This window comes from Sander lucioperca, chromosome 13 (assembly GCF_008315115.2).
Source record: "Sander lucioperca isolate FBNREF2018 chromosome 13, SLUC_FBN_1.2, whole genome shotgun sequence".
In the NCBI taxonomy this organism is placed as follows: Eukaryota; Metazoa; Chordata; class Actinopteri; order Perciformes; family Percidae; genus Sander; species Sander lucioperca.
Window position 1 is genome coordinate 407,160 of NC_050185.1, and position 72,089 is coordinate 479,248.

The 72,089-nt window shown below is 40.2% G+C and overlaps 2 protein-coding genes across 26 annotated transcripts in view; both read left to right on the forward strand.

The window, feature by feature from the left end:
- The first annotated feature begins 8,978 nt into the window (after nucleotides 1–8,978).
- picalma (phosphatidylinositol binding clathrin assembly protein a) lies at nucleotides 8,979–49,865 on the forward strand. 20 transcript variants are annotated; one of them, XM_031310766.2, is made up of 23 exons: nucleotides 8,979–9,123; nucleotides 9,313–9,557; nucleotides 24,708–24,850; nucleotides 25,126–25,201; nucleotides 25,339–25,441; nucleotides 26,266–26,359; nucleotides 28,979–29,090; nucleotides 30,066–30,172; nucleotides 30,280–30,321; nucleotides 32,079–32,090; nucleotides 32,267–32,352; nucleotides 32,643–32,766; nucleotides 33,413–33,546; nucleotides 36,232–36,317; nucleotides 37,382–37,534; nucleotides 39,148–39,228; nucleotides 39,770–39,880; nucleotides 41,404–41,532; nucleotides 41,745–41,775; nucleotides 41,865–41,964; nucleotides 46,054–46,113; nucleotides 46,594–46,695; nucleotides 48,493–49,865. In XM_031310766.2, the coding sequence occupies exons 2-23, from the start codon at nucleotides 9,428–9,430 to the stop codon at nucleotides 48,505–48,507; spliced, it is 2,031 nt and encodes a 676-aa protein (XP_031166626.1). In that variant the 5' UTR covers nucleotides 8,979–9,123; nucleotides 9,313–9,427; the 3' UTR covers nucleotides 48,508–49,865. The 20 variants fall into 20 exon arrangements, with proteins under 20 accessions (XP_031166626.1, XP_031166627.1, XP_031166631.1 ...); XM_031310767.2 differs by having other exon boundaries at nucleotides 41,413–41,532; XM_031310771.2 differs by having other exon boundaries at nucleotides 41,434–41,532.
- Nucleotides 49,866–56,526: 6,661 nt separating this feature from the next.
- sytl2a (synaptotagmin-like 2a) overlaps nucleotides 56,527–72,089 on the forward strand; it is an 18,352-nt gene continuing 2,789 nt past the window's right edge. Inside the window, exons 1-13 of one of the 6 annotated variants that reach the window (XM_031310762.2) lie at nucleotides 56,527–56,700; nucleotides 58,852–59,234; nucleotides 59,583–59,734; nucleotides 59,992–60,094; nucleotides 62,487–62,556; nucleotides 62,649–62,757; nucleotides 64,835–65,407; nucleotides 66,217–68,235; nucleotides 69,614–69,715; nucleotides 70,118–70,206; nucleotides 70,417–70,521; nucleotides 71,522–71,691; nucleotides 71,913–72,015. In XM_031310762.2, the coding sequence (XP_031166622.1) occupies nucleotides 59,134–59,234; nucleotides 59,583–59,734; nucleotides 59,992–60,094; nucleotides 62,487–62,556; nucleotides 62,649–62,757; nucleotides 64,835–65,407; nucleotides 66,217–68,235; nucleotides 69,614–69,715; nucleotides 70,118–70,206; nucleotides 70,417–70,521; nucleotides 71,522–71,691; nucleotides 71,913–72,015 (3,696 nt within the window). In that variant the 5' untranslated portion in view covers nucleotides 56,527–56,700; nucleotides 58,852–59,133. Of the gene's footprint in view, nucleotides 56,701–58,851; nucleotides 59,235–59,582; nucleotides 59,735–59,991; nucleotides 60,095–62,486; nucleotides 62,557–62,648; nucleotides 62,758–62,974; nucleotides 63,942–64,834; nucleotides 65,408–66,216; nucleotides 68,236–69,613; nucleotides 69,716–69,876; nucleotides 69,959–70,117; nucleotides 70,207–70,416; nucleotides 70,522–71,521; nucleotides 71,692–71,912; nucleotides 72,016–72,089 lie in introns of those variants that run through there. The other 5 variants (XM_031310764.2, XM_036008750.1, XM_036008751.1 and 2 more) reach the window with 5 other exon arrangements.

Here is a 72,089-nt window from a genome sequence, read left to right on the forward strand (position 1 = left end):
TTGTAATCTCAATGTGATTCTTTTCCCTGGTAAAATAAAGGTAAAATAAAAAATAAAAAAATAATAGAGCGCCAAAAACACCAAAATGAAACGCTTAACAGTTAGCTTAACGGTGGTTAATTTGAACTATATATCAGGCTTTGATATGAAGAAAACGCTACCATTACATTAGCATTGATTACCAACACCACCACATATGATTAGAAACAGGTTAACGTAACCAGCCCGGGGGACCGTTTTTTTAAATATCATTATAATAATACATTTTTACAGTCTATGTTTGCATAGCAAAAGTTATTAGTTAGCCCGCTAGCTTTGTTAGCAAGGTGCAACCGTAATTCACTTTTAACTGTAATATTAATTGGGATGCTAATTTTGGCAAACAAAAAACAGGCTCAAAACAAAATATAACGTTACTTACTGGAAAAATTAAACAGCCGACTCCTTGGAGTGTTTTGTAGTAAAACTGAAGGCTGAACAAGACATTTTGAGGCGACCAAAATGTTTGAATTAACTGAAGTGGAAACCCACCATGAGAGAGTCAAAGTTTTAAGACGAGAACATGGACACCCAAAAACAAGTTCACGTGCCATGGAAACGTTTTGCTAAGCGTCTGTCATGATTGACAGGTTGTGAACTGTCAATCACAAAGTAGCGACGCCCAAATTTATTAATTAATTAATTAAAATGAATTAAGTGGGACCATAATTAAAAAAATTAACAACCTTCTGTACTGAACAACACTTGAAACTAGCGATTGAGACCATAAACCCATTACAAGTGTATGGTTCTGAGTAACAGGCAATTTTTAACTAAATCAATGATCATTAAAAAGCAGCTTACAGTAAGACCCCAAAAATAGAATAAAAATGTATAGCTGATCCGCAGCAATGATCAGGGCCAAGCTTTTTGACGAGGAAAAGAAAAAAAGCAGTGGATGGAAAAGAGAAAGGAGAAAAATGGCAAATACATGAGAGTTCTGTCAGCAGAAGCGCTAAACAGAGACATTCCTGCTCATCATCACATTGAGTATGCCCAAGGAACAGGCCTACTATTTAAGTGAGGGTTGGTAAGTGGTACGTAGCGGATTTGAACTCCGAACCTCTCACTCTGAAAACCAGTATCAACCTTATTGAGCTACAGCTCCTCTAAGAAAACTATAGTAATAATAAGCTAGTATTGGAACTGTGTCCATGCACTATCAAAGTATCTGTTTAAATATAAATGCATAAATGACTTTTACTTGCATTTTGATAATATGAATGCTTGTTCCAATACCATATTGTTTGACAGGTGGAGTGAATACACTGCCACCTCTCCACTCATTATCAATGTCCCTTCTGTTAGATTCATGTTTCTTAAATGTAATATCAGGAAGAGCCCAGGACCTGAATGATTACTGGCAAACTCCTGAAAGTCTGCGCAGATCAGTTATGTGATATTTTTAGCGATTTTTTAATTCATCTCTTACCCAGTGTAAGATCCCATACTGTGGAAGGAGTCCCAATACTGTGGAAGGTACCTGTGGTCAAGAGCAAATTGCCCAAAGAGCTAAATGATTTCAGACCAGTAGCTCTTACTTCACTGGTAATGACATGTTTTGAGCGATTCGTCAAGCAATTCTTGATGAATAAAGAGCAGAACCAGCTCGACCCGATGCAGTTTGCTTATTGACCTTGTAGAGGAGTGGAGGATGCTACCACTACTCTAATTAACTTTTCTTACAAGAATCTAGAAGCTACGAAAACCCATGCTAGACTCTTATTTGCTGACTTCACCTCAGCATTTAATACAATCCAGCCTCCCATTTTATCCAGTAAATTATTGTCAAATTGTAATCTTGATGTTGGCAATGTGAAGTGGCTTATGGATTCTTTAACATGCAGGCCCCAGTCAATTAGGGCAAATGGTATTTTATCTCAAAAGAAGCTAGCATCCACAGGATCACCACAAGGGTGTGTCTTGTCCCTGTTTTGTATTGTATATTTTGTATACAAACGACTGTAGGAGTTACCACACAAACAGGCATCTCTTGAAATTTGCAGACGACACAGTTATAGTAAGTCTGCTCCAGAGTCTGATCACAGGCTAGTGGTGACAGGTTTCATGGAGTGGTGTGACAGCCATTTCCTCAAGTTAACTGTTCAAAAAACTAAGGACATGGTTATTGATTTTAGAAAAAACCCCACATCCTCCTCTCCCTACCATAATTAAGGGCACAGTAGTGGAGACGATTGAGTCCTATAGATACTTGGAAACAGTGATTGATAAAAACTTGACCCATGACCTTAATGTATCCAAAATCTGCAAAAAAAAGGCCTGCAGAGATTGTATTTCCTGCACAGACTAAACTATTTTAATGTGGACAAGACTCTGATGGTTTTATTCTACAGATCGTATATTGAGTCCATTTTAACTTTTTGTTTGATTTCATTCTACGGGAACCTTAGAGTACAAAACAAAAGTTGTCCAAAATTGTTACAGAGGCCAGCAAGATAATTGGCATACAGCAGCGCTCTCTAACAAAGATCTTTGACAGACAAGTTTTGCAGAAGGCACGGTCAGTCTTGTCAAGCTCTGACCACTCACTCTTGGAGGAATTCATTCCTCTTCCCTCTGGTCGGAGATTTAGGCTCCCTAGAGAAAAAACAAACCGGTACAAAATTTCTTTTGTTCCTTGTGCAATTAAAGCTGTTAACTTGACCAACTCTTGAATGCACAGTTTTTATTAGTGTCACTTGGGCCTTCTCTGTGACACCTGTAGAAATCACTATTCCTGACAATCTCAAGGGATTTTATTTGACACTGTCCACTTTTCAAGTGATGAAATTGTTCTCAATCAATCTGTTGGTTGTGTGCTGCTAGGATGTTTGATGTTTTGTGCCGTGTTTATTGTGTTGTTGTTTGCTGTACCTCCAACCAGGGGCGTAGCACAAAATTCTGGGCCCTGGGTACTCAGTCCCCTTTTCCCCCCCAGTCCGACGCCCCTGCCTCCAACTGCAAATCAAATTTCCCTTTGAGAGACAAAAACTCTGAACTCTGAACTCTATCTCCTCGCTCCGTGTGTTGCCGTTCTGAAACTCTGTTCGCATCGGGAAACAACAAACTTCGAGCTACACGCTGAAAATGGCAAGTTTTTAAAGCAGCCATATTATGCTAATTTTCAGGTTCATAATTGTATTTTAAGGTTGTACCAGAATAGGTTTACATGGTTTAATTTTCAAAAAACACCATATTTTTGTTGTACTGCACTGCTCTCTCTCACTGCTGCAGATCCTCTTTTCAGCTGGTCTCTGTTTTAGCTACAGAGTGAGACCTCTTTTCTTCTTCTTCTTCTGTACTATCTTTGATTGCACTGCACATGCGCAGTAGCTCAGATGTAGATCATGTCAGCTAGCTAGCTCCATAGACAGTAAAAGAAAGGCTGTTTCTACAACTTTGGTCAGTTACAAGGCAGGATTAGCTGGGAGACTTCTAAATAAGGGCGCACATGGAAGTAGTTCTTTTGTAGATTATGGTGAACTTGTGTGTGTTGTAGCAGTGCTTTGCTATTGAGGATGAGGTAGCATGCTAGCGTTAACATTAGCGTTAACGTTAACGCAAACGCTACGAGCTAATGGTTGCGGTTAGCCTGCTTGTTTCGGCTTGTGACGTCACAAGCCGTGCCGATTTTGAACAGCTCACCCAGAGACTGAAGGCAGGACACGTTCAGAAACTGTATCTCACTCTAAACAGCATGGATGGATTTTTTTCAGAGTTTGTATGTGTGTGGAAGCACCAGAGACACAACATAACACCCCAAATCCCAGAAAAAGTGATTTTTTCATAATATGGGCACTTTAAGAATCTTTGGATTGTGCAACAAGGCAGGCCTGCTTGGTTCTTTCGGGGAATGATTGTAAAGATTTACAAACACTATGTTCACAGCATTTACTATGGGACGTTTTTTGCGAGGTGCAAATGTTCCACCAAAACAAGTTCCTTCCTAGACCTAGCTAGACATGGACCAAACTAAAAAATCTAAGTACACATCAAGTACTACATATTTTTCCCAAAGATGGTTTCTGTCATTTTAGGTAGTTCTTATCACACTGATGAAGTTTGTTTTTTATTAATTATTTGATGCTATAAAAACGGGGTGAAGCGTCATGATTGACAGCGATCGGTCGGGCGGATGTATAAAAAAACATCAGTCACACACTGATGCCATACAACATGCCACCTTCTCATCAGATAAACATTCACACACATTCATATACATACACACACCGATGGCACAGCATCAGGAGCAATTTGGAGTTCAGTGTCTTGCCCAAGGACACTTCAACATGTAGACTGGCCCAGGGATTGAATCACTGACCTTCTGATTGGTAGACTGCTCTACCACCTGAGCCACACCACCAGTACAGCGCAGACTCTGGCTCCAAAATTACCAGAGCAACGCCCATATCTGGGATATTTTGGCTTAACTTTTTTTTTTTACAGTGGTAGGAAGTGGAGATGCGTCGTCCATCTTTATATACAGTCTATGGGATCAGACCATGGGGTTCATGGGAATCAGACCATGGGGATCATGGGAATCAGACCATGGGGATCATAGGGATCAGACCATGGGGATCATAGGGATCAGACCCTGGCGAATGTTAGCTGCTGCTGTTTTCTTCAGGTAGCAGCTAGCTAGCAGCTAGTTAGCTGCTGTGCTAGCGCTTCCGTTGGCCACCAGCCAACTGGGAACCTGGCCCAGGCGCCGGGGTTTCCGCTGGATGAATTTGAGTTGCTACAGCCGTGAACTGAAGGTCCATCTCATAGACTGTATAAAGAAGTCCATCTCTGAAGCTGGCATCCACTCTTTTCCTTGCAAAGTTGTCTTGCAGTGGGGAGAGACGAAGTGAGGCGGGGAGCACAGCTTAGCTAGTTACCTTGGTCTGGATCTGTGAGATAACTACGCCCCCTTCATTTGAATGTATAAAATGTAAATAAAAAGAAATAATATAATAAATAAATAAATAAATGTGGACTTGAATAAAAGTCCCTTGAAATAAATAAAAGTAGTCAATTGAAAAACATCATTTTTACATAAAAAATATGTATTTAACTATATTGACTCATTCTTATATTTATATTTACATTTATTTATGTATTGCCTCCTTTGTTCATTTCAATGTATTTATTTATTTTATGTATTGAATATAATGGCATACATAAATTTGATGGATGGGTCAGGTTAACATTTTCTTCATGACGGTACTGTGTCTGAGTTGGTGTCCTAATTATCACTACCCTCACATATCTGTAAATTTCCCTTAATTATTGACTCTCTGATCAAATGTTGAAATGTAGCAGCACAATGATGAATTTAAAAAAGAAATATACATTTATATGAATTGATCTAATACATAACAATGGTAGTAGAACAAAACGTAGAAATGCCATATTGTAAACCTACATTAAACGTATATAGATACTTTTTGTATTTACATCTTTACTACGAAGAAAACTACGCTTTACTATCTTATTTTTGACTTATGTTCAATTGTGCCATCTGTTTAGGATAATATTAATTGTAATGTAAAATATAGATTAAAGTTTTTTTTTTTAACCTGAAAACGGACTTTGCAAATATGTTTTTCAGCCCTGAGTAGAGTCTGCCCCAACAAACTTCACCAACAAGGTAGGCCAGCCTATCCTGAGAGGCAAGAACCTTTGTTGAGATTGTGTTTGTTTGTGGCATTGATCGTGCCAACTTGGCAAAGCAGACAAAGTGGGCAACGGCCTCAGACTTTCAGAGGCCCTAGGTTCACTGTATGGCATATGGTTTGTGGTAATTTAAATCATTTAGTAATATAAACTGAAATTAAAAGGTCAATTTGTGTATTGTTTGAAATCTCACAGCCATATGTCAAAATCTACTTTTAATAACTTTAATATTTCAGTAGATGTTAAATCAATTTGCATTTAATCAACGTATGACTAAACTAAGCTGGTGAACAGGTAGTGTTAGCAGGTTTTCAGCCATGGATTGTGCCTAAATGTCAGGGAAGTTTGTTTTCAGACAAACACTTTGATTGGATTTGATTTGATTTAAAGAAACAGCTATAAGTGATGGTTGTTGCATTCCTAGGTAAATACACAGATGCTGCAGTTTTCATGTTGAGAGATTCCCAACTCAGCTACAGTGTCCTTTCAGCAGACTAAAACACAACAGTAAATGTTAGTCTCCCTGAAATCAAGGAGCAAGAGCCTCTTTCTACTGTAGATGCACTATTTTGTACCAATATACAGAGAAATTAATTACAGAAGAGGCTGTCCATGCAGTGCCGTAATTACAAATGTTTACCACTAGATGTCCTCAAAGTTATACCAAATGTTGTGACGGTGGGGAAAGCATGTTCAATTGCTGTCGGACATATCATAACTAAATCTTTTAAGCAATGAGTAGCTAACACTGTGTTCACTGCTGGGGAGCTAAATGAGTTGTGATGTGATATTCATATTACAAACAAGTCATTATGTGAAGAGGGCATAGAGGCTAAGTCAATGCTAAAAGTGATTCAACCATTGTAGGCTACTCTACCAGCGTCCCGATTTTAGGCGAAACAGGAAACATCCTGTGTAGGTCCCTAGATAATCAAAGGACTGCTGAAAAGTATCTTCACCCATTGCAACGTTTCTTTAATCACTATGTAGTATAGCCTATGGTAGGCTATAGAAATAAACATGTAGCCACGTCACTTAATATTTTCCATTGGATCCCAAAATAGCTCTGTACCACTTGACATGTAAAACAGGCCAAATACAGCCCCAGAGCAAGGCTGTCTGGCACAGGATCCTTTTGGTTACCTAGCATGGGATAAAAAAGCCCTAACAAAGTAGATAATTTATGGAAGCAATCCACATTAGCGCTTCCTGTAGAAAATGAATGACTGACCCCACCGAATTGAAGTTTTGTTTAATTTAAAGTGCTGATATTATGCTCATTTTCAGTTCATAATTGTATTTAGAGGTTATATCAGAATAGGTTTACATGGTTTATTTTTTTCAAAAAACACCACATTTTTGTTGTACTGCACATTGCTGCAGCTCCTCTTTTCACCCTGTGTGTTGAGCTCTCTGTTTTAGCTACAGAGTGAGACATTTCACTTTTATCTTTTTTAGGTGTCGCACATGCGCAGTTGCTAGGTAAGGACTACTAGCCAGTCAGAAGCAGAGTATGTGGGCGTGCCCTGACAGTACCTAGGTAAGGACTACTAGCCAGTCAGAAGCAGAGTATGAGGGCGTGCCCTGACAGTACCTAGGTAAGGACTACTAGCCAGTCAGAAGCAGAGTATGAGGGTGTGCCACACTAGCAGCTAGGCGAGCATTATAACGTGTGTTCCAAAGTGACCACGTTTGTCTCTGAAGTAAAGGCTGGACTACAATAGAGCTGTTTGGAGCAGTTTGTGAACAGTGTTTTCTGTTGGAGATGGTAAGTCCCTTTGGGGTGGACTTTGGGCTTTCTCACTTTGTAAACCTATAACGTGCACAAAAAAGATACAATAAAGGAAAGGGGAAAAGCCAATAAGAATAATATGAGCACTTTAAGAGTTCAGCAAAGACGACAAAATACCTGACCGTGACCCCTGCCATCCCACAGCAATTACAACGCCAGATTAACTACTCAACCAATAAAGGCAGTATAATTTCAAGAAAAAAAGTTGCGTATAATTTAGAATAGGCATACTGCATTATACTGATATATGTTATTTGTAAGTTTAATAATAGTTGATACATTTCTAAATGGTTATGGGAATCCTGATACACGCAAACTGACCACTAGAGGCTATCAATCGCAAACGCACCTTTGATCTCAAATGATATTGATAATAAAGCACACACGTGACAAAACAGATGGAATATGTAACAGAATTAGCCTAACCTTTTTGTTTGATTTGATTTGTAATTGCGACTAGGCTAATTAAATCATCAAACTTAATCATTAATCAAGTGTCACTAAAGCCAGGCCTATCCAATATTTTGCTAAAGGCATAATCTCAGATAATCGCAGGGCAGAGGTGGAGGCGTATCTGTATCATCTGTAGCCTATGCATTACAATGTGTAAACGTTATAAGAGGGAGATTGACCAGGAAATAGACCCGCCATTTTCCTTCAAAACCCTCAGTCCATTTAAACCTATGATTTAAACGATGATTTAAACCCAGCAGGGGGAGGCGCTGTAAAATACTGGCCAGAGTTCAGCGTGGGAACCAAAGTAAGCAAGAAAGAGAGTGTATCAAGGTAGACAGTTAATGGCGACATGACCGGAAGTGACATTAGTTGCCTCCAAAATAAAGCCTCGAGGGAACACTAATCACACTGGTTTTCACAGGATGGGTGTTGAACCCAATTACACTGACTAGCTTAATTTGTAGGAGCAGCCCACCAACTTCATAAAGTGTGGGCTTGTGAAAATATAGGCTACAAAAACACACCATTTTATTAATTCAGTTAAATTTGATTTATAGTGTCACACAAATCATAACTAAGTTAACTCAAGACACTTTACAGATAGAGTAGGTCTAGACCACACTACAGAGTCCAATCAATTCTCCCAAGAGCATGCATTTGGTTGGACGGGTTCTATTCGAGGCAAAAACATCAAACCGAACAGTTTTTCTGCATTTTTTTTTTAGACAGGCTACCTAATTTTAGCAATTTTACACAGGTGAAAAAGGGCAGTCTTTGAAGTTTGTTTTATGTGGGTGTTAAAGAACATATCCTGATCAAAGATAACTCAGGGCAATGCCATGCAGAGTATATGTCTAGATAACAAGCTTCGGGTGTCATAGTGGTTGTTCATTTTATCACTTTCTTTATTTTTCCATTTTCTAAAGTGAAGATTACCTGCTATTTATATATGAGAATAACAATGAAGGGGGAAAACATGCTAGTATAGTCATCTTTTTCTTTTCCTCTTTTCTTGAATTTTCCTCAATTGAGCTTTTATTGTGGAAAACTGTGTCCGGAAGTAACATCTATTTTTATTCGGTCTCTGCATCTACCGTTACGGTATGTGACTGAGAAAGACTTGTACGTTACGGGAAGAGGAGAAGAGACTGTAGACGAGGGATCGATTATAAGACTGGGTTCGTATCTTTCAGTCATGGAGATTTTATGGATGGTTCTTACGGCAGATTCAGTCAGTGTCTTTAACGAAAGTCGGATGGAATTTTATCTCCCATCAGTTAGCTAGCCAGTTAACGTCAGCCTACAAATGTAACGCCTGTGCTGCCGTCTCATTATTTCGTCTCTGTCTGTCTCTCTCTTGTCTTCAGTGTTTTCAGGTGGCACAAAGCCTTTGAAGATCGACACCGTCCACAAAACCCAAATTATTCCGCTGGATTTGGAAACGTTTCTGTAACGGTGACCGCTTATTTGATCCGATACGGGATGTCTGGACAGAGCATTACAGACAGGATAACCGCCGCTCAGCACAGTGTCACCGGCTCGGCGATTTCCAAAATTGTGTGCAAGGCGACCACACATGAAATAATGGGACCAAAAAAGAAACATTTGGATTGTAAGTATCCGGTTTATTGGTTATTGATAAAGCTGTTTTTAATTGATTTTGTGCTTTAACCTGAATCTGAATGATGTGTCCTGGTTATGAGGCCTGCACATAAGTTACATGTAACTTAACGCTAACGTTGCATCAATTTAACCATTCTGAGGTAGTTAGTCTACTAGTAAAACGAATATACGCGTTTCTACAGACATTCAATATATAGAAGTCGTTCATTTTATCTTAAATAGTAGCATGGTTAACCGTTTTGACAACTGACAAGCAGTTTGCCAATGACATTGTTAGCAGCTGGGGTTAGTGCTGAGTCGTTTGTAACGGTACATTTTTTTCTTAAAATGATTAACCACATTCTCTAGACAGCCACATTATTTACTTGGGCATACACAAATACTTTAATCCGAGTAGGAAACCGTGTTGTCTAGCTAGCTCTGGAGATATATGACTGATGGAAATACAAAATGTAGCAAGTTAACAAAAGAGTTAACTTACTTAGTTGAAAAGGCAAACTTTCATAGCCTATAGGATCATAATTTCAGCCTGAATTGTCATGAATCATACTTCAATTTGCCGTTAAGGTTCCACCAAACGACTCACATTTGAGTAATATTTCAGCTCTTAAAATGGCCAATAAGTCCCACTATCTTCTTCTGCCAAAACATGCAATGCAGCAGGTAGCAAGCCGAGTCTATTCTTAAGCTAGGCATTGACTTTAAAATAGTAGCTGCCTGATGCATAATTAACTTTGGCTTATTGAGTCGACTCCTATATTATAAAAGGCATACAAATTATGTTTTATGTATTATGTGATTGTTTTGTGACTCTGATTACTTTAAAGTCAGTAGAATACTCTGTGTATGCCAGCAATTCTAGTGACTGTTGAGTGTGTACTTAGTGGCTGTGGGGGTTGTGCACTTATACAGCTTTATCAGGAGCACACAAGCAAATAATCAGAAGGGTCATCAAGACCAGATTAATTGTTACCAACTTTAACAGTCATTCTCTCTCAGGTCATTTGGAGAGGTATGACTGGTGGACAGTTGACACAGCCTTTGCACATCCTGACCTTTGGGTCGCGTTTGAGTCTGTATCTTTTCCCAGACCTCCATGGTGCTGTCAGGGGCTACAAAGTCAAACAGATCTCATGTATACATTTCCCTGCTTATTTTTGGTATTATTAGTTCATACTCAGCATGCATAGGATCATGGAGCTTTTAAGTCCCAATAGCAGTGATGACTGGTTCCCCCATACCATTTACTGTGAACCAGTATTGACAGGATTGTCAATGAACTATCTGCTTAATTATAGTCAGAGCAGCTAAGTCAACCCGGTTTCCAATGTAAAAATAAGGACTCTCAGACAGCTGAACATGAATGTTCTGCTCCACTCTGTATAGTAGAAACAGAGTGAAAGTAATCTACATCCGTTATATTTTAACATATTGGCATGTTGGATCTCAATTTCATTAGCTGTGACCATTTGTAGCCCTGCAGGTATTTGCTTAGTGTGTGCATTAGTCATCTTATATCATCGTCTTTTTCCATTAAGTTGTTTTTCTTCAGGGATAGACTATCTTAGATTTTGGCCTACTTCTATCAGCCATGCAAATGAAATAAGGCACACCAGGCACTTTTACCAAGTTGGTAGCACTTTGGTCCACAAACAGTACAAGTGCAGTGCACCAACTATGCAAATTGCTCATCGCAGTTTAATTTGAGTAGCAGCCTGTTGTATAAGGTTCTCAACTAATGCCTGTTCTACAGCCATATTTATATTTGAGTATTCTCATGTCAGTTGGTTGTAATTTGAAATGTGGTATTATCTATAAGCAAATATCGTGTTAGGATGATCATTGTGTAGGAATTGATGATTTCATCATAGTGCTCTTTACTGTTTATATTAACTGGCTCAGCAACAAACAGTATATTGCAGGCAGCTCCTTGGTACGACGTGGGATCCACTTCTATTTACCTTATATGTTTAGGCCTAGCTTGAGCAAGGAGTGCCATGTTTGATGATGGAACATGTGGGTTTTTGAATACCTCCACCGTTCAGCTGATGGAGTATGCAGTAATGAGATCATGTCCCAGTAACCTTGCTGATTCCAGACAAGCAGGTGATGCATGGCTCCTCTGTGGAGCTGCTGAACTGAAGCCTCTCCCTGAGGTAATCTAGAGACCCACTGCCCAGCCGGAATTTCACTTAGGTTTGAGGTATTTAAAGAGGGCTGAGGGGTGCACTTGTGTTAGGAATAGCAGCTAGACACATCAGGGCTATACCTGGCTGCTCAGGAAACTCCAGTGTTCCTCTTGTCTGGGTTGCAGGTGAGATATGGCCCTTAGCACAGTCTTCATTGAGTTTGCTCTGTACCACAGTTCACATTCTTTAACACTGGTATGCTAGATATACTCAGTCACGTAACGTCAAAGAGACTCTGCAGTTACCAGACAGGGGTAAGGAAAGGGTAAACATATCAACCTCTGCTGCACGCTTTAGCTTATTTACTTGCATCTTTGTTTAAAGTAAGTGTGAAATTACTTGGACTAAGTGGGTTTAGTGCAGTTTATTCCCCCAGCAGTGTCTATGAAACTACTTTTTTGGATGACTTTTGGACATGTGTCTTTGTAGATCCACCGTTTTGTAATGTGTAGTATTTCCTACACTGAGAGTTTCTATTGGCTAGTGGGCAGCCCAAGTGCATGGCAGCAATTTTTTTTTGTTCAGGTTAATTGCCATTATGTAAAGTTCATTACACACTGCTGTTAAAGTGCTCAAAGGTCTCTCATGAGGTAATGAATATATGAAATCAGCAGTGGCTGTTGAGCTTTGGTACTGCCATAAACATCCTCATTCAAGAGACAATTCCCATAGGATTTGTAGGCCATATGATGTCCTGTGTTGCATTATTTAGAAGCTGCAGGTACCCATGTGTTAATTGATATTGGTGTCACATGCTTTCCAATCTGAAGTACAGTTGTAGTGGTCAAATGTTTTTTTCTGCTCTATTCACAGAATTTATCATTTCTTTCCCTCTTGCCTCCCTTCTCAGTTTAGTGGATATTACATTAGAGGTAGACATCCAGAATAGTAGGTCATTTGTCAGTGTTTTAAACTTTTGCAGCAGAAAAAAACTCATGTTGGGACATTCTTTTAGGCAGATGTGAAACACCACTTCCTTTTGAAAATTATGATTGGTTCACACACACATAAGCAGTAATGTCTCTAAGAACACTGGAGTGTTCTAAAGCTGTCCTGCTCATATCGGTATGTGATGACTTTGTTTTCACTCGAGAGAAACAGCCTTGCAGTAGTGATACTTGCCATCAGTTGTTGTAGATTTTAGTCAGAGGGTGCATTTGTGAAAGGGCTTGGTGATTGGAGGTTTATTACAGGCTATACACCTCCAACAAGACATTTTCACCACTTCCTGTTAAAGGTTACAGAGGGCTTGGCAAATGATGTACTCTGCTTACGTAAGCAGAGTACATCCACCCACGTGGGTGGTCGAAATTTGTCATGCCCATTGTTTATTCCTATTTTTTACATCAAGGGCCCATTAATGATTGAGACTGTAACCAACTACTCAAACTGATCTGTTTTTGTATAAAACATATACATGCACTGACTAAACTTAACTTAGAAAAGCCCACGTGTTAAAAGCAAGCAATGTTGAGAAAGCCTCACCTTCTCCACCTTTGGGCGATCCATTTGTTCACTGTTTGCCACACTTTGTAATCTATGAGGTTATTGAGTGAGGTGCTAGTCTAGATGTTCTGACAGTCTAGTCCACACCCCTGGCCTACATGCAAATCTGTATGGAATGAAACTGCAGCGCTTTGAAAGCTCTCATTCATGTCTCACCTGTTTTTGAGTTTGATGGCTGGATTGTAGCCTTGGTTTCATCTGCTTCTCTGTTAGCTCCATTTAACTCTTGTCCACTAAACTTTATGGCCAGTGAGGCAAGTTTAAATGGCTGGCTGTGGTCTGACATTGTTGTTCTGTTAAACTACTTATAATAGGAATCTGGGTTTACGGAGTTTCCGAAATTGTGGTGGTAAACTAGGTTTCTAAAAGGGGTTTAGGCCTACAGTATGTGCAGTGCCAGAGAATTTACTAGGAATGAAATGGTAAAATGTTTAGGCGAAGGATTTAAAGGCATTAAAAAAATGTTGACAACATGTTCCAGACTCTAGAACATGTTGTCAAAATGCAAAATCTCTAGTTTCTAGAGCAGGTTTATTTGAGGGGTCAGGAGTGACCGTTCATAATTGTAGTTTGGTGTTATTGCTTTACTTGGCAATTGTATTAGCACCTGCTTGTACAGCATGTAGTATTGTTAAATTAATGGAGGGTGCATGTGTTAAATCCCAATATTAGGTAAATCATTAGCGAACAAGATGAGGGTGATAACAGTGCTTTGCGATAAAAATATTTCACATCCTCAGATCTCCCCAGTCTTGTAATATCTTGGCCTCCCAACAGAGGTGACGTAGTGGCCAGTCTCTTTCTTCCCAAATTTGTACCCCCTGGAACATCAGTCATGGCAGGCACACTAATATACATCTGTACGTGAGCCCCCTCCCAGAGGCCCTACCCTCCAGCTTCACCCTCCCCACGCTAAATGCAGTGCCGCACAAGGAGCACGTGACTGCAGTGGCATCAAGTGACAGCCCTTAAAAAGAGTGCTGACACCCTGTCCACCAGGTGAGCTGAATGGAGCCCACTGTGAAAGGCCTGTGAGATTCAATAGCACAACTGAAGCTAGCTGTCGTGACACGCTTGCTCCTGTAGCCCACCAGAGCCCAGTTATGTAGCGGAGCAGTTAACCATAGTCCTCATAAATCCGCCAAATTTAAAATTCCAACACCAAGAAAGCAGAAGGAAACGGAAAAGACATGAATCCGGTGGAATATCCTGCAGCACCGGAGCAATCCCGGAAATGGAACACGAAGGATATATACTAGTCAACATGTGACACCTGTCTGTCATCTGATTCTTTCATCTAAAATGTTTCAATTTATACAGTATATTTCAACACAAAATGCTTCATCACAAAATAATAGCTAGCAGGACACTGCCCGTCTTTAAAGCAGATTGCAGCACCTCGTTCTTTGGGTAGGTATTCGGTTTTCATTTTGAAATTTTGATATTCCTTTTTTGTTATCAATTCAGTAGAATAACATATTCCTTAAAAATAAATTCCTTTAATCAAAAATGAAAGACCCACTTTGTAATCTATGAGGTTATTGAGTGAGGTGCTAGTCTAGATGTTCTGACAGTCTAGTCCACACCCCTGGCCTACATGCAAATCTGTATGGAATGAAACTGCAGCGCTTTGAAAGCTCTCATTCATGTCTCACCTGTTTTTGAGTTTGATGGCTGGATTGTAGCCTTGGTTTCATCTGCTTCTCTATTAGCTCCATTTAACTCTTGCCCACTAAATTGTATGGCCCGTGAGGCAAGTTTACATGGCTGGCTGTGGTCTGATATTGTTGTTCTGAAACTACTTAATATTGGAATCTGAAAAAAGCCTGTGAGATTCAATAGCACAATTGAAGCTAGCTATCATGTAGCCTGCTCCTGTAGCCCATCAGAGCCCAGTTATGTGCAGTGTGCACAGTGTGTCCATTTCAGCTCAGTATGCTGTCATTTACTGTCGCGTTTCTCTCCTCACACACTCATGCGCAGGTGTGGAGCTGAGAGAAAGGTGCAGTTATGACTCCATCGGCTGTCTGCTAACTAGTTGCTCTCACTACTATTATTAGCTGCTCTGTTTCAACAATGTTAAACTGAAAAAAGGTGCATGCAGGCTGAAATTCGCTGTGGTATCGGGATTACACTATGAGAAGAAGTGGGCTATCCCATCCATCTCATCTGAGGACGGAGAAATGTCTGGCTGAGTCGAGTTATAACCGAGCAGTCTGTTTGTAGAGGTCTGTATGGTTATACTGAAGCAGCCAGATGTCATTTAATGAAGGTAGATGAGTATTTTTGGTGCACAGATTGTAAAAGTGAGCTTGCAATCCCAGGATTTTCTCTGGGATTTTAGAGCGCTTAGGAGCAGATGACGTTGTAAGCTCATTTGCATATCAGAGACGTCATCGCTCAATTGTTTTTGCACAAAGCTTCGTGCTTATCGGTTGCTGCAAGGGAGATATTTCTTTTTTTTAAAAGATTGTTTTTATTAATGTTTTTTGACAACATATGAAAAAAATATATAAAAATCAACACCCAAAATATAAAGCAAGGGAGAGATTCCTAAAGCATTACATGGAGTAGGAGCTTGTCACTAAAATGAGAATAGCTTGTCCACCTTAAAGGTCAGCCCACCTTAAGTTACTGATAGTGTGTTCCATCAAAGATCCTCTTTACTAAAAAGAGCACATTTCAAGCAGCGCCAACGGTATGAAACAGTACACACTAAACAGTACCCCTAAAGGGGCGTGGCCTCGTTTGAACGTGTAGTGAACGTCATGTCTATGAATAAAAAGTTATATTTGAATAATTTATTAATATGTTCTGTTAGGGCGTTCACCAACGTTAGCTGACGTTAGCTTCTCTGTGTTGCCAAATCTCGCGAGAGTTTAATCCTGAGACAGAAACAGGTCTCAAACTAAGTTAATTTTCTCCTGATGATGTCCGTCTGAAAAATGCCATTTTAGTGTCAATGTTCTGGAGATACTGTATGTGGCTTGTGAGAAATGAGTCCAATATTTACTTACTGACTACGGGGCAAAAGGATCGCTCATAATCTGTGTTCACATTCACTTCTCCCATTGGAATCAATACACTCAGGACCTGTCGCTAGTCTCCTAAAGAGGCGTGGCAGTGGCGGAGCCCACATGACAGATACAGGAAACTACCTCGAGTTGGGGCGTCTCACTTCTAAACCGTCTCTGGTTCCATTTAAGGTGCTTACACACCAACCAGATGGCTGACCGTCGACAGAAAAGGCAGTCGGACTGATCAGTCGGGTCCCCGAGGTCCAAAAAACTGCCTCAAAACACAGGCGACGCCGACTTGAGCGTAAACTAATACGTCTCCATAGCAGCAGGCGGCGCTGCTCTGTATTGTTTCCCAGAAAATGAAAACTGGCAGCTGATCGGACGAACGTGTCACGTGGGTTTTTTTTCTCCGGAAATTCACAGCCAGACTGTCATGGCGGCTTGTTCAGAATACAATCTCATATTGTACTGAAATAGTTTACTGAAACGTGTTTCTGAAAACATTTTAAGCGAGAAATAGGCCGTGCAGTTGCTGAATCTGTCTTCATTTCAGATCAACAAAGGTCAGTTTAAAAGATTTTAGTCAGATTTTGAGAGGCTCATCCGCTCCCCATTTCCGGGTGAGTCCCGACTGCCCTGTCTCCAACTGAACATGTCGGGTCGGCCAAAATGAAGGCCGACGGCTCCTCGGACGGACGACGGCACGGAACAAACCGAACAGACTCGAGTCACCGACCTCGCCAGACTGTCAGACGGCCGATAATCGGCTCTGTGTGTCAGCGCCCTTACTTCGGAAGTCAGAAGCCGGAGCTGGGAATGACGTCACACTAGAGCTGGACAATATAAGTGTTGTCCTTTCCTGGTTTTAAAGGCTGCATTACAGTAAAGTGATGTCATTTTCTGAACTTACCAGACTGGTGTAACTGTTCTATTATTTGCCTTTAACCACTTAATCATTATATCCACATTACTGATGATTATTTATCAAAAATCTCATTGTGTAAATATTTTGTGAAAGCACCAATAGTCAACACTACAATATGTTGCGGTATCCATATCGAGGTATTTGGTCAAAAATGTCGGGATATTGGATTTTCTCCATATCGCCCAGCCCTACGTCACACCCGAGTTGACTGCGTTCCATTTAACAAGTGTGAATTCACTGTGGGGTTAGCTCTAGCCAAGTTAGCAATTGTTAACAATACCAGTTGATAACAACACATTAGGCTGTTTTTTTGTCCATACAAACAGCATAACAACATGTCCACAGATAGAAGATGGACTGGACTGTATGTACGAATGATTTAATAAGACACAAATAAGACAGAAGTGCTAATAAACTGTATGTTACTACAGCTTTCACTACTGTTGATGCACGGAGCAGCCATGTTGGATTTTGAGCTTGGGGTACTGTGAGGTTGTCTAACTTTCCAACTCGGAAATCTGAGTTCAGGGGGCGTGTTTCAGACTTTGAACTCGGATATTCCGACTTCCAAGTACAAATGGAACGCACTATGATCCCGTGCTGAAGTTGTCGCTAGCTCAGTGGTTGCTATGCTATCCCCCTTCACTTCAACCAGCAGGTAGCAAGCAAGACACGGGAACTTGGCTTGGGTTTTAAGGAGTAGTAGCATTTATTCCCTACAGATAAACTGTACACACACTGCTACGTTCACAGCTATAGTGTCACTGCTAACGCCATACTTTTCAACACGCACACTTCACTCTCTCTCTTTCTTTCCCTCTCTCTCTCTCTAATGTACACTCACTAACGGGCTGAAGACGAGTGGACGGCCGTCCTGTGTGTTGGCTCGTCCATATGCTCTCCATAGACCGTTCATACCATTTTATACAGTCTATGGTTCATACGCTTAGGCGGTGCGCAAAATCGCGTAGGCACTGCATCTATGCTGTATAATGACAAGGAAAACCCTGCAAAACTAAGCTTACAGATAAAAAACCCTGTTTTGGAGAACATCTTTTTATGTGATATTACGTGACGTGAAGCATCTGAATTTTGCACTGGTGTGGGTATAGTTTTAAGGGCTCAATGTGTGCTTTCAGCCCACATTCTGTTCAGAGTAACTGAATCATAATGATATACGTTTCCTGAAGCTGAGAGTGTTCCTAAAGCAAGCCTTGGATTGCCAAGGCTAAACAGCCAACAGGAAGTCATTACATAACCCAACCCCTTTCCAGAGCAGGGGAGCAGAGCTGATCAAATGTGAGATTGGCTGGTATACATTTGATGTATTTCCTGGCAATTATGCTGCTGATTACAAGCATACTGTACATAATTCCAGCAATCACACTTGGCCACTGGAATGCCTAACTGTTATAATCATGTAAACATGTCATCATGCAAACATGTTATAATCATGTTATCTTGAAATTCCACAACATTTCCAAACTGAGCTGCATCTAGTTGAGAATTGTTTGGGTGTTATCCAGAAAGGAAGTACACACATTTCGCAAACCTGCTAAGTAAAAGCTTAATTTAAATGCTGATCTCTGTGTCATAAAGTGGCTTTTTGTATCACAGATCACTAATTAAAAGTCAGTGGGTCCTTGTATGGTCTTCTTTTCTGGTGCTTTATATATTTTGCATTTGCAGCCTTAAACATGAAAAGCTTTGTCGCTGGTATCTAGCAAACATTTGTGAACCAACTTTGTTTGATGTGTTGTGGGCTCTGTTTAATAAAGCTTCTCATTTAGCAGATATGCTTGAGACTCAACACCACCTATAAAATCTGACTATTAAAGCATTTAATGGAAGTTACTGGCAATATAGATTTATTTAGTTTCAAATGAAGGTATAACATCTTCACCACTCGAGATCAAGATCAAAGTAAATGACATTGGTTGACATTTTACAACAGTGCTGGTTTAATGTGGCCACTGTTTTGCGTCATAATCAGAAGTCTATGGTAATGTCACTAACCCCCCCGACCCATCTTTAAACACGATGTTGCATTTATTTCAATTCAATTTTATTGTATGAAATCACAAATCATAACTGGAGTTATCTCAAGACACTTTACAGATAGAGTAGGTATAGACCACACTCTATAATTTACAAAGACCTAACAATGCCAGTAATTTATTGAACTTAAAAAAAACAGTAAAACATCCAGAACTGTGAAATTACCCTTGATACTTTTCTCGTTGGAACATTTTTCCTCATTCGCAACACACGACAATATAAGAGTTTACTTGCAAAACGTAATGTGCTAAATAATACTTTTTTCTTGATTTTTCTGTTTCTGTGATCATTAGGAGCCAAAGTCGTAATTGCGATTAAAATTCCGGTTCATTGCACAGCCCTAGTCATCAGCATTCATATAAGATAAGAACTTTATCATTAATTAATGCAATTCAGTTGTTACAGCTCAACAGTAAAAAAACAAAGGAAAAAAAGTGATTGAGTCGTAAATAAAAATGAAACAAGATAAGAATAAGTCAAATGTTTACACCTTTCACGTGCACAGGATAATAATATGTATAACAATTGTTTACAAGAACGCCCAGTTCTTTACAGATCTTTTGCTCTAAAAGTACACCAGATTGATGCATTTAACTTTAAAATGTACAAAATGTTCCGTATTAAATTCCTGTAGCATAAAGAAAAAGAAAATTGTAATTTCAGTTTTTTTTTTTTAAATTGTGCAACCGTACCTCCAACTCAAAAATGTAGCTGTTTTTTTAACACATTAAAGCAACATTATGCAACTATTTTACCTTTTTAAAAAGGAGTTTTACAATCTGGTTTAGCTGGCCAGCTAAAATGTATGCAGGCCATTCCAGCCCACAGGTTGTGTGTGGGTTCTATAAGCTTCTTGTTACAGTGCATTTGATTACTTTTTATTGTGTGCTTTTAGTGGCCTAGCCAACAAATGAAAGAGAGCAGGAAATAATGTTCTTTTTGTCTTATCTGGCACACTGTGTCTCAGGAATTTTTGCTGACAGAAGACTTTAAATGCAGTATTTGTCAAGAGCTGTGTTAATGTTGTCTTTGGAAATAATTGCATAAGGATGATGATTTTTTTTTAGAAAAGCTGCCTTCAAAGAAAATGTATTTTGTGTAGGCGTTTAACAATTTCACTTCTGTTTCAGTAAGAATACATTTTAGAGAAGTTGCTGGGTTCCAAACAATGGCCATTTCACGTTGAAGTTAGTTTGACACATTCTCAGAATACCACAAGGTAGCTCAACCCAGTCAGTTACATTTAGCAGCAGAGGCAATTATGAGAGACAGCCGTAGAAGAAACAAGCCGCTGCTCTCTCTAACCACACTCAATGTTGCAAAGTGGAGCTCTTCCTTTGGGTAGATAACTCTTTCAGACCTTGTTCAGCAGAGCATATTTGAGTCATATGTCATTCACACAAGCTTCAAACTGCAGATTTCTGATGAACTTAAGTTATGAGTAGCTTGTTGGGCTTGGTTTGACGTATTACAAATTGTTGTGTTTCAGATTAAAGCAGCAGTGTTTAAACTCTGGCAGTGCTCAATAGAAAGCAGTGGAGGTAGTCACAGAGCCGTAACAGCCCCGAACCAACGTTTGTGTGAAAGGGACAGCTGGCGTGGCGGACCTACATGCAGTACGATGTGCGAGTCGACCCACAGGACGGTCAAAAAGTGACAAAACAGCGTTCTGAGTTGCCAAAACTTATTAATAACTTACAGAAACATTGTGTCAATAGTCCACCTTCTCGTTCACTCGCTCTCTCCCTCTCTCAAACACACACACGCACACTAGGGCTGACCCGAATGCTTCGACCCTTGTTTTAAAATGTTCTTATTATATATGCATTACCCCATAAATCCTGAATAGCCCATGAAATAAGGAATAGTAATCCCACATCATTCATTACATCAACATTAATTAGAATTCAGATTTTTAGGTGGAGCGCTGTTTGTTGTGTCTGTGGGGGTTACCAGCACAGAAACTGAAAGTTTGACCACGTGAGGGCTAGCAACTCGGCTGCAACTATCTGCATGCAAGATGTCAGAAATATGATGTCTGGAATAATTTCTGAATTTGCAAAGATGACTCCCAAAAAATCAAGAGTCAGATATACCAACTTTGCAGCCGGACCCGCACATTTTTTAGGGCACATACATTTTTATACATCGCACCGTGTGCTTAAAAACGAGCGTACGTAACCTTTTCGTGTGTATGTAGCGTTTATACATGAGGCCCCAGAAAACTGTAAGTAACAGCTTAGCCTTCATAAAGTATGATTGCCAGGCCTTTTGAGTTATATTTATATATTTTTCATATAATTTGGTTAATGTGATTGTCCAATCCATACTGACTTATTCCATTATAAATAGTTAACTAAATATTTTTCATTTTGGCTCCATGGTAAGAAATCAACAAAAATCAGCTTTTGTGAGTTGGAACTCTTAAAATATAAGGGGACTTGGATACAGGAAAATAGGGAAATTTAGTTTCTACTTCTCTGTACATGAGAAGACTTTTCCTCTTGCCACTCTCATTTCAGTTTGTCTGTGCGTAATCAGTTCAGTGTCAGGTATATTTTAACTTTACTATAACTTGTTTGTCTGATGAGCAAGAGCTGCAGGTTGTTATGATTTGTCTTCATACAAAACAAACTTCAGGAACAACCAGTGGAGAAAGTTGTTGGTGTGTTTGTACTGCCCACAGCCATTTCAGTTCTGCTGAAAAGGCCTTTGTTGTCACATGGGTGGCCTATTGTGTATGTAAAAAGCAAAAAGCCTTTTGTGTGGCTTTCAACAAACACTGAGGAGGATTCATAGACCACCAATTTAAACAGCCCTCAATGGGTACTAGCACAGCCGCCTCATACACAACAGTTAACGTTAACTATTAACTTAAACAAGCTATTTCTATTGTTTCATGGATGTGGCTCTTTAGAGTGAGACGTTTGGAAAGATTTCTGCCTAAGTAGTGACAGTTGTCAGCTGGCCACGGACTACAGCTGGAAATTAGTCGTAGAGACTAAAGCTGCTCCTTTTACTGTACAGCTAATTAAGGGGGACTGTCCACAACATTATAAACTAAACCAAACTAGTGTTCTCTCTCTCTGTCTCTCTCTCTCTCTCTATCTCTCTATCTATCTATCTATCTATCTATCTATACTCACTCACTCACTCACTCACTACCGGTCAAAAGTTTGGGGTCACTTAGAAATTTACACTCCATTATAGACAGAATAACAGCTGAGTGGGTGGCTGATCTTTAATGCAATATCTACATTTCCCATTATCAGCAACCATTCATCCAACGTTCCAAAGGCACATTCTGTTTACTAATCTGATATCATTTTAAAAGGCTAACTGAGAAATTATTGGAGAACCCTTTTGCAATTATGTAAACACATAATGTAATCTGAAAACTGCTGCCCTGGTTAAAAAAAAACAATGCAACTGATCTCAGCTGGTATTCTGTCTGGAATGGAGTGGAATGGAAATTTCTAAGTGACCCCAAACTTTTGACCAGTAGTGTATAAGTGAAAGAGCAGTGCACCACTGAGGTGCCCTTTTTTTTTTTTTTTAAACCTTACTATTATCTTTAGTCCATTGTAGTGCCCTACTTCAACTTGAACTTTTTGATTTTTAATTTAAATTTATAGTAATACCACAGCCAATAAAACACAATTAGAAACATGCAATGGGGATTTAGAGTAACTTGTAAATGTTGCTCTTATTTTCACATCTGGAGGAATTGGTAGGGGAGGAGAGGATCATTCATCTCCCTTCAAATCCTAAATTCACATACATCTTTATTTGCATGGTCTGCCAAGCCTCTTTTGGTCATCTGATAGGGATGGATATGGTATAACTGGGATCATTCTCATGTTACATGATTTCTGGAAGACGATAAAATAAATACATTCCTTTGGCACGTCATGCCAATTCGATAATATCTGTTCTGGGACTGTAGAAAGCAGGTAATATCATTCAGGAACTGTCAGGGTTTACTGCTCAGGACTTATTTGATTCATCACATGAGTTTGGCCTCATTGCAGAAGAATGTCTCTTGTTTCTGTTTATTTGCTAAAGTATATGGGCACAGGCCCACGGTGTTTCCCACAGAATTAAATGCTACTGTATTTGTGGTGGTATCTGACAACCTTGACCACCCAGCTGTGTTCTATAGTTTAACTTATAGCTATCCTTACTAGCTAGGCTCCTTAAATGCTTGCTAATAACTTAATTGAATTAGGGCTGGGCGATATGGCCTAAAAACTAAATCTCCGATTTTTTCACACAGAAAGTCAGATCTGTGCAGAGCACCGAAACAAAAACATGGACACATCACCGACACTAAAAGAGTTTCCGTGCTAAGTGAACCCAAGTTAAAGTGAAAATCCATTTTAATTTTTAAACATCGTCCTAAACCAAATTCAAATTAATTCATGACGCCCAGCTCTAATTTTAAAAAGTTGGCTCTCTGAGATTGACAACGCTGTGTTAAGAACATAGATAGACTAACGTATCAGAGCCAAATTGAATGCATCAGTTTGGGACACATTTATGCAGAGGTGTTCATGATACTAACCATTTGTGAACTTCAAATGGATTCTTCTTCTTGGGAATAGCTAACAACAATCCTTCCTCCTGCGCATAATCATGTTTTGATTCAGAGTGTGCACGGAGAGGACAGGCTGTTCACAGACTGGTCTGTTGTCAATGTGTTTGTGCGAGAGCAGGGCAAGGAGCGACTGAGCGTATCAATGCTCTGCATGCAGCTCTCCTGTGAAATTAGATTTTACCCATTTTAAATAGTAAAAAATAAATAGAAAATCAATATGTGACAGTCAATAGTAATATTTTGGTGGGCCACCACAAATATATCAATGTATTGGAAACACTGTGGCTTCATAGCTTATCATCCACTTCAAGATGTGCAGTTAAGAATGGGCACACAGCAAGGAGAGGCAGTAACACAGGCAGGACTCTGTGTGCGTGAATATATATATATTGGCGGCGGTCTGGTAATGCATGTGTTTCGAATTTGGTGCATTTTGTAAATATGAGACAAATTTTCTTCAAAACTTGACATTTTCAGTGTGTAGCTTGCTAGCTTGAAGTTTGTTAGTGTTTCCCAAATCAAAGGGATTTTTGAGAATGGCAACACAGAAAGGAAGCGGAAGCACACACAAACACACAAAGCTGCAAGCAGCAAGCAGCAATACCACAGGCAAAGCATTCGGCCCGTTCCAAAAAGGGATGTTTTTTAAATGGGTACTGCACTAGATCTATCAACCGTTGTTAGCATGGTGTTATGAAAGGAAACAGATAAAAGAAAATGAGGACACTACATGGATAAAATCTCTGCTTTCAATAAGCAGCAAATGTGTGTGCTTCCTCTCAGGTGCTGTGCATTGACTGCCTCAAAACTCCCATTTTCCTTTTCTCTCTTTCTCCTCCCTCAGATTTGATTCAGTGCACAAATGAGATGAATGTGAACATCCCTCAGCTGGCTGACACACTGTTTGAGAGGACCGCCAACACCAGCTGGGTGGTTGTGTTCAAGTCCCTCACCACCACACACCATCTGATGGTCTACGGCAATGAGGTCAGCACTTAACTGTTCTCCACCTTTTGCTTGGATGGAAATATAAAGGATTTTTGTTAAATAACTTATCTGATAAAGATTTCACAAGTTGACAACATACAGCGTGTTGGCATGGGGTGTGATATTGTTATCTCATAGTAGTGCACTAAATGTTACATTACCACAAGTAAAGCTGTTCATTGCACAACGGTTAGCTGTTTCAAAAGCATCTTTTTTGGTAAACTCCCCTTTTGCAAGAATACAGAGTTCCTCATATGATGTTTTTTTTTTTGCAGAGATTTATACAGTATCTGGCTTCAAGGAACACACTATTCAACCTCAGCAATTTTTTGGACAAAAGTGGCCTACAAGGTATATTACAAATTACAAAAATTATATTACTAACACTGTACACATTCTGCAGCAATACGCCTTTGAATATTCGGCCAATATTCATCTGTGCCGTGACATGCATCATGATCCCCTTACTTCTTTTCTTTGTAATGTAGGCTATGATATGTCAACGTTCATAAGGAGGTATAGCCGCTACCTGAATGAGAAGGCTGTGTCCTACAGACAAGTTGCTTTTGACTTCACTAAAGTGAAAAGAGGGTAAGGATTTTTCACTTCTTAGCTTTCACTGTGACTTACTGGGGTGGTGGGGTTGACTTGTACCTGAGCCACAGAGCTTGATGTTAATGTTCTTGTTCCAGAAACTTGACACCTCAGGGAAGGGCATCCTTTAGAATGAAGGCTGGTAGCACTGAAAGATAACCTTGCAATAGTTGCATTTCCTGCTAAATATATTGTGACAGTTTTGAGTTGCATAAGCTCATCAGATATATGCCGCTTTTTACCTATGCAGCTCCATTATTCGGAAAATATTTTGCTTCACATCACCATTTTTAAGCCAAAAATACTCCCGTGTAGCAGATGTTTTCTTTTCACCGAATTGTCTTAGGTTTGATGGATTTGTTTCATGCTCTGTGGTGGGCCTGGGCATAAGGGCTTTTTACACTGCATATTTGTAGCCTCCTTTTACACACACACACACACTGATAACCCAGGTTAACCTATGACCAGGGCTATATGATTCACACTGCACTTCTACTAGCCCTGAGTTAAATGTCCGTTGGAACACGTGACTAATGTTTACATTCTAGAATGGTGGTGACTACTCTTTAATAGCAAGCCTTCCATTTGATAGATTTGGTAGTTCACAGCAAAATGTTTAAGCTATTGTAACCGTTTCATGTATATAACTGGAGAATGTTAAAACCATTAGCACCATATATAGCAAGCACTTTTTGTGTTGAGTCAATGACTTGGAGATCAGATCACTTGTTCATTTACAGCACAAACTCCTCAAATACAACAATCAAGACTAGCCCATTTGCATCGGTGGTGTAGCATTCTCTTTCCTTTTCTTTCCACAGGGCTGATGGAGTGATGAGAACCGTGAACACAGAGAAACTCCTCAAGACCATCCCTATCATCCAAAATCAGATGGATGTGTTACTTGATTTCAATGTGAGTTTTTTCTTTTTCTTTATTTTATAAAGGACAACACACTTTAATTAACATTTCTGTAAATGTGCCAGTGTTAGCCAGCCGGCTAATTTTCAACTGTAGTCCTTTGGCCAGATGATTTTAGACCAGAGCAACAGGAAACCGCAAGACATTAGTACAGGTTAAACTATACAGACAGAAGTCAACAAGACACCGTACAGACAGCTAGAGCAACACATAAGCTTTCTCAGTAAGCCACGCAGAGCTACAGGAAGCAGCAAGACACTAGCACAGTTACACATCAGCAGTATCCACATTCAGTATAAGAAGCCATGCAAGCATCAAAACACAGCCAGCAACACAGACCTGAGCCATCTTCTTGCACTGTTCAACCACGCAAAGCAGTAACTAGCAGTGATAAAAGGATGAAATAGGCTACATCACTCATGAGGGAGGTGTTAATACAGCCCAGGTGAATAAGATGGTAAAAAAGTCTGACTTTCCAAGAGCCAGACCTTGAGACTTTGTGTGAAGTTATGGTAGGTGGTGCAGTTTCTTGTTTCATTTGGTAGTGTTCCACCTATTAGAGGCTCTAACAGAAAAACACGATTGACTAAAGGAGCTGGACCTGTAAGGGCTTACACAGTCCCCTCTCAGAGCAGACCTAGTGGATCTATTGTTAGATTTTTTTTGCTTAATAAAAGTATTGAGTGGTGGAGGAGCTTTGCCATTCAGGATCTTAAACATTAGGCAGGTGTCATTGTATTTGATTAGATTTTCCCAACTAAGGATGGCATATTTGTTAAGAATGTTACATTGATGATGCGTATTGTGTTTTCTGTCTAACACTTTGAGGGCCTTTTATACACAGAGAGAACAGGCTTAAGGGTTGTATCTTTTGCTTGCGTCCAGCTTGTCATACAATATAGTAGATGAGGGATAATCATTGAATCCAAATATAATTTTGCTGCTGAATTTGTTAGGCAGCTTCTTAAATACCTACAATTGGCTAGATTGTATTTAGTTATTTGCATTACTTTTTTCACTTGTTTTTTGAAAGACAAGGTGGAGTCAAGGATGGTATTGGCTGCACGGGTTGGCTAAAATCTAAAAAAATCTTTAGCTGACACTTTTTCTGTGACCTAGTGGGTTTTCAAAATGGTCGCCTCCCACAAATTTCTTATTTTTTATTGGTGCAAAGGGCAGGACACAAAACAGAGGTGTTGACATACAAAACATAGGAATAGACAGAAACGGAAATTTAGACGAAATGAGACGGAACAAAGCCAAACAACAACTGTATTATTGTTATTATAAATATGCAAACCAGTCATTGTTACTAAGGGTGGTTATGTAGGGCACACGTTTATATGTAAAGAAGAGACCAACGAGGGAGGGAAGACTGAGCAAATAATAAAACAAAATACATAATAATAATGAGTTGCCAACTTGTTTTTTATTATTGTTATATAATAATAATCATAATCCTAATAATAATGCCTGCCATGAAAGATATTAATGTGATTGTGTAGGTTTACATGTACAATTACATTTCATTTGTCAAATGGATGTTACTCCCACAAGGGCAGAAAGATATGGGGTAGCAGCTAGTGGTTGGGCTTTGGGTAGAGGCATTAACTTCATCGGCAAAGGATGGTGAGTGAATATTGAGCTGTATATGTTTAATGCATAAAGGGTAATTTCAGGTTTTTTCAAAAATGTTTCCCTGTTTTTGTGTGTAAGTGACTGATAGGAACATCAATCTTTGAAATTGGTCGAGTATTAAGCGTGAACGCTGTAACCGGCAGCCGCAGACCAGGCTGTAATGTAACCCTATGGGTCAAATGTGCATCGTCAATTTGGGCCTCTAAAAGTTCTGTTTTTGCCGCTGACAGGCTCAGATTATTATTATTCTAAGTGTCTGACAACTTTATGGAAAGGATCCCTACAGAGATAGACCTTTAAAACCTCTTTGAAACGTTTCTGTTTAACCAGAAACAGCTCATAGGTCACTAGCGCTAAACCCACCAGACTCCATTTACAAAAAAAAAACAATACTTTTAGCGTGTAAAGAGCAAACATATTTTCACATGTAAATCGGTAAATTATGTGTTTATTTCAACCAAAACTAGAGTTGTGATTGTTGGACAGTGGAAAGACGACCCAAAACGGCATTTTATAGTTTTATTTTGTTTCTGTCGAGTTTGAATGAAGTGTATTTTGCGATGCTAAAATTACTGTTTATTTACATGGAGTCTGGTGGGTTTAGTAAACGCAATTTCGTGGATGTTTTTATATTTAAAAAAGGATCTTACTCTTTAACAGAAAGGTCAACCTCCTTAGAAATCCTTTCCATAATGTTGTCAGACTCTGAGCCTGTCAGCGGCAAAACGAGCACTTTTGTGAACATCAATAGAAGCTGCACAATTGCCCTATTAACTTACATTGTAGCTTGTTTCGCTGACTGCCGACTGCAGTGGTCTCGCTTAATACTGGACCAATGTCAAAGATCGTTTTTCCCATCAGTCACTTAGACACAAAAAACTATGAAAATAGGTTGGAAAAAAACGAAGTTACCCTTTAATAGAGTGTCTTATATTTTTAAACTGATTGTGCTCAACAGCTCCACCTCTCTTCCAGGTCAATGCCAATGAACTGACAAATGGTGTGATCAACGCAGCCTTCATGCTTCTGTTCAAAGATGCCATCCGACTGTTTGCAGCATATAATGAGGGCATTATCAACCTCCTGGGTAAAAACAAGCATTTGGGTTGGCGTGCCCTTGCAAATTGAATATTTGGACTGTGGGCTTTTCCTTACTGTCCTGTGCTGTATGCTTGAAGGGATCACTACAGATGATGAGAGACTGTGGCCATGGGGCGAAAGTCTAAATGAATTACTGCAGACGTTCTTGCAAGTATTTAATTCTTTGCATTGAGCTTTGAAAGCAAGAATGTGCTTATAGAATGTTCGCTAGCAGTCCCACAAAGTTCATGTGAGTCTTTCATGAAAACAAAAACAAAGGACTGATATCCTGATGGCTTCCTGGAACTGCAGACCTCTAACAAACTTATTCCTAAGAAAGTTTAGGGGGCTGTTGCAAACTATTTCCCGGCATACCTCATGAATTCTTTTCTGATCCTAAAAGCAAGCTTTCCTTTCTCCTGTTTTAGCATGATGAGCATGCACTGCTTAGCTTCTACCACGGCTTTGTAGTTTATAGAAACTGTAGTTGTACAATAGTCCCCAATGCTCATGATCATACGATGGGACTTTAATATTTACTTTGCAGACCTCACAACATATTAGTATGTACAGTGGTTTTATTGGTCTCTTTTTCCTTTGTCCTGAGTACCAAGATGGATTTACCAGCATACATCATTAACTTGAGAGAGAGAGAGAGAGAGATAGATAGATAGATAGATAGATAGATAGATGTATATGTGTGTGTGTGTATATATATATATATATATATATATATATATATATATATATATATATATATATATATAGACACACACACCCACCCACCCACCCTATGGAGATACTGTACCAATTAAATAAAATGTAGTTTTGAAAATATAAACTAAAAACGTCCAAGTAACAGAAATACGGGAAATGATTATGATTTTTTATATATATATATATATATATATATATATATATATATATATTGTGACTATAGTGTTTGTAGTTTTGTCAAGCTTTTTTCTTGTTCTGTTAACAGAGAAATACTTTGACATGAAAAAAGTCCAGTGCAAAGAAGGACTTGACATCTACAAGAAATTCCTTACACGAATGACTAGAATCTCAGAGTTCCTCAAAGTTGCAGAGGTAAGTTAGGACCCCAGATCAGACCAGTGAGGGATTACAAAGGGGCCTGGGGTCATATCGATTGGTTTCCTGTCCTAAATCTGATGGTCTTTGTTCTTTTCCTGCAGCAAGTCGGAATCGATCGAGGAGACATCCCCGATCTGTCGCAGGTAAGCCGAGATACAAAATCTAAAGATAACCATTTGGGATATTTGCAACTACTTAAAATAACCTGCCTTAACTTTACACCCCTCACCTCTATACTGGCTTTGCTTAACTAACAAGAGGATAATGGCCTAATGGGGGAATTAATATTACATATAACAATATTTATATAATGTTTAAATATTGCTAGAATATACAATGTGACATGCATGTATTTGCCATGAAACAGTGGCAGATCATCATTGGCTGACTTAAAGAATACAGTCAATGTGCAGTAGTATCGGCTTAGTCTCATTTGAGTAAGAAGTAAATATAGCTGCTGCATGTCCCCTATCTAATGTGCTAGTATTAAATACTGTAGATATTACCATTGTTATTTTAAAGGTCAGTGTACCAAAAACAGTTTTATTTATTTTTAGTTTGTTTATTAACTCAGGTTAACTTAGTAAAATATAAACTGTTGTACTTTTTAAGAATATACTGTCATGCAGCATTTAATTTTCGGTTTTAAGTATATTGACACACCGTAGTATCTTGAGGCATATTTGCAAGCTATCAGTGTATATCCTTTTTGTTTAATCAGAAACAGCTACAAAATCGCCAAACTCACCAGACTCCATTCAAGTAAACAATACTTTTAGCATGTATAGAGCCAGCATATTTACACATGTAAATGGGAAAGTTAAATGTAAATGGAATGTATTTATTCATATAGCGCTTTTCTAGTCTTAACGACTACTCAAAGCACTTTGCAATTGGGGGTTCAGTGTCTTGCCCAAGGACACTTGGGCCAAGGATCAAACCACCAACCTTCCGCTCTTACCACCTGAGCCACAGCCGCACCTAGTTAAGGGTTTATTTCAACCAAACCAGAGTGGTGAAGTGGAAAGACAAACCAAGACGCCTTTTGATAGTTTTATTTAGTTTCTGTCTACTTTGAATGAAGTGTGTTTTACGATGAAAAAATTGCTGTTTATTGAAATGGAGTCTGGTGGGTTTGGCGATAGCGATTTCAGGGAAGTTTAATGTTAAACAAAAAGGATTTTAGTCTTTAACAAAAAGGTCTATCTCTGTAGGGAGGCTGGTCATGTGTTTGTATTTCACTCTCACATAAATCATACGTTAGAAGCGCGTGATGACGAATGAAAAGCGCTGCCTACACTCTTTGTCTGTGTGCCGAAAAAAAGGATGGCCACTGACATTTTTAAAAGCCTCAGTGTGTTCAGCTTTGTAGTGTCTAACTGCATCTCTGGGGTTTTGAAGTTTAGTTTTTCTATCTGCTTTATTTTACCGTTTCATGTTCGCTTATACGAGTCATCATTCAGTCAACATTGCCATTAATTTGCTACTTCATAATAAAAACTTTTTATTTATCAACATAACGGGAGACTTTTGTTTTGAAGCATTCACAGTCTGCTAACCCCTGCAGCTTCTGGCCTAACGCGTTTAAAAATAACTGCTGTGCATGCTAGGCAGGCAATGCATGTGCCTTCTATTGCAGCAAACACTTTCCAACTCACACTCACTCCTGACCTCGTACAGCAAATAAAGGTGTGTCCATCTTATTAGACCAGTGACCTGCGGAAATGGTACATTATGTATGAACACACTTATTCGGAGGTTCTGTTCATTATGTATTAGTTAGAACTGTAGCAGAATATCCAGAATTGGAGAGCTTTCTCCAAAAAGTTTTCTTAATATCTTGACTGTTGCCACCTTTATTTTCTGTATTTTTCCCTTCCTTCTATCTCTCCATTTTCAGTTTACAGTCTGTGTAAGTATCTGAACCTTTTCTCTCTCTCTGTATTTGGGAGTACAGTATCTCTGTTTGTGGACTCTTGGCAATAACTCTGCATGCTTCAGAGTTTTAGTTTTTTTATTCAGATGGCATCTTGTATTAGGCTTCCTCAGTCTTTGAAACTTATTGTGTGTCAATGACATTCACACTAGGCCCCCAGCAGCCTGCTTGATGCCCTGGAGCAGCACTTGGCCTCTTTAGAAGGAAAAAAAGTCAAAGACTCAACAGCAGCCAGCAGGTAGGTCTGCTTCACTTGATCTGGCTCCCTGCCATCCAGGCTCAGAGCAGAGACTCATGTTTGCTTCAGCAACTTGATAGTATTGGACTGATTTTGAAGGGGTTTTTTTTCAGCATGGAAGATGGTAAGCTGTACTTTTCTCAGAGTTAAACTATTCATTTATGTCACAATTTAGAACACAGTAGAAATAAGTCAACTTTGACACCACAGAGAGGTGAAGTAAGAAGCTAAAATGTATATGAAATGATTCTTGGGTTGTCACAGTTTTCTGTGTCGGTCCCTCGATTCAGGGCCAGCACCCTCTCCAATGCAGTCTCCTCCCTGGCCAACACCGGCATATCTTTCACCAAAGTGGACGAGAGGGAAAAACAGGCCGCCCTGGAGGAAGAGCAGACTCTCCTAAAAACACTAAAAGTACATTTTCCTCACTCTCCCACATTTCTTTCAGCTTGGTACCGACAGGTCTGCGGGCATTTTGCTATACCTTGAAGTTTAATGAAGTCATGCCATTACAACTCCCTCTAAGTGATTACAGATTTTAAGTAGTAGGCTGTGTTTAGTGGTCTCTTTCCATATTTCTTGACTATCTCTACTGTGAACTGCCAAATGCAAAATGCTTAAAAATATTTGGAAAATATTCTGAGTAGTATCATACTGAGTAGTTGGATACAGGTTAGCCTCCGTGTTGCTAAAGCCATTTTTACATATGAACTTTGGACTATGTCATTAGACATCTGGGTCTGGAGATTCCTTTTCACAGATTCCTGTTTTCTTCTGATTTTGCGCACATCATCAACACGCCGCCTCGCTTGCTGTGAATTTTCACATACTCTGCACAATCAGAGATTACACAGAGTTCGTACTAGGCTAGTTTGTATCAACGGAAGTTTATTTCCAGGATGATTGCCTGACCTCACGCTCCGAATGTCCCTCGCCTTCCGCTCTCTGTGTGTTGCCATTTTCAAAATCCTTTCACTTCAGGAAACAACAACAAACTTAGGATAATTTTCAGTTTGCAGTGGATGTGTGAAAGTGGCTTACGCTATCATAATTATTGTAGGAGCAGCGTCTGAAAGAGCTCCAAAAGAATCCTACTGCAGCAACCACGGACTCATCCCCTGACTCCACGATGGGTGGGACCATAAACTCAGCTCCTGCCATTGACCTCTTCTCCACCCCCAGCTCCACCAACAGGTGAGGCACAGGACTTCTCTAACTATGTTTGTCCTTCGCATATCTGGAGAACCGTTGGCGGGTGTATTGATAGTGACCCAAGGACATGTCATGTCTGATTTGGTGAGATAGTTTTGGCCTGTGACTTTTGAACTGCAAGTTTCAGAAACAATTTTTTTTTTCCCTAGATTCTGTGGGTCCAGACGATTCTATCCATACTAGCCATGCCCATTCGTGTCTAGATCAATTTTTCTGCCATGTTGAATTGTGTCCTTTCATTTTTTCACTACTCCTACGAATTTTGAGCTATCATCACCAGATTTGGTACAGGACATCTCTTGACCAAGCCGGAAAAGTTACTTTTTTGGATTTTTTATGTTCCATACAGTTTTGCTACAGCTGGCCCTCAAAGTGTGCTTAATGCTGTTAAAGATTGTCCTGAACGCTTAGGGCTATTGCAACCACATTTGTTGGACATGTGTAGATATGTCTGAGTGACCATGTCAAATTTGGTGTAATTTGCCCATCATCATCTTAACTATAAAGGACGGAATCTCTGTCTGTGTATGTATGCATGTATGACTGTCCTTCGCATAGCTCAAGAAGCATTCATCCTATCAACTTCACACTCGGCAGGTGTATTGCTGAGGACCCAAGGGAGTGCAGTGTCGAGTGTGAAGTCAGATGAGCGTTTCTCGAGAACACTGCTAGCAGCACTTTCAGGGGCCAAGCAATCAGCCCTTTCTGAGAGTGCACGCCCCGAACGGCCACTGCAGTGGTTCATTTAATCTTAGACCAGACACTCTTTTGCAGGCGTTTCAAAACTGGGGGATAAAAGCTGAAAGGAGATCAGATAATTCAGATAATTATGTAAATGACAGTCTAATTTAAGCTTAATTCTACTTCTCTCTTCTATTTCTTCACCTTAGTGTTTAATACACACACACACACACACACACACACACACACACACACACACACACACACACACACACACACACACACACACACACACACACACACGTCACCTCTGGTCAATTAATGCAGAGAGAGGGGAGTGCATGCATGTGCGCGCTAGCTGCTATCTACAGTGTGCTAACCTCGTCAATCCAGCTGTATTCTAACGTTAACTTACATCTATCCTTACTAGCTAGGCTCCTACATGCTTGCTAATAACTTACAATACACAAACTAACTCACAGACGGATCTGTCAATGTGTTTGCGAAAGAGGGGGGGATGAGCGAATCAATATGCTGCGCACAGTTCTACAATAGAATTAGATTTTACTCATTTTTAATACTAAAACAAAAATTGAAAATCAATCTGTGGCAGTCAATGTTGATAATGTGGCGGGCCACCACAAATATAATTACTCACCAAAGGGGTCGAAGAGGCGCAATTTTTTTCACAGTGATGCCGCCACAGTAGGTTGAGACAGCTTCACTAGCATTGGCAGTCAAACATGGAGCCGCTAGCCAGTGCACGCCCAGCCCGGGTAGTGCACTTAGCTGAGCAGCGGGCTGAAATAACCTTAGCTGATAAAGTAGAGGCAGAGGAAGAGCGGGCAGCATGCACCGCCTTCTAGTTATTGGCCATGGTTTGTGTCCGCTGTGGCGTTTTTTGACGGCAGGGATCGCCCGGCTTCCCAGCATTCCCAGTTTCTCTTTACTGAGCACTGATAAGTGAAGAAAACAGGCTCCGCCCTCCTACAACTGCGATGGCTGCACCTGTTTGGACGAACGCTTCACATGGGGCTGTCTGCAGACCAACATCTTATTTTACGAAAATAGTTCACTGAAATGTGTTTCTGAAAACATTTTATGCAAGAAATAAGCTGCAGTTGCTGTAGCCTGAATTCAACTTTATGCAAATGAGGAGCGGGCAACTCAACGCCCCACTTCTCTGCAATGAATGGGAAGCGTGGCAGTGGACACGTACAATCACCCAGGGAGGAAACGTCCCCTTCGACCCGAATGCGGGGTCTGGGCCTCACATTGCTAACATTATTAGCTGAAACAATATGGCTAACAGTGTAACATCTGAACCAACCTGAGCATCAGAATGTGCAGTGCTTAAAGAAGAAGGGGCCATATACATTTTACGCCCTTTATTGATAAAATAAGAGCGTTGTTGGTGGTGCTGCCATCTCCCGAAGATAGTGGCACGAACCAGCCCGAAGCCCACGTTGCGGGGATTGTGAATTCTGACATGGACGTACCGTTTCTTTGCATCTTTCCTCGTCAGAAGTCGGAATTTCCCAATTTCCAAGAACAATGAAGCGCAGCATAATCGTCAGTGACAAGCTAACACCCCGTGGCGGAGGACGGAACATAACCGGAACGCAGCACAGACGCGCCCGGTGGAAAATCAGGGTTAAACGTTTCAAAATGGTTTACAGTATCTGAGTTCTCTAAGATTAGAAACTTTGATTCCTGTTTATAAACTAGGGCGCTGCAGCAGCACTACTGATAACAGTAGAAGCACAAGAAAATGCGGGGGGGGGGAGTGAATATACTTATGCAAATAGGGGGCAACGTAACATACTAACAATTTTAAGACCAGAATTTGTACCCCGAGATAAGAATGAATAAAAAATATCTTTGTGTTACCGTTCATTGCTCAGGACAAAACTGCAGTCATATTGTTTTTCTTCTAATAGCAATGTTTTGTCTCCATGCCCATGGTTTCCTGCTGATTCCCTCCAGCACCTCCAAGGCAGCCAATGAACTGCTGGACCTGCAGCCAGCTTTCCAGCAGCCACTGCCTCTCTCCACCAGCAACACATGGGGAGGTGAGAGCTTCGCTCTTCTTCACAACACTTCAGTCCTGCCTGTTTCCACATTTACAAACACACACACACACACACACGTCACATACTTATTAGCACACACACATATCTCTACCATTCCCCTCAGTACACACATTCCGTAGTATGATTCCTATGTACCTATGATTAAATATTGTATATATGAATACAGAAAAACAGAATTAAAGACGAGCGGAGAATACAACTCGGGTATTAGTAATGGTAAGTTTAAAGTGTAAGGTGTTGGCCATATATTTTGAACTATAGTTGATGTTGAACTTTTTCTGTTGCGTGCTTTTCACTCCAGTGTCATATCATAAGGTATGTAAATACTTGACGGATGACAGCAGTGTTTGCCTGCAATTTAAGATATTAGTGAGCAGACTAAAAGTAAAGTTTCAGATTAGGCCACACGTAACTTAAGTTATTTATTGTAGGGGGAAAGCTTTTCAAAAGTAAGAGTTAAGGCACATTTGATTCTTACTAATTATTGTCTGACAAAGATCAACATTTTGACTCTTGTCAAATGCAATAAGAGCTTGTAAGTAAATGGCAATGCTATATAATTACAGTATCTGCCATATGATTGCCTTGTTCATGTTTGCACTTATTGTATTATTAGTAACTGGTAACATTGGTAAGATTCTCCAAATTGACTTGTTCTGAACACAAACATCATATACAGCTATATGCTGTATTGATATCCAGAGACACTATATGTGTCTTTGGATATCACCCCGTGTGCTGGACTCTGACCATTCTGATAATGACGACTCTTAACCTGTGGACTGGTTGTGATAAAGCTGATCGTCAGACAGGAAATATGGGCCAATAAGAGCTGTGCAACAGAGTGCATGACATCAGCCTGTCTGTATCTTTAACACTGTTTTAATCCTTCTCACCTCCATCACTGACATTTTTTCCCTTGTACATCATCTTGCATGCACTTTTTTTAACTTCTCTTAAAATGTTCTCACCTTCCTCTCCACCATAATCTCTCTGTTCCTTCTTTTTGTCTTGTCTTTCTTTTCCCCCCTTGGATCACTCAGAACCTTTCACCTCTGCTGCAGAAGCTGTGGAGGAATCCATTCCCAACTCAAACCCTTTCCTCACACTACCTATTGTCGATGCTGTCCACCTGTCCACAGCGTCCTCGGACGCTGGCAGCCTGTCCTCTAGGACTCCTAGCCATGAAGTGTTTGGTGGGATTGTTTTGCCGCATCTTCTCTTTTCTTTTACAGTCCAGCTTTCATTTTGTGACCACACAACATGTTAATGTGCTGTACTGATGTAACTAGTCACATAACGTCATCCTGGCTGATTTTTTTATGTAATTTAAGATAGTTATGGAGTTAATACATAGAGGTATATTTCAGAGCAGTAGGGAAAAAGAGGGTCACTGGTCAAAACATTGCCTGACACTTTTCTCACATTCATCCAAGATTTGGCATGCTGCCCCTACACCAAATATGTGTTTCCTTCCACAATCAGGCTAAGTTCACTTAACTCTCTTTGATTAAGGCTGTTATATCTTTTATTTGCTCTCTGTCTTTCTGTTTGTATTTCAAAGGCCAAAAGCCTTGTTGCATGAATGTCCATCTTGGTCTTTCTCCAGATCATTACGATAACTTTTTTGACTCAAACGTTTCTCTGGCATCGTTTTTTTCTTCTTTTTTTTTTTTATCAGATTTTCAATTTCTAAATACAGTACATAACAATCCACCCTCCCCACCCCATCCCCTGCTGGTTGTTTTTATATACTACAATAATAAGAATGTTGTGTTAGCTTGCATTACAATAGTATATTGTTGTATTTAAGATTGGGCACTACAGGAGTCAGAGAGCCAGTTTGTAATTTGGTCAAAAACAAAGTCTTTTGCCGTTTCTTGAATTTGTCTGCCGATTTTGGCTTCAGCCCTTACCGACAGAAGTTCCCAAATCTAGTCATCATTAGACATTTTTGTTCATCTTCAGTGGTTTCATGCAAGCTTTATGGTAGAAACGTCATAAACTCACCCACTCACTCGTTGTGAATTTTCCGCACAATGACCTGCTCTGTTCACACAATCGGACATTACACAGACTTTTTAGTGGCAGGGTAAAGTCCATTTAATGTCCTCTCCAACTGATCTGGACATTTGCGTTCTCACATACAGCTCCTCTGGGTAATGTCTAAATCATTTCAGGTTTGCAGTGCATCTGTGAAAGGGGCTTTTAGTTATGTGAAAGAACAACAGAGAGAAACGAAAAGAAAGAGAAACTTATTCAAGATGGAAGCCATCGATGGACATCATTTTTGCAGGATTTTTGCTCACTCCGTCCCAAACCGGAAGTCGATAGGAACAATTATTACAGGTACAGACAACTGTCTGGCTTCTAGATTACTGACATGAGAGTAGTGAGATGTTTTGTAACATTTGTGAATTGTCATGAGTAGAACTAGATTGACACGAGTGTTAACACAGAACATTCCTGCTAAACATGCCGACTTTCTTCCTCTCTGCCTTCTGCAAGCCTATGGTTGTGAGTCTGCAATGTTTTGTGGTAAGCCACTAGTTGTATGCTGCCCTGAATTTTGTCCTGTATTTAGTCTAGCCATGTGATGAGTGCCGGCTTCCTCCGCTTTTGTCCTGCAAATCCTGATCTTTGTTTTTTCTCTGTTAGAAATTCATTCCCACAGTTGCTTGGCTTCCTTGCTGCCCTTTCACTGCTGTAGTTTTTCTGGTCTCATATCTTCATAATCTTCTCCTCTCTTCCTCCCTCTTCTTTCTCTGTCTGGTTCCTTTGCATGTCTGCTGTTGTTGCTGTGTGTCAGACTCCTTCTGTGGGCCAAGCCCTTACAACACCACTCCACTCTTCCAATCTGAGTCCCCAGCTGTTGCTGGTCTATTCAGAGGTAGGTATTCCCAGGTTGATCAAGGTGTTACAAGTAGTGATATCACAAGTATCGGATCGGAGCCGATATGGGCATTTTTTTACTGATCGAGGATTGCATTCACCCCGATTACCTTACTCCGGTCATTTATATCAGCTAGTGATCGCCACCTTTAATCACACGCCCTGCGCCACAGATGCACCGCCAGACTGCCTGGATGCCTGCACTTTCAAACCAAGGGGTAACAAAGTCTTTCTTAGTCTTCCGTGTTAGAGAAGCGGACTCAAATTACTCTAATTCTCGGAGTAAACACAAGAAGAAAATCTAAGATTGACTATTAAGCACAAGAAGCGTCAATAAGTGTAGTTTTTGTTGTCCAGCGGGGAACTTGAAAATGTTTATTTTTTGGTTGTGATTTTTAAATAGTATTGTGAAATACTTATAGACTGATTTTTGCTTTCCTAGTTGGTGTAGGTTTACCTGCTTGTGTTGGGAGGAACAGATGTATTGTGGTGTCAATATTTATTTACTGATAGTACATTTTCTTTTTTTGCCACAACAGGGTTTACAGGCTCCCCAACACCCCAGCAGCCACAGAACCCTCGAGGCCTTAATGTTGACTTTGAGTCAGTATTTGGCAACAACACCAATGCTAACAACATGGATTCTACAGGTAAGTGTTGTGCTCCTACATGCACTGCCATTTTATCTTCCCATTGGCCTTTAGGAGCCAGCAGACCTCATGTACTCTGCTGCCACCTGAAGGTCGGGGGGACAGATTGCACATTCATTGGCTTATTTTGAGGCGATGGAAAATCAAATGTGCTGGACTTTGAATTGTTTGTGGACTATGAATGTTCTGAGCAAGCATATCCCCAATTAGTCACTAATTTGACCGATTATTGTGATTTGACTGATTACTGACTGAGAGAGAGAGAGAGATATATATAAATATACAACTAAGCGATATCTGCTGCCTTACGTTAGACACACAGCTCCACTCGCTCAATGCAGCAGCTTTGACCATCTGTGGCACAGTAGCCTACAGTAGCGTTGATGTGACGTGTAACCAATCAGATAGTGATGTGGGCGGGACATTGAGAAAGGCTGTAGAGTGGTGACTACAGACAGAAACCGGCAGCTGCATCAGCATGAAAGTAGTACATCTTTTACTTAATATTATTTATTTATAGTTGTAACAGTGAAAACACAACAGACGCGTAAGCGTCACGTATTGCAGCGTAGCGCAGCTATTTTCATTTCAGCTCCCATGTTATCCAATCTGGCCGTTCATACCGGGTGCGTAGTGTCCGCGTCAGCCTGCGTACTGCAGCAATCGTTTCGGCGTCACCTCTATTTCTTGCACGAGACGCGAGCGAATGTGTCAAGCCAGGCAGGTAATCGCATACAGGAAGACCACAGTGCAGCCGGATACTTTATAAAAATAAAACATTTCAAAATAAAACACCCAGGTCCATTGTGATTTTGGCTGTCTTGACTTCTCACAGCGAGACACGTGATCAGGCACATGGAGAGAGAGACACACACACACACAAACACACACACACACACACACACACACACACACACACACACATACACACACACACTTACCACCGTTTTCCCCACTGATCCTGTCTCTTTCTATCAGAGAGAGAGAGAGAGAGAGAGAGATGTGATGGATTATTTGAGGAAATCCCATTCATTGTGATTAATGAGAAAATAATCTTATCTTAGATAACCATGGTCACTGGTATGTGATTGAGGTTAAAGACTAGTTCACCCTTTGCGTCTTAGTGCATGGTAATATTATACCAACATATAATCATTATTAATTTGGCAAGAATAAATTGCTACATTTGTCACCTTGAATATCTATTACACACTTATTGTTTGTACTGTACACCCTCACTGAGTTCTAGGCTGCTCACAGTCTCACATCATTGTTTTTTCTCTTCTCCCTTGTTCTGGGGTTAAACACACACTTTCTGGCGCCTTGGCTTATTGCATGGCATATGCATGACTGGGTGAGTTGTCTCAACACACACTCCTCTCACACAGTCTTGGCTTGATGAGTTTTTTCTGCCCTGCTTCCTGCCTCATCAACGCTAAACATTCTCTCTCTGTCCTTGTGTGTGCCATTTATGTACTGTCCTGTGTTTGTCTTTCCCTTTGTCCTGCCCCCTTTTGATTAAGATGTTTTAGGTGATATCCTCAAACCCACAGTGGCATCCTCACTCAATCAGGGCATGACCCTGAACGGCCAACAGGCCCACAAACTGGTATCCAGCGACCTGGACTCGTCACTGGCCAATCTTGTTGGCAGTAAGTTCCCTTTTTTTTAAGACCATGACTGCAAACATTTAATAAATATAACTAGTTGTGCTATAAGCAGACTATTAGAACATAAATATCACATGTGTCAAATTTGCATAAAATGTAAACATTACAGGGAAAATGAATTGTATGCCTTGTGTAAATTAGGTGTGTTGTTTTTGTGACTGTGCATTCATGCCATTGCTTCTATCGTCTTTTAGATCTGGGAATTGGCAACGGCACGTCAAAGAAGTAAATGCACTCACTTAATATTTAACTTCCTATCCCTAATAGTGCATATTATACATAAATGAATGAACATTTTTACTTGACCTCTGTAGTGATCTTCACTGGAGTCAGCCTGGTGAGAGGAAGCTGACAGGTGGAAACAACTGGCAACCCAAGACGGCTCCTAATACCACCTGGAACCCTGCAGCCATGGTAGGGCTCTCATCTATCTGCACCTGTCTAGTTTAATCCCCCAGCCAGTAACTCCCCTGGAAAACAAATGAGTTGGGCAAGAATGATTTTTATGCCGCCTTTTATGGCAGTTGGTCTTCTTTATAGTCCTGTAAGTCCTACGAATGTGGCACCTTCAGTTATCCGTAATCCAAATGAATCAAATTTACCACCATTTTGACTGTCACAAACTTAATTACCCGTAACCTGGAGCTTCCCATAATTTCAGCTTTTAAGAACCTGTAAGACTTTTTGTGCTAGGTCCTGCCTTGCGTATTTGCGGTGTTTTACAAACCAAAACGTTGAGGATATACATCACCAGAGGCCTGTACTACGAATCAAGATCAACATGCCCTGGATTTATTTCAGTTACCCGTCTTCACCTAACCTAACAACCGCAGTCCCGCATAAGCTGTGTCACGACGCTGGTTAACAACTAGTTCAGTCAACCGAGGGTTTCCCAATCCAGCGGCACCCGCGTTCACATAAAAGAGGCATGAAGCATGATCAATCACAAACATCTACCAGAGCCGCATATTTTACATCAGAAGAGCAAACTATAATTCTACATAAATATGAAGAACACAGACACTGTTTTAAACCGGAAGGAAAGCTGGCAAAAAAACAGCCGACGCTGTAAATGCGTAAATCCCAACGCTTATCAATATCACTTCCCCATCAGTCAGGACCAAGATCTGACCATAATTACACTTGTGCTTTCCATAAACTGTCGTTGCTTTAGCCTATTATTTCAGTTGCAACCCTGGCAGTGAGAAGCGATCGTGAGAGCAAATAAAATATATATAAACATAATTCAAACCGATGTGTGCATTGGGAACACACAGCTCAAGAAGCCGACAAATAGCCTATATGTAATTCCCTCCCCTGAAAATCTATATCTTTCATAAAGATACCCATCGGGGAATGTTAACGTTAATGTTTCTCTAAATGTTTTAACTTTTTATGAGAGCACCTCTCTCTCTCTGCGCACCGAGCTCCACCTGATCTTCTAAGAACGGTGACGCCGTAATCAATCGAGTATTGATTGGTCAGTAGGCGGTACTTTTACACCGGTTGATCTCTAATCTCCAACATAACCTGCTCCCAACCAGGTATTCAGCATATGTTACCACGGCGATTGAACCCGGTAACAAGTGGTCCACCGTTGTGATACACAAAACCCTGGGTCGAACCTGAAGTTACCTCGTTAACGCCAAATCTTGCGTCATAGTACAGGTTCTGGACAGACATAATCATTTTCTGAGTGAGTGAGTTTTTGTTTGACTGCTGCAAATTCGGAATCTATCACTCTAAGGACAGAGTATTCAGTCAGGAAGGGCATCTGAGTAAAACCTATGGCAAATCAAACATGCGGATCATATACCAACTAGATGGAAACAGATGATCTGCTGTGGCGACCCATAACAGGCGGCTGCGGAAAGAAGAAGACAGAGGAGGAAGGACTGATAATGACTGCTCTTCCTTTTTTATCTAAACTTCACTCAGCATTTTAATATCAGGAAGATTATTCCTTTTGTTAACTGATGTGAACATATTCATGCCCATTCAAGTTGTAGATTGCGATTTTCATTCTGTGCAATTACATAACTGCAAAAACTGTGCGATTTAAGTAAACAAAAAGGTGTGCTGTGTGTGCGTGACACTCTAGTCTCTGTGTCTGCGGTCTCCACATTGTAACAGCCTTCACTTTACCGACAGTATTAACAACAGATGAAGCCACGGTAGCTTAAGAAGCTTGGTGTTTTATTGTTCTCTGTTTACTGACTTTACACCGCTTACCGCTCGCTCTCCTCGCTTCACCACTCAGTCATCACCGCCTGCCGTTTTCGCTTTCATTAATGCCTGATTTATGCTCCTGTTTTTAATCTACGTTGAATCTGCCCTCTGAATTACGCTACCCCATGGATGTATTAAGCTCTAAACTATAAAGTAACAACGTCCACCACAGATATGACCGGTGTGTTTAGGCTGCTTAGTTTCATACAGTCTATGGTTTAGGCAGTAGCGCGCGTGTCGTGTATGGTCACGTGAGAATCGGACGTGTAGAGGGTTTCAGAGCATGCAGACTTTAAGAAGAGGTTGTACAAATTATATTTTGTAACTTAATCAATAGTTAGTATATTACACCCATCCCAGATTCATTATTCCGTTATATCGCAATGGCTTTGTGCAGCCCTGTTGTAAATGTAGAAGAATAAAAAGATCTCCAACTCTGGCTGCCTAAAATAACCTATCTATCCACTGTCAGCATTGTAAAACCTTACACCTTTTATTGACCAATGTGGACCAAGGACCGTGTTGCATCTAGGACTGCGACTACCGACTATTTTGTTAATCCATTAATCTGTTGATTATTACTTCAATTAATTGATTATCAATCAGATAAAAAGTGCACCTGCGCCCATCTTTGCGCCTATGGGCGTGCTGGTCTAACAGGGAGGTGTGTTCAGGTGCATTCTGGGCGTGCTGGTCTTACAGGGAGGTGTGTTCAGGTGCATTCTGGGCGTATTGCTATCTTGAGGCAAAACCTGGTCTAAAGTCAATAACGCAGCATTTCATTGTTATTTTAACAGCACATTAGTAAAATGCTCCTAGGCTCGTGCACAGCGCGCGCGCACTATGCTTGTTACACACACAGGGACGCACAGCAGCACACACACACACACACACATGCAAAAGATTACAAATAAAAATATTACGGTGCAAATCCTCCATCATAATGGCAATGCTCCAAGGTCCAAACGCGCCTGGCTTTTAAAGGGAATGGGAGATGATCTCTGATTGATTTATTGCATGTTACGCCCAAAACACACCTCTGATTAATGAAGACACTAAGTACAACCCTTTTGAACCATGCGCCCGGCGCACGGACCCTTTTTTCCACCGCTAAACAAGCAAAAGTGGATTCGTACACGCCCTAAAGGCACCTGCGCCAGGCGCTTCACGCCGTGCATTTAGATCGTTAAAATAGGGCCCTCTGAAGCACACAGGGAAACGGCACACACAATGACAGAATAATAAAAGAAATTGAGTAACAACATAACATGGCGTGGGCTATGACGGTTTCTAGTGTTAAAATGATAACCCCTAACGTGATGCAAAAAAAAACCCCATGCGTTCCTTATTGACCATCTGAGGAACGCTGAGTGAGATGTTCCTGAAACAAACCAAACATTGTCGGTGGGGAAGAATTCTGAAGGAGAGCCATCGATGCAATGAAACGAGCACAGTCTGTGATGAAAGCACCAGTTTTGGCACCAGCGTCATGTCTGACTCACTTGTGCCTCCCTTGCCAATGACTGAATAGTTAATGAAATGTATCCTTCCCGAGAGGGCTGAACGTTAGACAAATCTGGGTTTGTTAGCACTGCAGGGGCTGTTGGAGAAGGAAGGGAAAGGAAAGGGTCTGTACTATTTTCTCTCTAATCTCTTTCCACCAGGAGCACCTGCCAGTAACTAACTTCTGCCAGGACTCATCCCACTCTCCTTTTTGCTTTCCTTTACCTCTGTCTGTCATTCTCCTGTTATAGAAATCTGATAAGATTAGAAGCCCTTAACGGGTTTTGGTAGTAGTTGACACATTTTCAGCAGAAAGTTTCACTGTCTCGTGGCATAAATGTTGTTTCCATGTTGTTTCTGTGAAAATCATAATGTTGCAGTCCATGAGTGGTGATCCACAGCTTAGGTTCATCCATTTTGTTCTCCAGAGACCGTACATTGGTGAGGAAATGATAGCCAATAAGGAGTTAGCTTTAGTCAAACATTAGCCCCTCTCTCTTCCCTGGTCTATGTTTACGGTCTCGACCCCGCCTGCGAGCACTTCGGGCTGGCGGACGTCGGTCGGTAGCCCCCGTCAGTGTTGCAGTACTCCATCTTGTCACAGAATCAACCGCATAGACACATTCCTGAATAGATTAATTTTAGTTGCTGTATTAAAATGCACGCTGAAGTCTAACTTGAGTTTGATAATCTAATAATAAACAGTGAGTTGGGTTTGGTTGTGTCCTGATTCTGTAGAAGGAATCATCTTGTCTTTTTATGTCACCTCAGGCACCATCTGTCATGGCATTCCCTGCAACCACACCGACAGGCATGATGGCATATGCAATGGTAAGTCAACACACACACACACACACACACACACACACACACACACAGACTCTGGCAGCATGCAAGGAGATGTTCTTATATATTAATTAGTGTGTGTGTGGTGTGCAGTATTCTGAAAAGTATCCAACATGTACAGTATTTATTTTATCTTTAAACACGAGTGTTAGTACTTTCATGTGCTGTCTTTGAGGGAATAAATCAGTATCTGAGAGAGGAGTCTGTTCACTGAATGACAGTAAATGTGTCGCCTTCTGCCAGCACGCCGGGCTGAAATGAGTCCTTTAAAGGCTACAGCAGGAGTGATGAGTGATGATGCTCAGTCGTGTCATCCTCACTGAACAGGCTGGTTTCCTTCAGTACCACAGAGTTGTTTTCAGTGCAGATGGAAATGGCAGCAACTCCCCGTTGAACCTTATTTTGGGAGGTGTTTTTGTGGGTTTAGGTTGTATAATCCATCCTTGCTGCGTTTTCTTTTCTCAGCCTCCCCACATGGGGTCCATGATGATGACGCAGCCCACTATGATGTACACCCAGCCTGTGATGAGGCCAGCCAACCCCTTTGGCCCCAGTCCAGGTGCACAGGTAATAGATGTCCACATCTACAATGTCCCACTCCTTCCACATCTGGGCTCAGTGACCCAGCCTGTCTGAACCAGAGAAACTCAACAGCAAGTGAAATATTCCACATAGGTTGAGAGTTTATTTGTGTGGGTCCAAGCTCTCAAATCTGACCCTCTCCATTAGGCTTGTGCTGATTGGCGATAGTATCATATATTTACAACTGAATGTTGGTTTTGCCGACACCAGCGGTTTTAAATAACTTACAGAACTAAGAACTGACTTCAAAATATGTTAACAGTAGAAATGTGTTTATTCACCCATAAACTATTAACAATAATCAAATTCGGATAACAAGTAACATACTCAAAATCGATGAATGAAAGTTGTTACTTTATTCCTTGACACTAAGACTTAAAGTCGCCCATGGTGGCGTTTCACTGGCATGCTGTGATGTAACTCCCCCACCCCTTCTGACTCCTACCTTATCTCGGTGATCTTGGGTAACCACGATTGGACGATATGAAAATGGAAACGATCGCTCGACCCGACTCTCCATTTCTCTGCTGTTCTGTTTTCATCCTCTCCTCTATGACAAAACCCCTTTCACACAGCTTGTTCAAGTCAGGACTGTTGCGCGGTTATTCCGCCTCGCCTTCTGTATTCTTCTTCATCTCGCTTCTGGAATGCTATCTTAAATCACACAATGGGGCAGCATTATGCCAGCATTGTTTGGCTCAGTGTCAAAAAGCAAAGCCCCAATAGCTAGTGTTCTTTACGGCAGTGTTGCGGAATCTCTTTGTAAAAGAGGCTTCAGTCACCCACAATCCTAGTCCTTCCAGTCTCAGCCCCCTCAGAGCTGCAGGGAAAGGACCTCTCTCTGCAGAATTTCTTATACCACTCGTATGTAATTGCAACTCCAGGTCCCAAGTGTGTCGACAAAATGGACATTTATTTCTATTTAGTTTGAGCAGAACTGGCTGTGAAATCACAGATTTTGGTGCCAGTCACAACCCTTTCCTGTGAAATGCCATAACACTTGACTCCCCAGCTGGCTGCTTTGCATCCTATGCATCTATTTCTTGTCTCCTGCAGGAAACCAAAGCGGTAACACTTTACTTGAAGGTATCTACATAAGAGTGACATGACACTATCATGAACACATGACACTGTCATGAACACATGACACTGTCATGACACAGTCATGACACATGAACCCTAACCATAACTTGTCATGACAAAAACCGAATGACACGTTCATGATAGTGTCATGTCACTCTTATATAGATACCTTCAAGTAAAGTGTAACCACCAAAGCTCTACTTGCTCAAGACTAGGGTCATGATGAAATGCAACAGTTTGAGAATTACACTTGTTCCACAAAGGCATGATATCCATGTCCATGGACTTATTAAAAAGTTAAGTTGTTGTAACATGCCTTGGCAATAGCATTACATAGCAACAGGACAAAATCAAAATGTCTGATTCATTGTCTGAAACAAAAAAAGGCTGCCGTTGATGTGATCCATCAGGTGATATTACAGACAAATTTCTCTAAGAATAAATAATTTATTACAGAGTATCTGAGAAATGAACTTAAAATAACCAGCAATACTAGTCTCTTGTGATTTGGAGCTATTATTTTGCAATCCAAGCTTTATTTTGCCTTGTTGGAGCATTTTAGCATTTTATTTATGTACATAGAGAATTAGTTTGGAGACTCATTAGAAGTCTGGATACTGGTCTTGCATTACTGGGACTGAAACTGTTTTTCAGGTTTAAAAAAAAAAAAGTGTTGACAGTTTTTTTGTGTCCTACCAGATGCAGTTTATGTAACCTGAAAGGTGGGCGGGTCTTTCCCATCTGAAGATGATTCACGAAGTCAACTATCCAAGCACTGTCTCTGAGAATTAAAGGCCCAAATAAGACTTATTGAATAAAATCTGGGAGCAGCTCTGACCATCTCAGAGAGGCATCACAGCGGACATTGTGCCCATCTAGTCATGTCGAAGTCACAGAAGGAGAAGAAGAGTGCGTGCTGCCATTCAAAACCATGTGGACAGGAATCAGCCCCTACTTTATAGAAACACAACACCCGAGAGAATCACTGTTTATGTACCTGGGGAAAAAACAGTCAGGTTGTCACACATACGCTATTTGAGTTGTCTTTTTTTGTTCCTCTTTCTCCAGGTGAGGCTGGGAGAGTCACTTCTTTTGATTATCAATCAATGGTTACCTTCTTAAAGCATCCCCAAATTAGGAAAACAATTGCAAACTCCTCTTTATACCACACTTTTGTATGTATTGTTTGTAGTAGACATTCCTTGTGTATTGCTTGTATTTATTCATGATTACCTACAGAGAAGATGACAAGAAAAGTAAATGTAACTAGTCACCGACCTCCCCCTTGTGGAAGGTCTTCAGGTTTATACATGGGTATGATTGATTGTAGAATTGGATTTTGAGTGATTGAGATGATTTTTTTTTTTTAAAAGAGGTTAATATAAAGTTTAAAGAGATGACCCATTTTGCTGTTGGGGCACTAAATACTCTCTGTACTCGCATGATGCCTTGTATAGTTATCTGTGGCTCCAGGGGTCACACTGAGGATCTGTATGAACGTTATAATTCATTAACACCGTCAAATCGGTGGTGGGGTCGATTTCTACAAATTTGGCGAGGGAACATTTTTCACAACAGCAGAAGCACTACATTTTGTTATCGAGGCAGCATAATCATTGGAAAGGAATCTGCATTTATGCTTTTGTCGCTTTTGGCATGCCATTTATTCTTACATTTAACAAAGCTCCTGGCTGCCCTTTTCCAACCTGAATGTGCAGGGTCCCTTTCATGCTCAGATCATGTTTCCATAGGCGAGCACTGGGGCATTTAGGACAATGTGGGGGCAAAGGGAAGCATTGGGTGTAGGCTTAGGTCAGAATGGTAACGGAGGGGTGGGTGGGGATGGGGTGGTGTAGAGAGGTCTAGTTGTTCAGGAGAATAGAGCACTGTTGATCGGTGCTTTGTGTATATAAAACTTTTCCTGCCAATCAGTGGTTGAGTGCAGGTGTGAAAGATGGTTTGAACATAAAAGTGGCCCTGGATCCATTAACTGAGCACATTTGCTGCATTGTCCCTGCAGATTATATTTTTGTTTGTTTGATTTTTCCAATAAAGTGCAAGCTTCCACACTTCTTTTGCTCCGTATTGATCTATCAAAAGAAAGACTCTTATGAAATACACTCACCTAAAGGATTATTAGGAACACCCTACTAATAGCGTGTTTGACCCCCTTTCACCTTCAGAACTGCCTTAATTCTTTGTGGCATTGATTCAACAAGGTGCTGGAAGCAGTCTCTAGAAATGTTGGCCCATATTGATAGGATAGCATTCCCCGCACCATTACACCACCACCAACAGCCTGCACAGTGGTAACAAGGCATGACGGATCCATGTTCTCATTCTGTTTACGCCAAATTCTGACTCTACCATCTGAATGTCTCAACAGAAATCGAGACTCATCAGACCAGGCAACATTTTTCCAGTCTTGAAAGGTCCAATTTTGGTGTTCTCGTGCAAATGGTCTCATTTTCCTATTTTTAGTGGGGATGAGTGGTACCCGGTGGGGTCTTCGGCTGGTGTAGCCCATCCGCCTCAAGGTTGTGCATGTTGTGGCTTCACAAATGCTTGGCTGCATACCTCGGTTGTAACGAGTGGTTATTTGAGTCAAAGTTGATCTTCTATCAGCTGGAATCGGTCGGCCCATTCTCCTCTGACCTCTAGCATCAACAAGGCGTTTTCGCCCACAGGACTGCATACTGGAAGTTTTTCCTTTTTCAGACCATTCTTTGTAAACCCTAGAAATGGTTGTGCATGAAAATCCCAGTAACTGAGCAGATTGGAAAATACTCAAACCAGCCCGTCTGGCACCAACAACCATGCCACCCTCAAAGTTGCTTAGATCACCTTTCTTTCCCATTCTGACATTCAGTTTGGAGTTCAGGAGATTGTCTAGACCTGGACAACACCCCTAAATGCATTGAAGCAGCTTCCAAGTGATTGGTTGATTAAATAATTTCATTAATGTGAAATTTACCAGGTGTTCCTAATAATCCTTTAGGTGAGTGTAGATGTGTTAATAGGGAGAGATCAATTAATAGTGAATGTAGTGGCGATTTGTCTTCCGACTAAACAAATTAAAAACTCAAATTCAAACAGCCACTGAGGTACCAAAGGAATGTATCTCACGCAGAAAATAAAAACCTTCATTGTCCAGGCAAGCATTTTGTGAGGTTTATTTCACCTTTTTTTTTTTAAAGCAAACAAACAAAGAAAGAACAATGCCTCTCTGTTGCCCTGGTAAAAAAACCATAAGCCCTCCGGGTGTCTGGTACTATCCCTGCTTACCCATACAGGACATGTAACCTAGTACCTAGTACCTTCAAAACTAACCTGGATCACGATTCATTTCCAGAAAAAAAAAGAAAAGTTCATTTCCAGGAGGGTAAACGGGGGAGCTCTCTTACCTTCGGAAAACAACAAACTTCAAGCTAGCAAGCTACACAATGAAAAAGTCAAGTTTTGAAGATAATTTGGATTGTGCAACAAGACAGGCCTGCTTTGTTTCTCAGGGAATGATTGTAAAGATTTATAAAGAATATGTTCATGGCGTTTCCTCTCTAACCGGGACGTTTTGGGACTTATTGGTGGGATTGCTGTGGACGAAGTACACACGGAGATACACTGGTAAGAGCCAATGAGGTTTAACCATGTATCAGCTAATTTAAATAACTCACGTTACTGTATTCTGTGAACATTCATTCATTTAATATATGTAGTTTTCTTTTGCGGGGTGCAAATGTTCCACCAAAACAAGTTCCTTCCAGAGATTATTTAGCAGAGCCACCGTCGCTGCGTCTGGAGATTAGCGCCGCCCAAGACGATTGTGATTGGTTTAAGAGCGTTTTTTTCTCCTATCCCAAAATGCATCTGTGGTGTAGCCAGACCTTACTCCACAGTGCTGTGGCGATAGAGCTGGACATGCGAGACTACTTTAAAACAAAAGAACTAACAGGGACTCAAAGTAACGACAATATTGATACTGATGTCATAATCAAATTTATTAAGCTTTGTAATTCAAACAAAACAGCAACAAAATAAAGTAAATATGTAACTCCAAATAACTCCTTTAACCTTGAGGAACCAGGCAACGGCGTTTTAAGTTTTATCCAAGATTAGTAGTAGTTGAGGTGATTTGTGGGATCTTCAGAGTGCTTGGCAGTGGCATTCACTGCTGCTTCTCTTTTGGCTTCTCTGGGTCATCATCAGCTATCACAACTGGATCCACGTCAGGTATAGGCCACTCCTCCAAAAGACCTCAGACCGCTCTGAAACAAACCTTACTCAGACCTCGGGAGGTGTTCTGAAGATCATTATTGTGTTATACATAATCTAAGTGAATATGGAAATGAGTTATTGAGGTGAAAACATTATATATAGCTGTTTTAATAAAATTCATAAATTAATTTATTCAAATTTTGACACTGTTTGGATGCTTTCGACTGTTCATCTGAATTCTGCATTTGCAAACAAAATTTTAAAAAAAAAAGTGTCAAAAGTTGTGGAAAATGCACAACTGTGTGGCTTTTTGTCTACACAAATGGTAACTTCACCACCGCAGATACAGCGCAGCTCAGAGCCGCTTCCCTGAGCTTTCCAGTGGGAACCAAAGAAAAGACATCACACTGCATTCTATTTTTAGAAGTCAAAATAACTGGAGGTGCATATGCAATTAATAAAACTATTTAAATAATAAGTTAAGAAATTAGTGGTGGAGACAATTTTAGGTAATCAATTAAGCATTATGGACATATTCCTTTGAGCGGTTGTGCAAAATTAGAAATGCAGTTGTCAAGCATTACAACACGCTTTAATTGAGAATTAATGTCATGGGCCAAATTTAATAAAACTAAAAATAGAAAAAAAGAAAAGGGCAAGTGAAGAGGCGGAGCCAGATGTTGGGGGGAGGGGAGGGGGGGCTTACGGCAGCTATTTGCACTATTTTCATTTGAGATAATAGAATGCCTTAAATCTGTACATCATTTGGGAAAAACACTATAGTTGCTGAGGAAAAGAATCAACCTGTAAAGCCGACATTGTATATAACTGTTCTCCATCTGTCTTCATCATTCTGAAATCAGAAAACAACAAATGTTGAGGATGACTCATTTTCACTCCTGCCACCTAAGAAGAGGCAAAAATTGTCTGATGTTTCTATTGTTAAGTTACAAAACATAGGTAGGGTAGGTATTTGGCGTAAATAGTATTACTAATCTTGAAACCTATTTTTAGTAGAGTTCACAGAATGAATGGAGATATTTCCTCTGTAACAGAACTTTTGCTCCATTGATTTGCCGGTCTAGTCAGAGAGACTGAGGGGAAATGACACAAAGTTATTTTAAAATCCTAAAAGATTCGGGGTTTTGAGAAAACATTCAGGGTTGGAGCCCCAGAAGTTCCGCCCCTAGGCAGGTGCTTGAGCACCACCTTGGGTCTATCACATGCTTGGGGGGTCCTTGATCCTTGGGGACGCCAGAGTCCCCCCCTTCATCATTATGGCATCTGCTCTGAATCCACAGGTGCATCCATGTGCAACACACACACACACACACACACACACACACACACTAACAAACACAGAGAAGGTCCTTGATATAAAAGCTACATCCTGCTTGGCAAAGCCTCTCCACCAGCAATGAGAAGATTCTTTGTTGTGCTGCCACTTCCCCTTAGTCTGGATGCAGCAGTAAAAGATGCAAGTGTGTGTTTGTGTGAGACACTGACTTTTAATGATAGAATTAATTGGTGGGTTAATAAAAGCTTTCCTGTTTAACTGAGGCCTCCTTTTTCACAGCTATACAGACAGTCAACTGTATCAGACTATTCCCTACCTTCTAAACTGAGTTGGATTGGAAAAAAACAGCCTTGGACTTTTCCCTCTAGATTAGGATTCTTGGGAAAACTGAAAATGTATTTAAAATACAAAAACATGTATTTAAAAGAGCTTTGATTTCAACAAAAGTATGCAGATATTTCAACAAGCGTTTGGAAGTCTGAATGTGCTGAAACTCATTATCAATAACATGCTTGTAAACAGGATTATGAGAAAATGAAAGCGAGACAATTTAATTTTTAACGTCAAGAGCATCCCTTTCCTGGGAACTAGTTGAACAAAAAGTGAATTGATATGCTGTGGAGTTCTACCTTCTCCTTCTGCCAAGCAGTTGCCAAAGGTCCTGAGGTGCAGAGATGAAGCCTCAGTCTGGTCCAGCCCCTTCCAGATGCAGGCAGTGGAGGGTTTGCTTTGGGTCAATGATAAAACAAACACTAATCATGATGCTGCCTTACACTAGACCAAGTGTTCTGGCTTCCATTAAGAAGCTGTTAGATGCTGGATAAACTAATGATGAGCGAGTGGCCACTGGCAACAGAGGATGTGCATTCCCTGTGCCCAGGGTGGGTCAACACCAAACTAGTTGGCAAACAGGGAACTTGATATGATGATATTGTTTTCTTCAAAACATATTAACACAGCAGTATACACAAACAAATGCATCTTTGAAATATCTGCAAATGTACCTCCTGTATCTTAAAAATATGTTACCAGTTTTCCAGCTTCATCCAGGCTACATGGGGTCTTTGTCTAATGTAAAATTTTAATCATTCATTACTATATGTAACATATTGATAAGTTGGTTAGGTTAAATTCTGAAAATAGTCATGTGAATAACAATCAGTCAGAGTTTCATAAATCTTTGCAGGTGAGATGATCGGCCAGTGCGCTTGTAAAGAATGGAGCTATTCTGCCACCTTCTGGTCTACAGGTGCAGCTGATGGAAGACCTTTGTATGTGTATGTTTAATGTTGTGTGCTACTGGTTTTATGTTATGTGTGTTCCTATTTCTCTGTGCTTATTTATATGTCAATAGATTGATTTATTAGATGTTTGGCCACTTGGGGGCAATGAAATCAAGTTGTCAATTTAGTGTCAAATTATAACAGAAGTTATCTCAAGACACTTTATACAGAGCAGGTCTAGACCATGCAGGGGCAATAAAAAAACTCCTCTTTAATGGGAAGAAATCTTGAGCCGAACCAGTACAGCGTGGGGGAGACACTGACAAGAACAATAGTAGAGTAGATGCAGTGCCTAACGAAAGGGCTGTCTGACCACATGGTGAAGCAGTAAATATAGCGTACACTTAGAGTGGTAATGATTCTTTTAGGTGACTAAAATATGTTTAGCTGCTGCTCCCGTCCACAGCAGTGTCACAACTGCTTCCGTGGTTGTCTGACTCAGTGCGTGCTGAAAAATCAACTATACGGGCAGCGGAAAGGAAATGGCGGAAATCTAGATGATCTGCTTACCTATCAGTCTCTTCTTTCCTCCTTCTGCAGCAAAAAGCTCTTTTTATCAAATCAAAATTGAATCCTCTTTCTCCAACCCTAAAAAACTTTTCTCCATCTTCTCTAACCTCCTAGACTCCCCCAGTCCACCTCCTCCCTCCTCCCTCCTACCAACCCACTTTGTCAACTACTTTGTAAAAAAGATAGATGACATACGCTCTTCATTCTCCACCACACTTCCTGAAATCATCTTTCCATCCTTCACGTCCAGTACTCTTTCCTCTTTCACCCCTCTATCTCCAAATCAAATTCTTACTTTGATTGCCTCCACCCGCCCAACCACCTGCCCCCTTGATCCTATCGCTTCTCACCTTCTCCAGTCTATTGCTCCTGACCTCCTTCCTTTCCTCACCCATCTCATTAACATCTCCTTGTCAACTGGCTGTTTCCCCGACACCCTCAAAGAGACAAGAGTGACCCCACTACTCAAAAAAACAACACTCAACTCGTCTGAGGTAAATAACTGCAGACTTGTCTCCCTTCTTTCATTTCTATCTAAAACTCTTGAGTGTGCCATTTATAATCAACTCTCTACCTATCTCCACCAGAACAACCTTCTTGATCCCCACCAGTCTGGCTTCAAGGCTGACCACTCAACAGAAACCTCTCGCCTTGCTGTCACTGAGCAGCTTCACATCGCTAGAGCAACCTCTCTCTCTTCCGTCGTCATCCTTCTGGACCTTTCTGCTGCCTTTGACACAGTGAACCACCAGATCCTCATTTCGACACTCCAGGATCTGGGCATCTCAGGCTCTGCGCTCTCATTGCTCACATCTTACCTGGCCAACCGAACCTACCGGGTAACTTGGAGAGGATCTATCTCAGAACCTTGTCCACTCAAAACTGGGGTTCCTCAGGGATCAGTCCTGGGTCCCCTCCTCTTTTCTCTGTACACCAACTCTCTCGGGTCTGTCATTCACTCGCACGCCTTTTCTTATCACAGCTACAAGGATGACACCCAACTAATTCTCTCCTTTCCGGAGTCTGAAACTCAAGTAGCAGCACATATCTCGGCCTGTCTGACTGACATCTCTTCTTGGATGTCCACACACCATCTGAAACTCAACCTTGACAAGACTGAGCTCCTTTTCCTTCCAGGGAAGGGCTCTCCTACCAAGGACCTGACTATAACAATCAACAACTCTGTGGAAGTCCCCACCCAGACTGCTAGAAACCTGGGTGTGACACTTGACGACCAACTCTCCTTCACTGCTATTCGTTGAACTTGAAAGTATTTTGTAAAATAAATAAATAAATAAATAAAGATAATTTAAATAAATTAATCAGAAAACTTTTTACGGACCCAGTGGCAGAATGCTTTGGGCCACAGAGAATCACTGCCTCATACAACCCCTCTTCAAAAAAGCAGAAATATCCCTTTATGGTGCTATACATGTTTCCAGTGAGACTGAGAGCTGACTTGAGACTGACGCCTGTAAAGTTGAGCAGAGTAAAGCAGCAGGAGACAGAGCTTCCAGCTGCTCTCTGCTGCTCCTCCCACCTGCAGCAACTCAGGATCCAGTTGCAGGTTAGTTTTCACCCAGCGAGGAGCAACATAGAGAGGTGAGCTGATTGCTTTCTGTTTTCACATTTGGAAAATAGTACTGTCTTTTTTGTAAATGAGTTACTCCACTTTCCTCTGTATGGTGTTGTTTTTTGTGCATTTTTGGAGAAAAACCTAGTAAATACTTAGAATACTTAGTAAATACTTATAATACTTAGTAAATTGTACAGCAAAGGGAGATCCAAATGAGCATGTTTATCAGCCAAATGTTTCAGCTGGGTCATCACTGAAAAAACTATACATTCCTGTTATTGAAAACTGGTACCATAGCAGATTGCAAATGTAACAACATACTTTAAGATCGTAATAATAACTCAGTTAAGTCATGTTAAAACTGTTGTGTGAATTCGTAATTAGAAAACTCCATCAGTAAACAATTGAAATAGCCTTGTAACTGCCAGTTTTTATTTCTTCAGTTTTCTACTTACAGAAAAGGAATATGGTTGCTTAACAACTAACTTAAATCCATATCATCCATTTAAATCCAGTTGAACTCAGACCCCAGCCAGACTTGTTGGGCAGCACTGGACTGTTTGGACATCAACATGCTGTTTGATGTTTTAACTCTCATAGTATTTGAATAAGCAATCATATTTTAAGTTATATTCACTGAACATGATATGAATTAAAGCCCTATTTCTACTTCTAAAAGTCTGCAGTCATGCATATTAACCAAACGTCTGCCTGAATGTCACTTTCTTCCAGAGATAGGATTAGCTGAAGACATAGCTACATTACTTTTAAGAAGTCTTTACATCACATGAATGCATTTCCATACTTATGAACTGCAAAGTGAAGTCACAATGATGCAAACTTTACTAGAACCTTGAGTAGTTGAGGTTTGGTAGTTTTTTGGTAGTGTAGTATTTTTTTTTAAAGTTTTCTGTAAACTAGTGGTCACCATTTTTAGATCACTGTTAGTTGTTTCTTTTTAATGCTTTATTTGGACTCAGTATTCGGTCAGTGCAAATTACAGTAAGTAGGGATTTGTGTCACCACTCCAGCTTTGAATCATTGAAACCTGGTGCTACAGACAGGAAAGATACCAGGCAGAAGTTAGTTCATTAGTTTGCTTGTCAGTAGTCACTTTTTACAGTAAATGGTTTTGCAAAACCAAATAATCCAGTCTGATAAATCTTCAGTTTTCTGAAGGAAGTCCAACAGTGTTGAGGAAATGAGTAATCACTACCATCATCTGTCCTTCAGCTAGACTTTTCTCCTTTTAGAGAAACAGAACATGCAACATTCTTCTTTGTAAAGAACTTAAGTACACCATAAACCTGCATGAGCTTACACAGGAAAGAATCATGGTATCAACAGCTCAGTCTTCATGCAGCCTTGTACTTGAGAATTGAAGGCGATTAAAACTTTCCTAACTTGAGTAATGAATAAACAATGAGAGCCAACAACTTTTGAACAACTAAATGACAATTTTTTTCTTTAGCAAAGAGAACATTTAGCAAATATAGGTGTGCTCATTTTAACACAAGCAAGCATTTTTTCAACATGAACCTCAAACTGATCACGTTTCTTCTAACTTCCCACAGCACTCTCTAATGTGGGTGGACATGGACATTGTTAGAACATGCAGGCATTCCCCAGAAAGATTATATCTTCTCTTAAAGGAAGAGCAGAGCTCTGCTGAGATTAAAAAACAACAACAAAACAACTGAAGTTGTAATCTATATATATATGATGATGATTTTCTCAACTCGTTGAAAATGTAATAAAATGGAGAAAAATGCCAGTTTCCCAATTGGAAATTTCCTAAATTGACATACTCAATTTGCTTATTTGTCTAAACCTTAAGTATATTTAATATAGTATCACAGAAGACTGAGAAAACCAGCAAAGATTCACATTGGAGAAATTGGAACCAGTGAACTTTAAGCATTCTTGCTAAAAAGGTGACTTAAATAATGAATCATTTATCAAATGTGTTGCTGACTTTGCTGTTGATTGACAGCTTTTCTTTGACCAATCCATTAATCATTTTGGCTTTAATACCAACAATCGTTGGTAGTATTGTATGCTGTCTGTTGAGGGATGCTTCAAGAGAAACAGACATTCTTCTGTAAATATTTTTACATATTATTATATTTTATTTCTGAAAATATAATCACTCCTCGATTTTTCTTTTTTTCTTTTAGGTTTAAACTGGTCTGGAAAGGGTCAGACACGGCTGCAGAAAACAACCTTAGCTAAAGCAAAATCTATCCAAAAGAACCTTAACCACCGTTTCAATATATGATTTTATACAATGGATAAAGCACACACAGTTTGTGTTAACAACTGACACTGACTTGACTTGGAAGAACAGAACCAGAACTTTGGGAGCTTCAAAAAGAACTGTATGAACTGAAGCACTGATCATGTTGAGCCACTAGACACTAACTCAAAGCAGTGGAAAGCAGCGAGTGGCAGCAGTCATCATGATCGACCTGAGTTTCCTGACGGAGGAGGAGCAGGAGGTCATCCTGGCTGTGTTGAGAAGAGATGCTGAGCTGAAGAAGGCTGAGGAACAGCGAGTCCAGTGAGTTCCTTGTGTCACTTGTTCCATTTTTGAAGCTCTGGGTCAAAGCACAAACTATCCCTCGCTGTTTAAGTTTGATCTGTCACAGAGGTGATTGTGAACAAAAAATGTCTGTTCTGAGTCTTACAGAGCTATATAAAGTACATTTATTTGCTAAATAGAAGCACCAGGTGCAGGGGAAAATGTTGCATGCAGCACAGCAGAAGCTTATACATGGGTGTTTTGCAGAAGATTTTTTGCAAAAGAATATCATAAAATATTGTATTTTCCTATACCAAAATGTTTACATGAATGCTCTGAATAGTGAAGTAGTGACTTCACATTTCCCACTGATGTGTCTGCACTCAGGAACCTACAGAAGACTGTGAGTGGGGGCCAGCTGCGGTACATGACTGGAGAATGGTTCTACGAGACCAAGCAGCTTCGTCATCAGGATCGCATCCATGGCTCCGAGATCATCATGGCCTCCATCAGACACTCACATAAACCCCTGACTACATGTAAGTATTCCATATCCTGCATTGCTTTTCTCTTGTATGAAGACTGTAAAATGAGCCTGATGCCTTGAAATGCAAGTTCTTTGTGTGTGAACTTAGAGAAATATGTCTATAAATAACTTGTGTTTACATCAGTCAACTTTTCTGCTATTGGGATAGTTTCAAGTGAATGGATTGTTCACTTCTGTTCAATATAAACAGTTTGTGTTACAGTGAATGGTTAACTTCTTTAAACAGTAGCTGTGTGTTGTGTGCTGCAGTGGAGCTCCCCGAGATATGGCCTGAGAAGCCAAGTGATGTCAGCAGTGAAAATAAAGACGTGTTCGTCCCACCTGTACTCTGTGGAGTCCTTCAAAAGCCTGAGTGAGTATAGAGAACCAAAGCAGCAAGTAGTCTGCGAGCAGACTTGGGTTTACATAGGATGTTTAGATACATGTTTCCAAAAGGTCGGATATTTGTTCTGATCACTCGTCATTTAAGATAATATGTAATACTTCTGCATGAAGTTGTCTTAAAATGACTACACCTATGTCATATATATCATTTACAACAATGCTCTGGTTTATTAGCATTTCTTTAAACAAATCACAATCACCTTATTACTATAAGGTGATTGTGACTTTGTGATTGTGACTACAATAGTAGTAGTAGTAGTATAGTAGTATACCTTTAGTCGTGCAACAGAAAACTCAGATTGGACAGATAGTCTAGCTAGCTGTCTGGATTTACCCTGCAGAGATCTGAGGAGCAGTTAACCATAGTCCTCACAAATCCACTGGAGTTTAAAATTCCAACACAAAGGAAGCCCAAGGTAACGGATATCAGGCCTAAATGAGTAAAATCCGGCGGAATTTCCGTCGGCAATGGAGCAATCCCGGAAGTGGAACGTCATGGATATAGACTAGTAGTCGACTAATCTATTGCTAAATTAGCCAGCTAGCGCACCCCGGTCCGTCTGCCTCACTCCCCGGCGCTCAAGATTACTGCATGGCTTATTTCTCACCTCAAATGTTTTCAGAAACATATTTTAGTGTACTTTTTAGATATAAAATGAGAAATTGTGTTGCAAACAGTTGAGGCAACCAGCAAGAGCAAACTTTCTCATTTTACAGCTAAACAGTACACTAAAATGTGTTTCTGAAAACATTTGACAGTTTGCTTGGAGTTCACGAGCAATGTTGACACTGTGTTAGAGACTCCTCGGCTCTGATTGGCTGTTTACCTTATGCCACTAGCAACACCACGAGAATGTGAGTTTTTCACAGATGATCTGTCTCATGTAGTAATATGAGGATATAATGACCGTTTTAAGCAAATATGACAGACTTTAATAAAAGTTACCAACCGTAGCTTTAATGCACATTTGGTGCTGCAGTGAGTTTATGTGTGTATGTGTGATTGATGGTGTGGCACATTGATGAAGCTCTATGGATACACACACAATACTTGTTATTAGGATCCATTCATTGTTGGCTTGGCGCTGTATGTGGGATTTGTTGGTAATAAGAGACATATAGAATATCAGACATATCCTGAAGTGTTGAATAACAGACTTTACATGGAAAACGACATTTTACCCAATGCATGGTCTTCATACATGGTTAGCAAGTTTAAAACATTTGGTTCACATAAAGCAAGGGTATATTAAAAAAAAAAAAAAGGAAAATCTTGCCTCCTGCAGTTTTAAATAATCTCAGAACTACAAATGTTAAACTCTGTAGACATTTAGAAAACTCCACATAGTATAAAGAAAACAGGATCTGTGTAGTCTGTTTTGAGCAACATCACATGCTGTACACAGTAGATTATTTAGGTGTGACTGCCAGTGAGTGGAGTTGTGCACCCAGTAAATGGAAATTTAGTAATTAGCCCCCAAGTAATCGTCTTACGAGGTCAGGTCTCACATGTTCATGTCCACTGCTTCTGAGGAGCGATCAGACTTACAAGGATGGAACACATTCTGCATTGCCTTTAGTTGGGACAACGTACCTGCCTGTTTCCGATAGCAACTAAAACTAATTATTTGTCTACACGTTACAACACGTTAGAGGAGGAGTATTGTTGCAGCTTGCACAGCCACTTGCAGTGTCAAAAACAAGAGAACAGGCATTTTTTTGGAGATTATTATTTAATTGACCAAAACATGCATGTTGTATAGAAAGGAGTGTAGTGTACTTACAGGAACATGCAGATTTTTCTAATCAAGATCAGACTATGTTAGGTTCTTGGAAGTTGCGGACCCAAAGGCAGAGAGCAGGCAGGCAGACAGACAGGAGATGGCTTGAGTTCAGGAATTTATTGAAAACCAAAAAGCACAGCACAGAGGCTGGAAAAACCACAGGAACAAAACACAGAAAAACTCACAAGAAGACGCAGGGAAGGCCACGAACAGACTCAAACACTAACATACACATACAATGATCTGACACAGGACAAGGGGAACACAAAGACTAAATACACAGGGTAACGAGTAAACGCAAGACAGGTGACACCAGGGCTGGGGAACAGGTGGAGCACATCAGACAATCACACAGGTGGGAAAAACACAAGGTAAAGCAGGACAAGACAAGACAGAGAACAGAGTATCAAAATAAAACAGGAAACTAAGCAAAATGCAGAACAGAAACAGACTACCAAAATAAAATACACACCAACCCATAACAGACTAATTATTTTTGAAAGCCCCAGAATGTTTGAAGTTGCACTTTCTTCAGAAATTGTTGATGCATCTTCCCATCTTTGTTTATTCTAATAGATGTCAAAACCAGAAGCCATATGAAACACCTCAAGATACACCAAAGCCAGTTTTACAGTCGCCCACAAAGGTAGGATTCTGACTGGAGAAATTAAATAATTCAAAAAGTTGAGTGAGAGTCCATGCTTCAGTGTTATATTTAGAAATGTTCTTTTGTTGAAGCAAAGGAAAAATCCATTCAACAGTGATGTCATTGCAAATCACCCTTTTGAAGAAAAGGACAGTCAGTTATTGGACGGAGCAGTGGATCAAACCCAGACACCGAATGAGGGTGAGTTTTCAACTTGACTCATATCAGTTTGTGCTATTTTAAAGCAACTACAAGGAACTCCATGAGCACCAGCGCCATGTCGTAAAGACGCCATGTTGTAAAGAGCTTGATGCTAGCCAGCAAGTGCATTTGTTTTGGAAGAGAGTGAAAGAAAGACACAACTTATTTCTAATACTATTTTTAGCATAGCATCTATCTGTGGCTGTAAGATTAATAACTATAAAATGACGATTGTGAAATGAAGTAAACTTTGTTTTAGTACCGTTCATACACCAAGGTTACATGTAAGTCTTCAACTGACAGTTTCAGCTGCTCTGTAATAGTAATTTTGTTGATAAAGCTAAAGTTATCAACATTTTTATCATAATGTTTTGCCTTCATAACAATAGGTCAACAGCAAGATATAGCTCGCTAGAAACGCCTAAATAAAATGTTTTTGTTATAAGCCAGTTAGTTAGCTTTGTTTTAGCCACCAACTTAAATTCATTTATTAATGTAAAACCAAGTCTCGCAATGTATTTCATGAAGAAAGTAGACATATTCCATACCTGTCTAGGAGGAGGAGGAAGGTCAATTCAGGGTCGGTTTTGAATTCTTTCAAATCCCACAGTTCTCTTCATTTGTTGAATGACCAACCAATATGTATTTTTACCTGTGTTCAATCATTGTCCCTTTTAGCTTTTTTGTTCTTCGGTCAATTTTTTTTATTTTCTCTCTTTCCTTATCCTGCCCCAGTATCAGCTATAACCACAAATCATAAGTTCAAAGATAAAATTCTCTTGAGAAGATCTCCTCCAGCTTCCTTTCACTGGCTAACGTATGACTCACTGCCAAACTTTGCCTGGGAAAATGTAAACATACATGTAGGCTCTTGGTCTGCATGCCGTACATCGTTTCTTCTGATTTAACAGGGAATCGGACCCGGGGACAGACCTTTAGAATTACTAAATAGAAATAGCCAATCATCTTGCTGATTATCTCGTTTGCTTATGTAGGTCATATAGGGACGCCAGTAATAAATTGAGACTGTTTCATAACCAGTTTAAAACTCCTTGTAGTTGCTTTAAATATGTACTGTGAGCGTGAATAGATTACTTGATCTAATTCTATATCATGTGTTGTGTTTTGAATTGAGTTGACTGCTTGATGGACATATCATGAAAGCAGTTACATTACAAAGCAATGTAAGTCTGGTTCTAGCAATATGTTTGGCATCCAGGTGTGTGGGTCCTTTACACGTCAGCTGTTTCAACCTTTCCTTTGAACAGCATGTTGGCATGAGCAGTGGTTGCATGGCAGTGGAAAGCATTTACTGGCTTGTGATTTCTAACAATTTTATCATCTGTCGTCATCCCGTCTTGTTTTTGTTGCAATTTCAGAAGGCATTTTTACAGAGTGCCACAGGAAAAGTGACAAAATTCAATTCCACACAGGTCCTTGTGTGTGGAATGCTAACATATTTAGTAGTTCAAGAAACTCAACCATAAGAGAGATGACTGTTATTTAATCAGTTTAAATAGTTTAAATAACGTTAAAGTTTTGCAGCTAACGTCTTTGTATTTCTAACAATATGTCTTAGTGTTTTCATCCTGTCACTGTGAAATGAGATGAAATGTTAGATGGGACCACAGATTTTCCCAGGGGTTGGCAAAGTGAAGGGAAATCCAAATACACGAGGCTGCTAGACTAGCCAGAGGATTACACATAAATACATTCCAATGCCTTAATCTTTACCGCATGACTTGTTGAACTATTTCACAGGGCCTATGAAAACAATGTTTTTGTGGAAGAAATTATACGATAAGAAGGAAACAACCGATACAAATAGTGGCAGTTTAGATAAGGCACAATAGGCCCCCCCGTGTTACACAACAAGCTCTTGACATACCTAAATAGACTTTCCAACATATATTGTGTTATATATGTGTGAAGTAAATCTCCTAAGCAACAGGCAATGCAGGATTAAACAGAGGCTATGATGGTTTAAGAGTTGTTGAAGGACACCAGTGATTAAACACTCAACAGAAACACACAGCTGATGTGTTGTTGGTTGAAATTTTGTTTTTGTTTCTTTCAGAGCCTTTACCATCATCTGATACCTGCATTTCTTATGCTAGTAACATTAAACAAGACCTTAATGACAGCCCGAATGCATTTGTTCCCATGCCAATGCCCGAAAACAGAGAAGTGATCACCAGTTCTCAGCACTGTTTTTTTGAGGAAGACAGGCAAGGAGATCAGCAGACTAACACTGCTGCTCCGAGGGGCATCCTCAAGCGCTTGTCCATTTCTAGCTCCACAGACTCTCTGTTCTCTCACCTGGACCTGCAGAGTCCAGCTAGCCTGGATTCTCTCTCTGAGACCTGGATAGACAGGAAGCAGGTGAGGTTCAGCTACACAGTCGGTTGGAGCGGAGTGGAGTGGCAAGATGGGAAGGAGCTGGGAGAGCACAGTTTGCTAGACGTCGACTCCATCACTCCCTCTGAGCTTGAAAGTAATAGTGACCTTGACCATACTGGCAGTACCACTGTTGGCACATGTAGGCCTTTACTTAGACAGAGTCAAGTGGATTCACAGGAAGGTGAACTCAATTGCAAAGATGAGGCAAGCCTCCAAGAGCAAGAAGCTGGCCAACACCCTGTCCTTGGTGGTAAGAGTTTTATTCAAAACCAATGAGTCATCAAACAGCCAATCAATAAGTCAAACTAACAGCCAATGACTTCAGTATCTACACGTTAATAAACATCTAGACATCAGACAAGCATATACAAAAATAATTTTCACATTCATCCTGCTTGTGCATGCTCTTGCATGTAGCGAAATGTCTGTTTGATTGTATTATTAGGTTTTACTGCACATGCTTTGGCATTATGGTCTGCAATTTTGCTATTAATGTCTCATGCCATGTGTTGGACTTTTCCATTGGTTTATTATATTAATGTGAAATGACGTGTGGTATTGCTAATCCCCAAGAAGACTATAAATTGGGCTAAAGTAAAGCCTTGATAATCTTCTTATTTAATTTAGTCCACAATTGGAGCTCATGGCTTATTTACGTATTATAATGCAATTTTTTGTAGATCATTTGTGTTTAATAGCTTATTTAAAATGATTCGGATGCCATAAGTGTGAGACAATTGGTGCACTCTGTGTGTTGCAGTCATTTCATTTCTGTGTACCTGGGTCAGAAAATGGTCATTGCTATTTGCCATGGTGTCTATTTTGTAGTACCATGAGGGACGTCAAAGTTGCAAATTTTCTAATCTTATACAATGGCCTTTAAAATGCTGTCACGCTGGCATTGTGCATGTAGAATGCAGTTACAATATTAAGTGCCCCACTTCATTTGACAGTGATACACCAAGAAAAACCCTACACATGTATGTTTTATTATACTGTGCAGTGTTTAGCAGATATAATGTGCATGAGTGATCCAATATGTGGTTGCTGTCTTTGCAGATGTCTCTGAGCACTGTCATTCAGAGGTCCTAAGCCATGCAGTGCCCAAACTCGTTTCTGCTGAGCAGGAGTCAGGTAAGCCTGTTCACCTGGAGACAGAGCCTGAAGAGGAACAGCACTCTCAGGCTAAAGCCACAGACTGGCCAACTGGACACAACATCCATCCCCAAAAGCTTCCTGAACAAAGAACTGACATTTCTGTTGAGGTCACCTCAGATACCAAGCCGTCTAATGGCAGCTCAAAGGGTTCATCTCATGCTGTTTCACCAAAGCCTAGACACATTTTTGAGAAAGAGAGAACTGCTGAAGTACAGAGTCCACAAAAAGAAGAGGTAAAGGTACCAAAGCAGAAAGAACCAGGCAACACCCAGAATCTCTCTCAAGGTGCTGCAGATACGACCGTGAACAAATGTGCAAGTGTCAAACAGGAAGCTAAACCCTCTGAGATGACAGAAGTCAGACCACTACCACTGACAGCACTGCAGAACACTCCGTTTGAAGAAACAGTGACCTCAGTAGATGCAGACACTCAACAGGAGGCAACAGAAGGCAGAGTTGTTCAGCTTCCAGAGAGACTATCCAATCTGAAAACTTTCTGGGAGAGAGAAAACCATGGTCCCAAAATAATATTTACCAGAGAAGAGGCAAGGAGCGAAGATATCACCAAAAGAGGAATAGAAGCTTCACATGGCTGTCAGACTAACTCTGATGTGAAGAGCATGAACAACAATCTCTCACCTGAAATGGAAATGACAGTTGAGGATACTGTTGGCAGGTCCCAAGAAAAGAGTTTGTCACCAAAGACTGACTACATCTTCTTAATAGATTTATCTAAAGAAGATGGCACATATAGAGCTAACCCAGTCCTCATCTATGAAGAGACAGATGACTCTTTAACAGGTTCAGTAACAGAGTCACAGATTTCTGAGCCACAGGAAAACGTCATGGCTCCTGTACCTTCCTCTGTAGCCTTCAACACCCAAAAGCAAGAGAGGGATATTCCAGTTCCCCCTCCCAGACAGTCCAGTTCAAGTCCTCAAGAGGACAGTCCAACATCCAGTAACACAGTGGTTTCCCCACAGGCTGATCTGAGAACATCCATAGATAACAGAGAGAAGACTGAGGGAGAGGCACAAGCGTCTCCATACAAAACCAAGTCTAATGTTGTTTTGAAATCATTAAAAGTGACAGACAAGAGTTTTGTCAGTCAGAGTCCAGACAGGTCACAGCTGAGGAGTCTTGGTAGTACTGGGGATGTCCAGTCAACATGTCACCAATCCCAAGTCAAGGCTAATACAGAGCATCAAGAAAGACCCCTCAGTGCTAGTAAATCCCAAACTCCAAGATCAAAAGACCAGGATGACGAAGTCAGGAGGAGTCCATTAAAGACCTTCCATCCAAGGGTCCTACCTAGAGAATCATCCAGTCCTAAGAGATCCAAGCAGGAAAGCTCTCCCTTGAAAACCTTTTCAATAGACATCAACCCCCAAACTAAGGTGGTTGAAGAACAAGAAGTGAAGCCGACACCAGTACCAAGACAGAAGAAGAGTCCCTCACACGAAACTATGCAGACAGACACTAACCCTAGCACAGACATCACCTCTCGTCCTCTCCCTTTACTTTCAGAGGACAGAGCGGCTTATTTTGGCAATGAGAATACACAACAAAGTAGTTCAAGCTCCTTTACTTCAACACAATCCCAAAAAGCTTCAGAAGAGAAGTTGGGGACCTTTACAAGCCTTGCCAGATCTCTCATCCCTCAGGATTATCAGCACTACCTTGGGCCACAGGAGAAGGCCCATGTCCCTCCTTTTCACCAAGACAGAGCTGTTGCGGCAGAAACGGAAGTGGAACACACACCACAAAATGCCCTCAGAGACTTTGTGGGAAACCAGAGAGACAGTTCCACTGTGGGGAATCCTCCCGGAGTCACTTCTTCGATTGTGCAAAATAAAGACGGCTACTCCAGCCAAAACACAACAACCAGGGCCTGGTCTCTGTCTCGGGCAAGTTCAGGCAGTGAGCTTTTGAATTTTCTCTACATTTATATTTCTCCAAGATAGTGATTGAGAAATGAAAACCATAGTAGTGTTTTTTTTTGTTTTTTTTTTAAACCAATCAGTTATCACGTTAACATTAATGAGTCTGATTTGACTGAGAGTATGTAGTACAAGCATACTTGTCCATGCATATTCCTCAATTTCAAAATTCTTCTACATGTCTGTAGACAAGGCAAGGCACGTTTTTTTGTACAGCACATTTCAGCAACAAGGAAATTCAAAGTACTTTACATAAAACATTAAAGAGCAGTTAAAATAGTTTAATACTTAACTTTTTGTTAAAGATAATATAAAAAGAGCTCATGTAGAATAAGACAGGTGTAAAATACAGGAATAAAAGTTACAGTTTAAGAAATGAACAGTTACTTAAAAAAGGCAACATTAAAAAGAAAAGTCTTCAGTCTGGAAGTTTGTTCCAGATAAGTGGAGCATAAAAACTGAACGCTGCTTCTCCCTGTTTAGTTCTGATTCTGGGGACAGAAAGCAGACCAGACCTAGACCACCTGAGAGGTCGGATGGTTTATGATGTAGCAGCAGATCACAAAGAAACCGTTCAGTGCTTTAGAAACCAACAGTTGTATTTTGAAATCAATTCTTTCAGAGACAGGAAGCCAGTGTAAAGACTTCAGAACTGGAGTGATGTGATCCACTTTCTTGGTGTTAGTGAGGAATGGAGCAGCAGCGTTCTGAATCAGCTGCAGCTGTCTGAGAGATTTTTTAGGGAGACCTGTAAAGACTCCGTTACAGTAGTCTAGTCTACTATAGATAAATGCATGGACAAGTTTTTTTAAATCCTGCTGAGACATAAGTCCTTTAACCATTGATATATTCTTAAGGTGAATATATACAATGCACTTGCTCAGTGTTTGTATCGGATCATATAGTCCCCTGGTGATAAGGTTATGTAAATGTGTGTGTCGTGCAATCTGCTGTGTTCATTGACCTTAATTCTTCTTTTGTATTTCATCTTCAAACATATCTATACAAAACTGTAGAACAAATGTATAACTTTAGTTGCCCTTTAACCAATAGAAAACTATTTTTTTTCTTCAGTTTTTTCAGTTGAAGAGTTTTTTGTGATTAAAGAGCCGCTAATAGATATGTGGTAGCTACATTAACCACTACCATAAAGAGTCAAACTGCTGTTAGCAACAACAATAATCCTGTTGTTCATTTTCATCACAATTTATCACAATAGAATGAAAACACTGTGGGGTCATACTAGTATTCACCATGATGATACAGTAGCAAACATGGATGGTTGCTGAGTAAATCAAAAATTGTGTAACATCTGTGGTGAGTCTATTTTCCAGAGCTGATTTTGTTTCATTCGGCAGGTCATGATGACAGTTCTACGCCCATCATTCCAGCCCTTGAACGATTATCTTCAAGGAACATGTCCTCATCCAAAAGTCTGGAAAACCTCACCTCACAAACAAGTAACGCAACTCTTTCTTCTTCTTCAGATAGGCTGCTGTAGTTTCTTAATACAGTCGATTGGCCATACAGCTATATTGTATAGCCAGCGCATTATTTCATGTTACATGATATCATGAGAGGTATGTAAATAATGCTGTCTCTTGGCCCTATATCTTCTTAGGAGAAGAGAGGACCCAAAATAAATCAAAATAAAAATAAAAATAAAATAAAAAGAGAACAAATGAATCAAAGTGTGGATAACGGTAAACATGTGGTGCTCTCTTCATATACACATTTACCAGAACATACACAGGCTGGGAAATGATTTAAACATTAAATCAGTATGTTTTTGAAATTCAGATATTATTATATATTGTATATATGGTCATTGTAAGAGATTCAAAGTCATATTTTTCTCCCAGTTTCTTTGCTTCCACCATCAGCCTCAACTCTCCCCAACTCACAGCAGATGAAAAGCAGTGTGTCAGTGACTGTTCTTAAGCAGGACGAGGTAAAAGACTCTTAACTGACTCTTGTATATTGAACTTACTACAAACTTATGATATCCAGTGTTCAACATCTGCACTGCAGTCAGTAAACTGATACATTTACCAACTTTACCTCTCACATAAGAGCTAAATGACTGGATGCTCATATGGCTTCCTGTCTGACTCTTTCATGTTTGTGTTTTTAACTCATTCATGCTTTTCTCTGATATCAGACAGACAGTGACGGCACTTTTGAGACCATCTTGGGCTGGAGAAGAAACACGGGCAGCTCCTCATCTAACTTAAGTCTCTCCTCAGGAATGGCCTCCATGTCGTCTGTATGTCGACATGCAGCTCACTAGATTATATATGTTTCTGATAAAAATACAATGTGCATATAGCTTGTTAGCCACAGCTGTGGAAAGTTGAATGTTCACGACAAGATCTTTTTTTTTTACCTAATTAGTCTGAATCTTTTCAACACATCCCATGAAAAGACCAATGTGACAGTTCATCCTTCAATACTTTCTGTCTGTGGCTCTCAGCTATAAGTCCCTACTTTAGACTTTAAAAACAACTCCTAAATCTAAAGAATAACAAAAAAAGCTCAGTAATATCCTAAAACAGCTTGTTAAAGTAGTTTTTATCAAATGTTATTGGTTTGGGTTTTTTTAAAGAGATTTGTTGACTATAATAAATATAGAGAGTAACACCAGCCTGATCTTTTAATTAAAGAATATGCTTCATGTGGGGTTTATATGGAAGCCCTGAGAGCCAAGCTAGACATGCTTTTTTTTTCCAGGCTCAACAAACACTCATTTTCCAAGTGTTTGTTGTTGTAATACACATTTTGGCCACAAGAGCTTGAAGTGCATCACTGCGCATGTTCTGTTCTAAATAGGACTAGGATGTTTTCTTCCAGGTAAGTTTTAATTTCTCCATGCTCTCTAAACACAAGGAAACAGCAGATTAGCACTGAATGAAATACATTTCTAGCCGAAAGACATGGCAGCAATGTTATAACTTGTTAACACACAATATAAACATATTGTGTTTAGAGCGCATGTAGAAACTAAAACTCACCTGGAAGACAACATGAATAGTTTCAGTCCTATTCAGAACATAACAAGGGATAGTGGTGCACTGGCCGAAATGAAACAACGAACAAACAAACAAAAATGTCCTGCTTCTCAGGGCTTCTGTAGGTTTAGGTTTTAAAGACAAACAAAAACAAAAGACAGACAATCAAGGTAATTAATGTGATCCGTTTACAAAAACAATGAGTTAAAACCAGAGAGGATGGTGTTTTCTCTCTTCTGTGTTATTATGAATGAGCAGGTCAGCGGCAGCATGAGCAGCATTCACCCTGCAGATTTTGGTGACGTTGAGGTCCATGGAAGCATCCAGTTTGCTGTGAACTACATCCAGAAGCTTGGAGAGTTTCACATATTTGTGGTGCACTGCAGGGATCTGGCCATGGCCGAAACTAAGAAGAACTACACTGACCCGTAAGTGCTTGCTATATACGGTATGATCAAAATGGCAAAGGTAGAACAAATGTCATATCATCCAGTGAAATTTGCGATGTAAAGGTTGGAGAGGGAACTGGAAGATCAGAAAAGAGGCTGGAACATTTGAAATGGATCTTGTTGTCATTTAAATAATTTCCAAACTGTCACTCTATATGCTCTAGTTGAGAGTAAGAAAAGTAACTACTGTCTTTTTACAGGTATGTGAAATGTTACCTTCTTCCTGACAAAACCAAGTTGGGAAAGAGAAAAACCACTGTAAAAAAGAAGACTTTAAACCCAACCTACAATGAAATCCTCAAGGTTAGAATTTCATATTTAGTAGTCTTTTACAGATTATTCACTACATGTAGCCTATTTTTTGTATTTTACAAACA

Bases quoted from the DNA above. Each gene is read 5' to 3' on its own strand.
- picalma (XM_031310766.2), top strand. From the start codon at position 9,428: ATGTCTGGACAGAGCATTACAGACAGGATAACCGCCGCTCAGCACAGT. The intron at 41,533-41,744 runs GTAAGTTCCCTT...ATCGTCTTTTAG, and splicing joins ACTGGCCAATCTTGTTGGCA to ATCTGGGAATTGGCAACGGC. The intron at 46,114-46,593 runs GTAAGTCAACAC...TTCTTTTCTCAG, and splicing joins GCATGATGGCATATGCAATG to CCTCCCCACATGGGGTCCAT.